Source organism: Ochotona princeps, chromosome 4 (genome assembly GCF_030435755.1).
Source record: "Ochotona princeps isolate mOchPri1 chromosome 4, mOchPri1.hap1, whole genome shotgun sequence".
Classification (NCBI taxonomy): domain Eukaryota; kingdom Metazoa; phylum Chordata; class Mammalia; order Lagomorpha; family Ochotonidae; genus Ochotona; species Ochotona princeps.
In genome coordinates, this window is record NC_080835.1 from 95940706 (window position 1) to 96012794 (window position 72089).

Sequence of the window (72089 nt, forward strand, 5' to 3'; positions counted from 1 at the left end):
CACATACTCTGCCACAGATTCTGCCCCCAGACCTGATTCACCCATGTGCTGGTTAGTGTCATGGCCCAACCTCACATTAGCCATTCCCTGTTCTGGCTCTCACTGGTGGGTTCCCCGGTATAGCCTTGCAAGTACAATGGTCTTGTACATGGAAGACACTCAGAAGTCGTTCCTCACCTGGACATGAACCCTCAGGTCCCTGCTTGCCCTCACCTGTGCCATCCCCCAGACCAAACATAAGTCCACACCCCAAATTCCCCAAAGCATACCATCAGGTGACCCGAGGGCTTTGCCTGCCTCCTGTCGTGTCCGGGACCACCCAGGACCTCCCCTCCCCCAGGAAGTCATGCCACCCAGCTCGCCACACCTGTGCTGGTACAAAAGGCATCCAGGCTGGGAAGGCCTGGGCCTTTGCTGGCCCTCCCCTCCCACCTTCACTTCTTTCAGAGGCACAGGGTACCCCATTCTGAGTACCTGAGAATTTGTGAAATGTAAATTATGGTGTTTTCTTGGTTTCCCCAGTCCTTCAGAACAACTCAACTCAGGCCGTTGGCCATTTGAGGGGTGAACCAGCAGATAAAAGATCTTTCTCCTTTGTCTCTCTGTAACTCTGCCTTTCAAATTAAGAATAAATAAATCTTTATTTCGTTTTGTTAACATCACTTAATTACTTTCTAACTTCCAAAAGTTGTGGCTAGCATTCCCCTGGAGGTTGGACTTTTTGTTTTGTCTTGGTTGACCGATACGATTTTAAAATCCCTTTGCATCCTGTTAGTGATTCTAAGGGAAGAGCAAGCCTTGTATTTAATCAGCACCTGGGAAGACAGTTAGTACACAGGAGCTTGGAGACTGATGATTAAAGCTCCTAGGGCCTTACTAGGAGTAAAACAAAATTGTATGAGGCCTAAAATATCACAATCTCTTTAGTAAAATTCTAATTTATTTAACCCAGTGAGCACTTTTAATGAGAATTTAGTCTCTGAACATAATCTGAATCTGGTTCAAACCTTGCCCCTGGCTTCCTCAATCTGATTAAAGAGAAAACAGTAGAAACTAACTCCTTTCCTACTGTTACTGTAGTATGGTTGTCTGTCAATCACAACGCACTATGTGTCCATGCCTTCTCTCATCTTACCCCTACCAGGCATCCCTGTCTCACACAGAAGAAACCTGAAGCCAGGAGGGATTCACTGATTGTCATAAAAGCAAACATCAATCAACGTAGCAAGTTTTACACATGGTATCCATGAATCTGAAATTACTTTCAACAGCATTGCCCTATACTGTGTTGGACAACACAGTGTGCTGTCACATTTTCTAAAATAGGATATACTCAAGGCTCTTTCTATTGAAGTGACAGGAATCAAAGTCAAAACAGTTCAGATAAAACAGCCATCAGCACAAAGACACATGTGTCAAAACAGTTCAGGTAAAACAGCCATCATCACAGACACATGTGTCTTGTAAGTCCATGCTATAAAAGCCTTTCTGCATGCTGGACAGGGTCAAAATGTACAATAAGGTGTGTCTCGTTTCCCAGGTTTTCTGCTGCTTGGTTCTATTGAGATTCTTTTTAGGATTTATTTATTTTTATTACAAAGTCAGATATACAGAGAGGAAGATCTTCCACCCAATGGTTCACTCCCCAAGCAACAACCAGAACTGCGTCGATCCAAAGCCAAGAGCCAGGAGCTTCTTCCCGGTCCCCTACGCAAGTACAGGGTCCCAAAGCTTTGGGCCTTCCTCAATCCCAGAGTCCATATGCAATCTCTAGGCTACCGCACAGGGCCCTATTCTATTGAGTTTTAATATCACATGGGCTTTCATATGTGATGGAAAAAAAGAATTACCAGAATTCCTAGAGTGAAATATAACTCCAGGGAGAAAAAGAAAGGTCTTTTAAAACTAATTTTGTAAGATAATACTACAATGAAATACTACAAATTTTTAATAAAGCTGTAGCATCAGGATGTGGCTTGTGTTTATTAGAAAGAATTATATAATGTGACATGGGAAAGACATTTCATAAAAACTATACCAAGTAAGGTTCCTGGGGCTGGTGCTATAACTCAGCAGGCTAATCCTCCATCTTGCAGTGCCAGCATCCTATCAGTTCATGTTCTGGCTGCCCTGTTTCCAATCCAGCTCCCTTCATATGGCCTGGTAAATCTGTGGAGGTTGGCCTAATGCCTTGGGCCCCTGCACCTGCAGGGAATATCCAGAAAAGCTTCTGTTTCCCAGCTTCGACTTGGCTCAGTTCCAGTCATCGTGGCTATTTGGAGAGTGTTGAATTAATGGAAGGAAGATGTTCTTTGTCTCTCCTTCTCTGTAAATCTGGCTTTTAAATAACAAAAAGAAAACTTTTTAAAAAATGTGATTCCTGCAGGCCAGCAAACTTAGCACTACATATTTCCTACAAGAGAATTAATGTAGAGTTCATTATACAGATATTGTAAGAGAGAAAGAGCAATAAGCTGCCATTGATGAAATACAAACACTGAGAAACTACAGGAAATAGCATTCCTGAATTGGTGAAAAAATAGAAAGAGGACGTGTAACCAAGTACTAGAAAGGAAGTTCTACAGGATCAGGGTTTGGGTTATCGATAGTTTGAAAGTCGCACACAGCTCTTGCTTGTGCTACTGCAGTAAAGACTGCAGCCAAGGTTGCTCGGACCAAAAACGAGCGAGAGCAACAAAGCTGCATGACAAGTACTTGAGCCACCCACAAGGCAAAATCTGGACAACGAGTGAGGAAGAATAGTGCGGCCACTACAGGCAGGCTCTCCTGCCACTGACTAATCACCTAGGGACACGCAGCAACGTAGCACAATTCCAGGTGCCTATTAGTCAGGTCTCTGCCTCTTTTAGGGTTGTCCATTTATTTAATTTGTCCATCTGTTCAACTGGACAGATTTTTTACAAGCGACCTGAAATCAATCCAGGGAGAAATGACAGTCCCTTTAACAAGTGGTGCTGGAAAATTTGGATATACTCATGCAGAAATACAGAATAACAACTCCACCTTACACCTTATACAAAAATCAACTCAAAATGGATCAGGGATCTAAGTCTATGCACCGATACCATCAAATTACTAAGGAAAACGACAGGAAAAAAGGCAAGACATTAGCACAGGCAAAGACTTCCTAGAAAGGACTTTAGAACACAAGACAAAAACAGACAAATAGGATTACATAAGCTGAGAAGCTTTTGCACTGCAAAGGAAACACTGAACAATTGACAGAACAGGAGAACATACTTGTAATCTATGTAATTTGATAATGGGTTAATGTCCAGGATCTGTAAAGAGCTCAAGAAAATCAACAAGAGTATAATAAGCAATCCAGTTGAGAAAAGGCCAAGGCATTATTCAAAGGATGAGATGCAAATGGCAATAGACACATGACATCAGGATCACTATCTGTAAGGGAAAAGCAAACAAAAACCACAGTGTGAGCTTTACCTCACCCCACTTAGAATGGCTAGCATGCAAGAAACAAAGAGCAATCAAAAAAAAAAAAACACTGGTGATGATGTGAGAAAAATCATCAAACACATCATTAAATGAAAGAGTTACTTGTTCCACAATGTTTATTGTAGCTCAATTCACAATACCTAAGATGTATAATCAATGCAACTGTTGATTGGCTAAAGAAAATGTGGTATACATACACCCAGGATGACATTAATGCTGCAGAAAGTCTGCTTTATAAAAAAATAAAATAGTGAGATTCTGTTTTTTTTTAACAAAATGGACACAATTGGAAACTATCATGCTTAGTGAAATGAGCTAGTCTCAAAAAGACAAATACTATGTTTTCCTGATATGTGACAGTTAATATAATAGACTATAAAAAATGTGTAGGAGTGCAATAGACATTCTGACATATGATCGTCATTTTTAGCCCTTGCTTTTGCTCCTGTGACCTTCTTATTTTGAAGAATATTATGTTTATTGGCTAATGAATCCTGTGCATACAGAGTGGACTGAAGCTATATCTTTGCAAATACTGATGAAGTGAGGTGAAGTAGAGGGGAAGGGGCTTGGGGGGAGCAGGAAACTGAGGGAAGTGGGATTGTCCTCTTAAAGCTATACCTATGGATCCATGAGCCCCAGAGGTGTGGTCCTGGAGAGGCCTGGGTCTCCGAGTCCAGGCCTGCTTGGTAGGGGCCGAGTCAGTGAGCCTGCCTGCGTGGTAGGGACTGGGTCTATGAGCACCAAGGATGGAAGGTCCAGCAGGTCCCACGTATCATGGCCTTGGGCCCGCTTGCGTGGTGGGTACTGAACCCATAAGCCTCAGGGGTGCGGTGGTTCTGGCTTGTCTCTGGGTCTCCTGGTCCAGATCCTAAGGCCCACCTAAGTAGTAGGTATCAGATCCATGAGCCCCTGGGGGTAGGAGATCCAGCGGGACCTGGGTCTCCCGGTCCAAATGCTTGGGCCAGCCTGTGCAGTGGGTGCTGGATCCATGATTCCCAGGGGTGAGGGACACAGAGAGATTCCCAGGGGTAAGGAACACAGAGAGATAGGTAGACTTGGGTCACCAAGTCTACCTATGTGTTGGGGGCCAGGTCCATGAGCTCCTGGGGTGGAGGGTCAGCAGGTCCCAGGTCACATAGCCTGAGCCATGGCTGTTAGGTGGCTGTTGGATCCGTGAGTCCCAGGGGTGGAGGCTCCGGCATGGCTCAGGTCCATGAGCCCACCTGGGAGAACTAATCCTCCCCAGTGTAGAGGATGGATTACTGAAGGGCAGACAATGGTGTACATAGAAGACACGGTAGCTCATTGGAGCCTGCACAAGATATTTGATGCCATAGCAGAGAATGGAGAACAGAACATATGGACAACTACCCCAGCCAAATGATGACAAGTATCCGGGTGATTGGAGACTATAAAGTCAATGGTGTCAGCCAATGGACATTGGAAGGCATTCTTCATCTATAGATTGGTGAGATCACCTGCATTTCAAAACTATGGCATCCACATGGGTAGAACCTTCGGAACATGCACCATTGTGACCCTGGGTTGATATCGGGTGTCCTTTCCCCATCCTTGGGTACTAAGATGGTAGGAGTCTGGGTATGGCCTATCCCTTTGTCTCTCCCCAGCCCCCAGAAATGGGAAGAAGATATAGGAAGCTGGGAGACAAAGATTATACCCAATTCTCCCTAACCCTAGATTGTTCCCACCCTGATCAACTATGTAAACATCATCTAAAACAAAAAGTAAAAAAAAAAAAACTGTACTTTTGGGATGCATTAAATATGTCCTTTTTGTAGTAATAAAAAAATTGTTTATAAAAGGTCTCACTTTCTCCCTGATAGTACACTGTTACATGATATATTTTTTATTTTCCTTCTTATTATTTAAATTTTTATTTAAAAAAAGACTAACAAACATAAAAAGGTTTTCACCTTAATGGGAAACTAGGCAATGTTTTGCTTATTATTTATGTTGTTTAATATCAATCAGTATACATATGGTAATCCTTTTAAGTATTTAATATTTCTCACTAGTGACACACACCAAAAATTATATCATCAAGCTTTATATGCAGAGAACCAAATGATAAATTTTCTATCTATTCTTACTCTACAATAGAATACCAAAACTTTTTATTCTTGTCTAACAGGATTTTCCATCAACCTTTCACAATCCTTTTCCCAATTCCATTTTGGTACCATTCTCTGGTGACAAAAATTATATTTTAACTTCTATGAATTAATCATCTGCTGTTTTTAGATTCCACATGTGACTGAGAAACATATTAGATATCTCTCTGTGCTTAACTTCATTGTTGATAGTTTGTTATGTTATGATTGTTAACAATAGTTTTATTGACATTATCTAGACAGTATACACTCATTGGATATGTATTCTTTGTTCTCAAGATGTCTAATATAGACAATAAAAGCATTCGAGAAATCAAGAATCTCTGTATTCAAGATACTTTGTCTCACTCATGAACAGTTAAAGTAAAATTACAAAATGTAAGACTATATTTTATCGTAAACATACACTTGTTATCATGATTAACAGATCCACATCATTGGATAAATAGAATACTGGATAAAATGTTTCTACCCGCATAATGTAAAGTGTTATCCTGTGACTCATTAAAAATAAAATCTACAGCAATGTTTTTATATTTTATTTCTTTTTAGAAGGCAAGTTTTATCATATAATCGGCCATGACCCTTTATTGAAATCTTGGAGTACATGGTTTTATTTCTTTAATCATCCTCAGTTAATGTTTATTTTTGGGAATAAAAGATGGAGCTGTTCCTTTGCTTTTGTACATTAAATGGATTGCAAGAGGTCCTCAGCGCAATGTCCATGTGGTACAGAGATGATTCTCAAAGGTACCAGGGAAAACCAAGGGAAACATAACAAAGTTCAACAACATACACTTCTTAAGAGACACAGATCACGTAATTATGGCATTTCATCAAATCATGCCACATACACCACAAACAAAATTGATAAGAATGAAATCTTTCCATGATACTTTGCCTTTTATGTTTAGGTAAGAAAGCTTTGTGTTTCACAACTGAATATTTTGCAAAAGATAAATTTTGTCCAGAAGCGGAAAGACACCAGAAACAAAAGGGTTATCAAACAATAATGAGAAAATCACTGCCTATGCTACCTTATGTATATGCTATCAGATACTTGAGGAACAGCCTTGGAATAGCAGAGGCTAAAATGAAACAAAGTTAGCTAGAGAAGAACTGATAAGAAAATTCTGGTAGAGCACACACAATGCTATCTGCAGAAATAAAACGATCATGGGTAAAATGTATTCTTACAAAGCACCAAGAAAATTTGAGTATTTCAAATTCTTGGTGACTTCTAATTATCATAGATTTCTCATCTGAATTTTTATCAGGACTTTCCTCATTGCAACTTTGACATCCTTGTTCCTCAAACTGTAGATCAGAGGGTTGAGCATCGGCACTACATTAGTGTAAAATACAGAAGAAACTTTCCCTTGGTCCACAGAACCAGGAGAAGAGTATTTTAGGTACATAAATGCTGCTGACCCAAAAAAGAGAGAAATGGCACTAATGTGAGAACTACAAGTACTGAAGGCTTTTGATCTTCCTTGAGTAGATTTGATATGAAGAATGCTACTGAGGATGAAAACATAGGAAATTAGGATTGTGAAGCTGGGTACTGTGATATTAATGCCCACAACAATGAGCACAACCACCTCATTGACATAGGTGCTGGTGCAAGAAAGCTGGAGAAGGGGAAGTATGTCACACAAATAGTGATTAATGACGTTAGCACTGCAGAAGCTTAGTCTAAGCATGCATCCTGTGTGGGCAGTGGCTCCAGCAAGTCCCATCACATAGGCAGCCAAGGATAGCACAGAGCACACCTGACGGGACATGGTGACCTGATACAGCAGTGGATTGCAGATGGCCACATAGCGATCATACGCCATTGAGGTCAACATGTAGCATTCTGAGATGACAAAAAAGAGAAAGAAAAACAGCTGTGTCATGCACTCCGTGTAGGAGATGAAGTTCTGCTCTGATACAAAGTTCATCAACATTTTAGGAGTGAACACAGAAGAGTAACACAGGTCAATGAGGGAGAGGTTGAACAAGAAATAATACATAGGGGTGTGGAGGTGAGAATTGAGACCGATAAGCATGATCAAGCCAAAGTTACCCACCATGGTGACAATATAGATCATTAGAAATAGGCAAAATAGAGGTTTCTGTAGCTCTGGACGATCCGTTAACCCAGCAAGGACAAATTCAGTAACCAAGGAGTCATTTTCAGTCAGCATTCTCATTGTCAGAGATCTGGATAGACAGAAAAACGAAGTGTTACTAATAGAGAACTTAACTGTCTCTCCCTTTCTAAAAAATATTTTTATTTGAAGAGCAGAGACGCAGAGAGTGTGATCTTTCATCTGCTGGTACTGCTAGAACTCCAAATGACAATGTGGTCAGAGCTGAGCAAGTGGAAGCCAGGAGACCCCTTTGAGTCTTCCACCTTGTGCTCGCTTCGGCAGCACATATACTAAAATTGGAAAGATGCAGAGAAGATTAGCATGGCCCCTGCACAAAGAATCTTCCACCTTGATGCAGGGATCTAAGGACAGTGCACTACCCTCCACTGCTTTCCCAGGCCACAGGCAGGGAGCTAGATCAGAATCAGCACAGCTCTACACAAACGCACATTCATCTGAATGGGATGCTAACAGCACAACCAGAGCGTTAGCTCATTACACTACCATATCAGCTTCACTATCATGCCAACTCCGACCCACCTCTCTTCTTACAAACGCTCAGGCATAAGAAGCTGAGACTGGCTCAATTTGGGTAAATTCTGCATTGTTTCAATGGATGAGAATGTACCGCCACACTCCGTTTCCTCCCCCCAACTGTTCAGTCACTTTGTCTTTTGTCTGTGTGTACTGAGCGATGACAAGCAACCCCTCCTGTCCTAATTAGAACATGGACAGGTCTAGTAGCTGAAGCACAAATCTGCATGCCGATGAAGTTGGGTAGTTGGACTGTGTCCTCACCCTCTGCCTCTCACTCATCTGGTTCTTCACTCCCTAGTTACTCCCCATGTTTCCATGACAACACAAGATGCCTCACAGAACAACAGTTAAATAGCAGAATGTTGGACTTGCAACTTTTTCTGAAGGACTGTACTATTGAAGTAATATGGGGGAAAACAGGAGGGCAAGAGGTATGAACGGGAAACTGTCAGTGTCTGTGACATTGTATCATGAGAATTAAAAAATAGTAATAAATCATTGCTTTATGAGTGAAAGCATAGGTACATGCTCCTTTATATAAGGAAAGAGCGCATTGTCTGTAGATTTTCCAGATTATTTACTACAACGAGCCAAGAACTGATAGCAGGTAGTGAGGAGACCCTTGAAAACACAGGATTTAAAATTCACCATACACTACAGGATTTATACTTAGTTTACTATGCTTCATCCTAATTGGACAAAAGATGAAGAAAGGACAGTGAGTGAGCTTTCAGTCTATGAAGGAAAGTAGGAAAGATAAATAGCTAATTACCTTGGATTGCTATGTGCTATTTGCATTAGTTACGTTTATAAAACGTTATCAAGATGGAATCTTACGACACTAGGAATGTAAATCTCCCTATATGCATGGTATGTCCGTAATTTTTTCAAGCAAGGACCAGCTCCCTTCTTCCTGTGATATAACTGTGTTCTCTATGTGTCACCTGGAACTGCCATAGCTGCCTCCTGCCAGCTGGCAATGAGGCTAACATAGACAATGAGAGAGAGGTACACAGTACCTCAGAGCTCCGAAGTGTTTTCTTTTTATTCAACGCTAATACTTTGCTTCATTTTCAATAGTACACACAGAAAGAAAAGTAGGAATTTGACCAACTCACCGTCCTTTAACTCAAAGAACTAACACTGGAGCTTCCTGTTGCTTGGTTTTTTTCTTAAGATTTATTTATTTTTATTGGAAAGGCAGATTTACAGACAGGAAGAGAGACAGAGAGGAAGATCTTCCATCTGATGATTCACTCCCCAAGTGAGCGCAACGGCCAGTGCTGTGCCGATCCGAAGCCAGAAGCCAGGAACTTCCTTCTGGTTCTGCCACGCAAGTGCAGGGTCCCAAGGCTATGGGCCGTCCTCGACTGCTTTCCCAGGCCACAAGCAGGGAGCTGGATGGGAAGTGGGGCTGCCAGGATTGGAACCAGCACCCATATGGGATCGCAGGCGTGCAAGGTAAGGACCTTAACCGCTAGACTATCACGCCAGGCCCACTTTCTGTTTTTTTACCTCCCACTGTCTTACAGAAAAATAACTGGTGATGAAAGCATCAAAGTACATCCATTGCATTCACATAATCTTCTCCTTTCACTAGGAAAGGTATCACTGTGCAGATCTCAATCCGAATGTCCCATACATCATTTCAAGGAGAAATTTAAGCTTCTAGTTATCAATTTGTCCAGAGTTAGAAGTTAGCCTACAACCTTCATACCTCAGCCAGCATGCCATGAAATATATAATGTTGGTTTCAAGCTTGTCATTCTTCTAGTTTTGTTTACAAATCCGGGAGTAGAGCTCTTGTTAAACGTCCCCATGGTGAACATTACATAGGGAACAATAATGATGCCTGTGTGTATGGTGTAATGCATGAGAGCAGATAGAAACCCACACCGGGGATTATACAATCCCGAGAGCAAAGGAGATCGAACTCTCTGCTGACATTTATAAATATACAAGTATAATGAATGTTACTGACATTTTAATAATTATCATTCTAAATAGTGCACTAGTTTTAGTTAAACAGCATAATTTAATGAAGTTTGTTGTGCTTGCTTTTTATTATTTTGAGGCCCTTTAAACAGTGTTTAGCTTTGCATATTTTATAGATATCAAGAAAAAGAGAACTGAGACATTTAGGGAGTGGAAGCAACATGTGGTACTTTTCTGTCTCTCTCATTCTCTCCTTACCTTCCAAATAAAGTCTTATTTTTTTAAAAGGTTTATTTATTTATATTGGAAAGGCAGATTTATAGAGAGAAGCAGAGACAGAGACAGAGACAAAAATCGTCCATCCACTGACTCCCTAAGTGGCTGCAAACGGCTGGTGCTGAGCAGATCTGTAGCCAGGAACCAGGTGCTTCTTCTGGGTCTCCCACATGGGTGCAGAGTCCCAAGGCTTTGACCCATCCTCTATTGCCTTCCCAGGCCACAAGCAGGGAGCTGGGTGGGAAGTGGAGCAGCCATGACATGAACTTGGGCCCATATGGGATCCCAGCATTTTAAGGCGAGGATTTTAGCCATTGAGTCATTGCACTGGGCCCAAAGAAGTCTTTTCTAAAAATAATTTCAGGTATTTTGAATTAAAAATTTGAATAATATCAGAATTATCCCATATTTCATAAGCATCTCATTGCCTTGGACTGCTATAATTCAGTATATCTTTGCCTTCAAGAAATTATAGTCAAATCTTTCATAAAAACCCATTGTTCATGGGCTACCATTTCAGGCAACATGACTTTAGAATTTCCTTGAATGCATGAATTTGTGCTTGTAAGATGACAATAATTTTGAAGTGACCGTTGTTTCACAAGAGATTGCACAAACCAAATTCATAGATTTTCTTGAACTCTTCACCAACCTACCTCCCCTAGTGACATGTGCAAATGTAGGACAACAACAAAGCTACAAAGCTGATATCTGTACAGTGATGTTCACTACCCAGCAGATCTCATTCGGTAGGTTAGCATTCTCTATGTGCATGTGTCTGTATGTGTGTAGACCTACACAATTATAGCCCATGTGCATATTCCTGTAACTATCACCCCAATCAGTCATGATGAAGAATTATTCCATCGCCATCAATGAAGGTCTTTGTTCTCATTAGATTCCTAAAACTGCATATATGAAGTACATGAATTTTCTTTCCTTTATACAATTTTTTTAAAGTTTAAAAAATATTAAAAAATCCTGAATAAATCTTAAACAGGAAAAGCTCAAAGAAACACCCTCAAGACACTTTTAATCAAACACACTGAAGAAAAAATTAAGGTAGGAATGAAAAAAAAAAACATTGAATAACAGGGGATTTCTTATTAGGAAGCATAAAACCAACAAGAGTGTGTTGCTCAAGTGCTGAGACAGAATACTGTCAACACACTCTCCAGCTATGAAGAAGAAGTCACACATTCACAGATTTTAAAAATGGACAGAATATGCATCCACGATCTTTACCCTACATAATAGTTCAAGAAATTTATTGAAACATAAAATAAATAATAAAAGGGAAATAAATAGGAAATCAGGAATAAACAAAACAAGAAGCAAAACTAAGGGAAACACAGCAGACTCTCCTTCTTCAGGATTTTCAAATTACGTCTGATAGTTGGAGCTAAACAACACAATTGGTTCTAATATATTTCTAAATTTATGTAGGAGAAATCTTTAACACTGAGACCAGTGGAGCAGCCCAGATGGTTAAGCTTCAGCCTGCAATAGCAGCATTTCCCATTGGAGAACTGGTTCAAGACCCCGCAGCTCCTTTTTTCTGATCCAGCTGCCTGCTCATGACCTGGGAAGGAGCAGATGATGGTTCAAGTACTGAGAGATGGGATGGCACGCTGCATTCCTAAGCTTCAGCTTGACCCAGCTCAGGTCACTGTAGCCACTTGGGAGGTGAATCAATGATGAGAGCAGTTCCTCTCTTTAGTGCTCATAGAAAGGGGGTTGGGAGGTCTAAGTGCCTCACAGTCCCAGATGTCTGCCCGGTCCCCTACCAGACCACAAGCCTCAACTCAAAACCAGTGGAGAACACAGATTTATTCTTTCCATAAAACCATCTAATCGCATGTGCCTGTGCAGACACGCACATTACAGGCCCTGCAGCTGCAAAGTTCCTCTTATGTCACGCCAGCAGGTCCAAGCTGCTTCCAAAGTGTGGACTCCTTCTCCCCATCATGACCTTCCAGAAACCTTCCTCGCTCGGGCTCCTGTTAGGACAGAATCACTGTGGTCCATGAGATCCCGTAACAGTCAATGTTACCATGACTCTGGCCAATGCGGTTCACTCGGACCTCTTTCTCCCCTCCTGCTGTCCTCCTCCGTCCCTGGCTGGCCAGCTCACACGGCTAACTGCAAGCTGTGTTTTCAAGCTCTTTCCTCCTGTCCCAAGGCTCTTTCACTGTTTTCTTTCACTTACTCACCAAAATTTTCTATTAGTCACACTTTTAGAAAGATGATCCTTTCTTCATTTCTTTCATATCTGAGAGAAGCCTAACCTCTATTCATCTATATTCAATCCTACTTGGGGTTTTATGTAGTTATTTGATAGTGTTGAATACATTTCTGTTTTCTTTTTTAAGCTGAACAAAAGTATGTGATCACCTGTATATATATGAAATTGTCAGTCTAAAGTTTACTGATGAGATATTTCAGGATGCAGGAGTAAGGGCGTCAGATACTATGCATGTGAATAGCTGAAGTCAGATTGCAGTCTATGTCTTTTTCAAATACCATGTTCTTTGCACTGCACCATTAATTGCTTATCGGCCAAAGGCACCTAAATATTGTTTTTAATATCTTAAATGAAGACTTCAAAGTTGGGTTCTTTATATTTCTTTCCAAATGCATATTTAAAAATTTTAGCAACATTATAAGATGCTGCAAATATTATTAGAAGTATCTTATGGTCAGTTTTTAGTGTCAATAATGATTTGCTTTAGTTTCAAAGCAAATGCAAAGTTTCTGGATCAAGGCACACTGTTAATATTCCAAGCAATAGCTACAGCTATACCCTTCCTTTGAGTCTTCAAGAGTCACATAATGGCAGGCAGATGGACAGACTTTCCTTGAGAGAGGAATCCCAGTGACAACTGAGCACTCGAGTGGTCCATCTGTTACAACTGACACACAATATCACCCAAAGTCCATGGCTTATATGACCGTTCACTACTGAGGTTGTACCTTCTGTGGGGTTGGCCAATACATAGACCTGTATCTGTGACTGTAGATCAGTACCAAATAGTTTCACTGTTCCTTTATCCTTCCTCTCTTGGTTTCATTTAACATTTTATTTATTCATAATTACTTATGATTACATTACATATTTGAATGGTTATACAAGCTCTCTGAGTCTCTCTTACTCTTGTTATATGGATTTCTGTTGCTAATATGCAAAAAGTCCTGTCCCATTCTAAAATTTTACGTCCATATGTAATTAAATATTTCCCATAACGTTGTTTAGTGTATGTATGGTTTTACCTCAAAATATGTCTGTTGTTTACTTGGACATAAACTTATATCTCAATTTATCCATTTATCAATGAGTAGATAAATGGAATACTTTCCGTTTCTCAGTTACAATAACACTAATGCTGTAATACAGCTACAATAACACTAATGCTATAATACAGATCCAGGCATCTACAACCGAATGGTATCTGGCAAAGTTTCTAACAACAAGCATGGGATAAAACACATTGGATATTCACCAAAAGAAGAATGAAACCACCTATCCCCATGTACAAAAGTAAATTTGAAATGGATTATACACCTAAATGTAAGACCTGAAACTTGAAACTACTACAAGAAAACAAGTAAAATGCTTCAGGACATTGAGAAACAAACCAATGGAATAAATTAAAAATATTCTGGGCAGCAAAGGAAACAACAGAAAACAAAGACAACCTAAAGAACATGAGAAAGCATTTCCAAGTCATAAATCTTCAAAAGATTAATAGCTAGAACACATATACAGCTCAAGCAAAAAATAACCTACAATAAGATAATTTTCAAATGCAGTGGGCATAAACAGACATTTTTCATATGGTCACTTACATAGAAAAAAGTTCAACGTAGCTAATCATCAGTGAAATACCAATCAAAACTGCAATGGGATAGCTCCTCACTCCAAGCAGATTATTATTAAAAGGACAAAATATAGCAAATGTTTGCAAACACAGACAAGGAAGAGAAACCTTGCCTAGTATTAGTGGGAATGGTAATAAGTACAGAAAATTGTGGAAAAAATATGCAGGTCCTCAAAATAAGTAAAACTGGAAGAACTACATGATTCAGTAATCCCATTGGTGGGAATATATGCAAGAGAAATTAAAAGCATCTATCAACCCCATATCCATGTTTTTGCGACACTATTTATAATATCCAAGAAACAAACAACCGAAGTGTCCATACACTGATAGATGCATTAAGCACATTTTTTATGCCTTGTGCTTCCCTTCTTCCATAACACTTAAATGCAATGTTTACTCAAGAACATCTAGAAATTTTGAAGATTTTTTTCATTCTTTGTGAATTTTTTTGGTCTGAGTTGTTTCCAAACGCCTGTCTTCTAGCAAATAACTCTTCCATTAGCCTGCTCAGTTTTTCTGTTGAACCTCTCAATTGCATTTCAATTGTCTATGCTGAGTCTTTACAGCTTCAAATTTTCTAATTGTTTTTAAGATGTATTTATTTTTATTGAAAAGGCAGATCAGATTTATAAAGAGAAGGAGAGGCAGAAAGAAGGATTTTCCATCCACTGGTTCACTCCCCAAATGGCCACAATGGCTGGAGCTGAGCCAATCTAAAGCCAGAAGCCAGAACCTTCTTTTGTATCTCCCATGTAGGTGCAGGGTCCCAAGGTTTTGGGCCATCCTCTATTGATTTCCCAGGCCACAAGCTGGGAACTGGATGGGAACTGGAGCAGCCGGGGACATGAACCAGCACCCATATGGGATGCTAGTGCTTGCAAAAACAAGCCAAACAAAACCAAACAAACAGTAAGAATTTAGTCTTTGATCATGGCACTGGGCACTTCTAATTAATTTTTAATTATATGTTTCTGAATTTTGTGATCTAGTGTGTCAAATCACTTGTAGTAAAAGCAAAGGATTTTTTCATTGTGTGTATTAAGATCATTGACCAAGAGTGTTTACTAAGATTGTGGGTTGTATAGCTGTGTTGCCCTTGGTTCCATTTTGGTTCTTTAGTGTAGTGTCTTTAGCTACTTCAACTAATCAGCCATGGTGCTCTACAGCTGACTTAGGAGCCTAAGCTTTGGCTGAGATTGCACTACCACTTGAGATGTAGCTTCTTTGGTTGTTAAAAATATGGGGCATATGTGGATTACGTGAGGATGAAACCACACCTGGGAACCCAGACGGAAGTAATGCAGCGTGCCTGGTAATGAGGCAGAGTGACTATCCATGGATGATTGCTGCCTGGCCGCTGAGCCAAGCGTGTGTGCCCAGAGCAGCTGTCAGTGGCCAGGCACTGCATGAGTAACCTCCGAATCTCTGCAAGGGGGAGGGCCATCCTGTTCTGGGAGCTCTAGGCAACTGCTTCCTGGATCTAAGACAAGGTGAGAAAGGCAGAGCATTTGCTTCTCAGGGACGCAGTGGGCTGAGCTGAGCTGCTGGTAATGGGCTGGTCAGCTGCCTCTTGAGGCCACAATAGAGTGGGTTTGACTGCCCAGTTGTTCCCTGTGGACTTTAGTAAACCAAGCCACTCAAGAAGGTTATTTGGCAAGTGTGGCAAATGAGTGGCAAGATCCAAAGTTTGGGACTTTTGGGTTCTATTTATGTTCCCCGTTTTGTTTTGTTTTTAATTTTCATTTTGTGTTATTTTTGTCTCTGTTGGCTATTAAAAGCAAGAAATATATTTTATCACTACTTTGGTTTTCTAGGCCTGCAATACTGAAGTGATAGATATTCCGTTGTTCAAATAGAGTAACAAATAAAAGAAATTTATTTTGTCATGACTCTTGAGATTAGGAGTCCACGGTCAAGGTGTCAGCAGGCTTGGTTTCTTCTGAGGCTACTGCTCTTTTGATCTGTCCCCACCCAGGCGTCCCACGTGCATATGCAGCCTTGAAGTCTAGGTGCCTGAATTTTCTGTTCTTATAAGGACACCAGCCGGGGTACATCCTCACAGCTTTACGATCTCACTCAAGACCCTACATCCAAATAATGACAATGATGTAATTCATATTAAACTAAAATAACCTACTGAGGGTTAGGGAATAAACACATGAAACTGTGAAAAATGTAATTGAGTTCATAGCAACAGCTATTAGCCAGGCAATATGGAATCTTTTCCTTGACATATCAGTGTCACACTTTGTAAAACACATTTTGCATCACTGACAGACTGTCAACCACATAGTGACACAATGATTCTTGTAATACAAAATCTTTATTTTACACTTAGTAATAGTACACTTTAGAAGTGTCTAGACTTGCCGTGTTTCAAAAGATCCAACAATTCATTCTGTCTTGTTATATGTCATGTCACGTGCAAGCCTTTCTTTTCTAATAATATATATTTTTAGTTTAGCAATTTTAACATTTTTCCATTTTCACTTCATATGTGAAATACTATTTTCCTTGAATATAACAGTGGGTTATCGAAGAACACAAAACAGAATTTTAAAAATGTCTTTAAAGTAATAATAATAGAAATATATCAAAGCTTATAGGATATAGCAACAACTGTGCTGAGAGGAAACTTCATAGCAACAAGGCTTTCATCCAAAAATCACAGGGCTATAAAATGAGTAACATAATAATGCATCTCAAAAATCTAGAATAAAACAGAACAAGCCAAACTGAAAATTAGCAGAATGAAATAACAAAAATTATAAGAGACAAAACAAAAATGCAAGACTAAAAAATAGAAAAGATTAATTAAATGAACCGCTGTTTTTTGAAAAGACAGACAAAATAAATAAAGCGTTAGCCAAGCTAGCCGAGAAAGAAAAAAGAAAACTGTAATCAGCAAAATATAAATGACAATAAAAGCATAGCAACTGAAACAATAACCATGAGGAGCTATTATGAACAAGAATATGACAAATTGAAAAGGCTATGGGGAAATAACAAGATTTCTGAGCACATATCATCTAGCAAAATTAAATTATGAACACATTAAAAATGGAACAGATCAAAGCAAAAGAATCAATAATATACCTCAACCAAGAAAAGCTCAAAATCAGATGACTTCATTGCTGAACTCTACAAAAATTTTAAGAAATAACAACAATTCATCTTTACTTGAAAGGGAAAGAACCCTCCCAAACCCCCTCAAACCCTGAGAGGCACTTGTATTTCACTCCTCTCTCTGAAACAAAAGTTGATTCAACTGTAACAACCTTGCAGAGTTTGTTTTCACAAGACCTGTAAAAATGTTATCACTTTGAAATAAATACATTATTTAGTAGCTGAGACTATGATCATTTCACCAAGCAATCATATTTGCCTAATTATTTTAAATTGTGCATCTATTGCATGTTTGCTCATCAAGCCTCCTGCCCCAACCACCTGCACACTAACCACACCTTACTAAGAACAGCGAGCCCTCTGAAGACACACATACTGTCCTCAACATTCTCTGAGGTTTTTTTTTTTATTTTTTTTTAATTATTTATTATTTAACTTCATTAATTACATTGTATTATGTGACACAGTTACATAGATACTTGGGTTCTCCCCACCCCTCCCCAAACGTTTAGGGCCCTTCACCGTGGCCTAGCAGCTAAAGTCCTCACCTTGAACGTGCCGGGATCCCATATGGGCGCTGGTTCTAATCCCAACAGCTCCACTTCCCATCCAGCTCCCTGCTTGTGGCCTGGGAAAGCAGTAGAGGACGGCCCAGAGCTTTGGGATCCTGCACCCATTTGGGAGACCTGGAAGAAGCTCCTGCCTCCTGGCTTCAGATCAGTGCATCTCCGGCTGTTGTGGTCACTTGGGGAGTGAATCATCGAACGGAAGATCTTCCTCTCTGTCTCCCCTCCTCTCTGTGTATCTGACTTTGCAATAAAAATAAATAAATCTTTTTTTAAAAAAAAAGCAAATTTTGGCTCAGAATAAGTGTTTATTTAATATTTGCTAGCTAAATACAATACTTAATTTATACCATGCAAATATCTGAGACAAAAAGGAGGTAGTAAATAATAAAGGAAAAACATTACTGACAATGAATTAAGATTTTAAAATGTATCTGAAGAAAGGAAAAAATATTAAGGAAGAATAATTGAGACTTTATCTATTTGAGGGAAAGTAAGAAAAAACATTCCTCTACTAGTAGCTGTCAAGCGATGGAAATAAATTTCTTCCAATGAAAACAGCACACAACAAACCCTGTCCTGAAGTCCAAGACGTAAAATACAGTAACGGTTTTGAACAATCACTTAAGGCTTCTAGTCCTTTTTTTTTAATCTATTTTATTGTATTGTTGTTGACAATCTTTACATAGTTAATTACAGTTAAAGAAAGAAAAAGAAAAAAAAAGGTTCAGGGGGATAGGGAAGTGGGTAATACTATTATGTTCATATTGTTTCCATCATGTATCTGAGGTAAAGGGGGATACTGAGGGAGAAGCCCCACCCGGTTTCCCGCCCACCCCGAGTCCCGGATGTGGGGCATGCTCTGAGATATGTGCTCAAGTGGTGTTAATAGTTCTCCAGTTATGAATCGCTGCCAGTTTCGCTCGATGAGGTCGTCCACTGATTGATATGGTCCATCATAAAGTCTCCGTTTAAGGCTTCTAGTCTTAGGAACCAGGATCAAAAGAAAATCCCCAAACTCCCTTTACCATACTGCTGTGAGACTCAAGTGACAAGAACTCAGAGATCAGAATAAGAAGAGCAATGCCTATGCATATCCACACTAGGAAAGACGAGGATCCCCCAAAATGAAAGTCCCTACAACATTCAAGAGAGACTTATCAAATGATCAAACAAATAACTCTCTCTAGGTTCACCAAAATCAGTATCACTATGACAAAAAGCACCTTAGTACTTCTGCATATGTGCTAATCTAAGCCTGCAGAAACAAAAAAATAGATCCACATCTCTCACCATACACTAAGATCAGATCTAAATGGATAACAGATCTAAACCTACATCCAGAAACCTTCAAACTTTTGGAAGAAAATGTTGGAAACACACTGGAACACTTAGGGGTAGGCCCTCACTTCCTAAAAAAGACTCCAGATGCAGTAGAAATCGAGACCAAAATAAACAGTTGGGACCTCATCAAACTAAGAAGCTTCTGTACAGCTAGAGAAACAATCAACAAAGTAAAAAGGCAACCCACAGAATGGGAGAAGATTTTTGCACACGACATAGGTGATAGAGGGCTGATCTCCAGAATATACAAAGAGCTACAAAACAACCAAAATGTCAAAACAAACAAGCCACTCAAGAAATGGGCACCGGAAATGGGCAAACATTTCACAAAGGAACAAACCCAAATGGCAAATAAACATATGAAAAAATGCTCAAGTTCCCTGGCAATAAGGGAAATCCAAATTAAAACATCAATGAGGTACCACCTAACGCCAGTAAGACTGGCCCACATGAATAAAAGCACCAACAACACTTGTTGGCGAGGTTGCGGGGAAAAGGGATCCCTACTCCACTGCTGGTGGGGCTGCAGGCTGGTACAGCCTCTATGGAAATCAGTATGGAGAATACTCAAACAACTCAAATTCAACATACCGTATGATCCAGCAATAGCACTCCTAGGAATATATCCAGAACAATTGTTTTATGAGAAACCAACATGCACTCCTATGCTCATAGCAGCACAATCAGTAATTGCAAAAACATGGAAGCAACCAAAATGCCCATCAACAGAGGATTGGATAAGAAAGCTATGGTTCATCTACTCCATGGAATACTACTCAGCTATTAAAAAAAACAAAATGCAGTTCTTTGTGGCCAAATGGGCCAAACTGGAAACCATAATGCTAAGGGAAATGAGCCAATCCCAAAAGGTTAAATACCACATGTTTGCCTTAATTTAAGATGACACGATGTTATGTATAACATGTTATGTTAGGTTTGTTATATGTTGTGTATAAACTAAAATTGAAATGTAAGTGAGGTGGTCACAGAAGGTGGCTAGGAACTCGCATTTACTTTTACCATATTGGTTATTCATTACTATGTCAATTAATTCCATAATGATGTAAATTTTTGCTGATGGTATGATGGAGCTTTCAATTGACTGGGATAATACTCTGCTAGCTCTGTCTTCAGACCAGAGAGGGTATACCTAAGAAGACGTTGAACTTGACTAGACAATAAGATGCTGGACTCTATGTTTGGTGTATGCTTGCAATGGGGGAATCTCAACTGAACTTGAGCTGTGGTTATGCAACAAGGTGGAGGAATCCACCATGGTGGGAGGGTTTGGGCAGGGGTGGGAGAACCCAAGTATCTATGTAACTGTGTCACATAATACAGTGTAATTAATGAAGTTAAATAATAAAAAAATAAAATAAAATAAAAAATAAAATTGCAAACTTCACCATGTAAGTTGAGATGAGTCATCATTTAGCCTTTCTCAGAAAGTTAGAGAACAACAAAATACTTACTTTATTCTCTGATGAAACTAAGGAATAATGCTCTTACATTGCCTTTATTTGCCAAATTATTCCTGTAATCAGATTACTGAAATTGTTCCGGTCATTTACAATTTGCTTTCTTTTTTATTGTTCTCTCCGTGGCTTTATCATGTGCCCTGATAAAGAATGTACATTTATAACAAACACAACCTCTCGTTTAGAACAGCACCTTCTTCAAAGTCTTAGTCAGCGCAACATGAACATCTTTGTTCCTTAAACTGTAAATAAAAGGATTCATCATTGGTCCCACAATAGTATAGAAAACTGTGGATACTTTATCTTGATCAAAAGACCCAGTTGGGGAAGGCTTAAGGTACATGAACGCTGATGCTCCGAAGAAAAGAGATACAGCAAGTAAGTGGGAGCTGCAGGTACTGAAGGCTTTGGATCTGCCATCTGTAGACTTGATACGGAGGATGTTAGAGAGGATCAGAGTGTACGAAATGAAAATAATGAAACTGGGTCCTATAACATTGACGCCCACCACAATGAAAACCACCAGCTCATTGACGTAGGTGCTTGTGCAGGAGAGCTGGAGGAGAGGAGGGATGTCACACATATAATGGTTGATGATGTTGCTATTACAGAAGGTGAGTCTCAACATGCTTCCAGTGTGGGCCACGGCACCCACAAACCCCATTGCATACACACCCATTGACAGCATGAAACAGACCTGATGGGACATGGTGACCTTGTAGAGCAGGGGCTTGCAGATGGCCACATAGCGGTCATAGGCCATTGATGTCAAGATACAGCATTCATCAATTACAAAGAAAGCAAAGAAAAAGAGTTGAGTCATGCATTCAGCATAGGGGATGATGTTCACTTTCACAAAACTCATCAGCATTCTGGGTATTATGACACAGGAGTAGCAGAGATCCACAAAGGAAAGGTTGAAGAGAAAGTAGTACATGGGAGTGTGCAGGTGAGGGTTCAGAACAATGAGAACAATCAGGCCCAGGTTCCCCACCACAGCCATGACATAGATGCCTAAGAACAGGAAGAAGAGGGGCAGCTGCAGCTCTGGCTGTTGTGTTAATCCCAGCAGGACAAACTCAGTCACTGAAGAGTCATTTCCTGAGGCCATTCTTCACATCTATGAGAACAGAAAAAAATACAAATTTTAAAATGAGATCCACACTCTTCCTAACCCAAGATAACACATTGAGACTCAGAATGGGGGAAGAAATTCAACCCACCCTTCCATACAAGTTCTTTGCCCCATTTGATAAAACTAAGAGAATACATAGATAACCAACCCAGGAAGGCAAATTCTGCAGGATGGAGATTCAGAAGCCTTCTGAGTGCTCTTAATTTGGCATCCACTCTGCTGTGCAAGTGTCGAGCATCTCTACGACCCATGTTGGTTCAATGATGACATCGACAGATGCTGAAGGACTCTTCGCCTCCCACAGATGAGGTTTGAAATGAGCTGGCAGGGCACATACAATCAAGACTCACCAGGAGCCACAGGCTGTGTAACCTTTCTCCCCTGTCCTCACACAGGGAAATGTGGCTCCGACAGTTTGTAGGGGTGAACGTCACAGGGAGGGGACTTGTCCCTAATGTTGCTGTGACTGTTTTTTGGTCAGGAGGACAGCCTCAGTCCCCGTGGTTTCTAACTGTGGCTCTGAATACAGTATTCCCTCTTGAGTATCGGGGTGATGTATCAGTTTCCAGTGCCAAAAAAAAAAAAATCACAATCCTAGGGGTTTTTTGAGCTGGAAAATCCTAGGGACCTGATTAGAAAGTGGAAGACCTCTGCTCTGCTGGGTGCTCTGTTATTCCCTGGAGATCAGTCTCTGAAATCCAGAAAAATTACCTACCTCCATTGGCAGCGTAACCCGGGGTCATGGACCTAATGGAACTATTGATCAAGGCAAATGCCCAAATAAAAAAGCAGAATGAATTTTCCTGCACTTAGGATCCAGATTACCAATCCCAACATGAAATGAGAAAAATCTTGAATATTTTCTTCAGTGATGTTTCAGGACCTAGAAAAATAAAGGTTCAACAAATATTTGAATGTAGTCATGCCAGATGATGTAACCATGGGCTCTGTTTTTGGTCATAGTACTGCACTGAACATGTAGTCATGTCAGCTTAATATTCCACCTCCCCAAGTTACATATTGTACACACATCTTGGTGTTGCCAATATCACCAAATATCCAGATGGTTCTGGCCATTCACCCCAATGAAGATGGAATTAGCCTTAACAATGATGATATGTTTGTTGACCTTCCTTTTCCAGGTGATATGGATAATGAAATTGGCCTCTTAATGACTGGGAACCTCCATTTATCTCCCAACTTTTCCCCTCTTCCCTCCCCAGGATCTCTTGGAATTGGTGTAGGTTCTCATTTCAGCATAATCAGAGTCAGGGTGAGTGTATCCTTTCTAGAGATGCGATGGAGCAACTCGAGCAGCAGCCTCTGGTCCTGGACTACTTTGTATCAACTGTCCAAGCCAAGAATCTCCCCAGTGGTTTTGATTGTCTTGCCCTCAGGCCCAGAACCAGTGCCCTCTCTTCCTAAACGCTTCCCTGAACCATTATAGTTCTATAGCACAGTTAGACGAACTTCTTCCTGCTGGGCATTCTCAGTTGGTTCCATACATTTTGGACTCCAAAAGCACATCTGGTGTTCTCAGATTTGTTTTGGAGCAGTACAACACTCTGTCATGGCTCACATGCATTTGGACCACCCAGGACCATACTTCCTTCCTACCTTCCTTCCTGTCCATTTGTGGAGCTCACTCAGCTGTCCAATGTCATCACAAATATACTTTAATCGGAAAAGCCCTTGCTCTCGCTGGCTCAGTTCCTTCTGTAACCTCAGCCCAAGGAACCTGTTCCACTCTGCAGAAACTCACGTCCCTTCTGCAGACCACTCACCACAGTGCTGTGCTGTGGATGAAATCCTCTCGTGATTGCTGTATGGCCTGTAGGTTACTTGAATTCCATAATCTGGGACTTTGTAAAGTAAGAACCAGCTCAAGTACCTGCTAGCACACTAGGGCTTCTGTGGCCCAGTGCTGTCACCCACCCAGAGGGGCACCTGCCTGAGGGGCATCAGTGCACAAGGTCCAGACACAGTTTCAGCTTATTTATTTCTAGTTCATGAGAACCAGGTACAGTAGCTGAAACCCAAGCCAGTCTACCCTAGGATTCTTCGACTTCATACAAGTTCTTCCAAGAGACTCTCATGTCCTAGTTATTAACAACAAAAATAATGTAATAATTGATTTTGTAAAAGTATTTCTCTTCAAATAATCTAATGTTGAAAACACTCATTAAAAAGAAAAAGGTTGAGTGTTGGGCACAGGACAGAAGTAACTTGTAAATGGTTAACAGTGTTCTGGACACCTCAGCGGCAGGGAAGAGCGCTCTTTGCAATGTATAGGTTAAAACTCCGATACGGCAGCCTTTTGTATCCACTGTGTAGAGTGTAAAGCTGACTTTTAAATTGTTGCAATGCAGTGCTAGCTTTTCCTAATCAGAAAGGAGAAGCCACAGGACCTTTTGAAGAGCATAGGATGATGGACTTGTATAAAATTGTCTTACAGTAAAGACAGATTGTAAATATTTGTGAGCTTTTACCATTTTGGGGTTACTTTTTTTCCCCAGAGTTCATCAGAACATTGAATTTTTTTAATAAACAGTTTTTAACTCAGGGAATTTTCTTCCCTAGAAACCCAATTCTAAGCAGAAAAACAACACACACACACACACACACACACACACACACACACACAAAACCACCATACATAAAAGCCTAAAAAAGTTAAAACAGCAAAGGGTAGTTTTTTTCAAGTTCAGTTTTTAAGTTAAGTTTTAAGTTAAGGGTTTTTTTTTAAGTTAAGAAAGGCTGTTGACATATTTATTTATGCTTAACCTGTAAGAATAAATTAATGGAAATAGATTTTAAAATCTTACTATGAGGCCTGGCGTTGTAGCCTAATGGTTAAATCCTCACTTTATATTTGTCGAGATCCCATGTGGGGACTTGGTGGCTCCACTTCCCATCCAGCTCCCTGCTTGTGGCCTGGGAAAGCAGCCATGGATGGCCCAAAACCGTGGGAGTCTGCACCCATGTGGGAGACCCAGAAAAAGCTCTTGGCTCCTGGCTTCAGATAGGCTCAGTTCCGGCTTTTGCAGACACTTGGGGAGTGAACCAGCAGATGGAAGATCTTTCTCTCTCTGTGTCTTCTCTCCGTAAATCTGACATTGCAATAAAAAAATCTTACATACTTTAGTGTGTAAAATCTGTATGTTTTCCTTAAATATACATTATTTTACATGTGAGATTTTTACTGAAAGAATCTGAAATGTACAAGTTCTGGATTTGCTATAGAGTGAGAAGTCGCTTTATTTATGTATTTATTTATTTATTTATTTATCTTTTTATTTTTAATTTTGGAAATCCTGCAGAGATCAGAACTCTCATCATGGTTTGAACTCAACAGGGAGAGCAGGGGAGGGAGGAGTGGGACTCCTGGCATAGCTATATGTGTATTTCAAAACCTTTTCTAAATGTAAAAGCTGTACATTTTTGGAAAGTTCTGAATTTCTTTTGTTTCCTTTTTCCTTCAAGCATTTTGTAGTGGACTTCTTTTATGTAAAGCAAACATTTGGATAGATACAAAAATCTGTGAAATTCATTTTTTAAAATCTACGCTGCAGTGCTGGTACACTACACTGAAAGACTTTGATTAAAAATGAAACAATCAAAGGCCTTCATTTTAAATGCCATTCATATATACCTCATGGGTGATGGTTATATGCTTTCACATACTGTTTAGAAGAATAAATTATTAAACTGCTGGAAAAAAGAGGAATGATAGATTGATTCCCTCCTCTATCTTTCTTGAAAAGTGTACCAGATACTAATTGACTGGGATGATATTCTACCAGCTCTAACTTCGGACCAGAAATGGTCTCCCCAAGAAACTGTTCAACCCATCTGGACAATAAGTAGCTGGACTCTATGCTTGGTATATGTTTGCAAGGAAAGAATCTTGATTGAATTTGAACTGTAATACTGCATCAAGGTGGAGGAATCCACCAGGGGGGAGGGGAGTGGGAGGGGTGGGGGGATTCCCAGAGCCTATGAAACTGTCACATAATGCAAAATAATTAATAATAAAAAAAAAAGAAAAGTGTACCAGATACTGCGTGAAATTCTTGCAGTGTCCATGTTGTTGGTGGATCTAAGGATAGGAGTGAGACCTGTTGAGGCCACTGCTGAGCTCTCAGCAGCCGTCTCGGTGCACCCTGGAGCAGAGTGCAGAGCAGGGATGCAATTACTCTTCCCTGGAGTTTACAATGAGGCCGTGCACAGCGTCTTTCTCTGCAGCATGAAGGTAGAGCAAAGGTGGATGTGGATTAATAAAGGAATCTGTTCCCTAAGGAAGGGAAATTGGAAGCTGTTCATGATTCTATGCACAGATTTTAAAAGAAGCATGACACTATCAGGGTCAATGGCAGCATTAAACTATGTAAAGAGCCGGAGGAAGAGTGAGCTGCCGGAGGCACAGGAGTCTAACAAATGATTCTTAAAAAATCTTGAATTCACAGTGGCTGCTATGAGTAGCTCCAGGAATCAGGCGTGCAAGAGATATCACACGATGAGATGTTCACTGAGACCTCTCACAAGGTGCTCACAATGGAGGAAAGAACTGCCAAGAAGCTAGGCTAGGTGTGTGGGTTCCTCGCAATGTTACAGCAGAAAGAAGTCCTGAAGAGTAAAGACAGTGGTAAAACATTCACCTCATTGAATTTCCAGCTGTACATCCAAGTGTTCACAGAGAGGCATCCCAGACAGGTGAGACTAAGAAAGCTGAATAAGGCTCAGAAGAAAGGCTAGAACATGCAAAGGAGTTGAGGATGATTTACATGTATATTAAAGCCATGGCGTCAGATGCACCCAGAGAGAGAGTCTGGGTACATAGAAATCACTGGAGGGCAAGTAAAGAACTTTAGAAATTCTCCAATCTTGTGTTTCATACCTAGAATAATTTGAAACGTAACTAAGACTGAAACACATTGTAATTATTGTTCTCACACATGGGAAAATGACTAGGGGACCTGGAGTTCCTCACACAAAGGGTGAAATGTATCCCACGAGACAGACATACTTTGGCCCTCAGCCATGACGAGGACCTTGGTGATTCCTTAAAATGTGGTTTTTTCATGGAAATTTTAAAAGCCCTTATTTAGATGATATGAAAACCAGAAACACTCTGGGTTTGTATGATCATCTTGCAAAGCAAGAAGTCTTCCGATGAGACTTATAAGTCTTATGATAAAACTGAGATGAGGTTGAAGGTCTTTTTTTTTTTTCACTTTTCATACAACCAGTATAAATACAGACAAGCACAAAATGAATGTAGAGATTGAATTGTCTTACATTGGAGACACCCCTATTCCCTTTGCTCTGCTGTGTGCATAAGGTCACCTTAGCCTGGAGCAGTTATAGCAAAGTACGTCAAACTGCTGTGTTTTTCTGAACTCTTCCACAGCATCTGATGCTCAATGCTGACTCTTTTCAAGCCCAATATTCTGGTTGGTCAAAATCAATACTAATTTCAAAGATTTCTTATTAAACTACAATACAAAGAGACAGGGAAAAACGGTATTTTAAATAAACAGATATCAGCTTGCATAATTATGTCACACTATGCTAACTTGTTACAAATTCCCAGACTCACTATTATTAATTTTTTTTAATAGACGAATATTATTGGAGGGTTAGAAGAATAAAATTAAATATTCAAGTGGCAGGAAATGAACAAGAAGATAAAATTAAATACTATAGATCGAGGGAGGGTGTGAGATACTGACCAGCATTTCCAATAAGCTCCCTAGTAATGCTTAAGATCAAATGACCACACTTCGCATAAAAACACCTGGGGCTTTGACCTTGGCAGGTGTCTGTTGCTAGCGGCAGTGAGTGGCCGCTTCACTTATGCACATAGAAGTGTGTTGTGATTCTTCATAAAGGTGTCCAGGTTTAGGCACAGGAAAGCAGAACACCAAGGATGGAAGGGGCAGTGTGCACGGTAGGGGTGGAAGGCACCGTGAGGAGCAAGCCTAGCAAATGCCAGGGAACCTCAGCAAACACGACTTACGCAGCTCTTGGCTGCTGCAAGGACAGTAAGTGAGAAGCTGCTCACATAGCAACATCAGTACATGTAAAAATACTACCATTTTGACTAACAAAAAAGAGAAGGCAAAAGGATAGTTCAGAACATTTACATTTTTAAACATTAAACTATTATGGTTATAACTTACACATGCACACGTAGCTAGTGGAATTTTTGCAAGCATACTACAATAATACATATCCATGCAAGGTGAGTGGGAATTTCCCATATAAACAAAGAAGCAAGGCAAGGAGGTTTATAACCTAAACCTGTTGAGTTAATCTCTTTGTTCAATCATTTGTTTATAGAAGGATCCTATGCGTCCAGTGTGAAACCTGGGTCAGTGAGCCATCAAAACATCCATGTGATGAACCAATATGTGATGGTTCAATTTTTACCCCTGGAAAAATTTGTCCGCAATCCAAAAAGGCAAAATCAAAGCACTCCAAATACAGGTGATGAAAACACACTTTTCAATTAAACAGAAGCTACTCATTATGGTTCTGATAGCTTAATAAATTTGAATCTAAGAAAGAATATTTCCTGGGCCTGGCGCGATAGTGTAATGGTTAAGGTCCTCGCCTTGAACATGCTCTGCTCCACTTCCCATCCAGCTCCCTGCTTGTGGCCTGGGAAGGCAGTCGAGGACGGTCCAAAGCCTTGGGAACCTGCACCCGCGTGGGAGACCCAAACAGAAGCTCCTGGCTCCTGGCTTCAGATTGGCGCAGCACCAGCCATTGTGGCTACTTGGGGAGTGAATCATTGGACAGAAGATCTTCTTCTCTGTCTCTCTTCCTCTCTGTATATCTGCCTTTTCAATAAAATAACTAAATATTTAAAAAAAGAAAAAGAGTATTTCCTAACAATAACTTTTCCAGACCCATGCTTTATATGCTTGATACTTTAGTGTGTCATTTGAGGAGTAATGTGTAGAAAAATGCTGGCACAATTTTAACTTTTTATTGGCGTGTGACATTTTGGTGCTGTGTACATATACCTTTATAACATTTCTGTGTTAGTGTAAATGTTCTGGGCAAGTTTTAATATTTCAAACACCTTTGGTTATTCTAGCAATAAAAGCAACATGTTTGCCAATGGGATTTCTTACTTTGTCACTAAATATCCCCTAACTGAGCACAGATTTCTTTGATAAATGTTAACGAAGCAAGGAAGAACAATACATTTATGAATTGTAGTTCTATTTATTTCCCTTGAGAGAAGATTGGTCATCTACTGATGGCAACACCAGGCTTTTATTAATTTAAATTAAATTTTATTTAAAATGTGTGCTATTTTAAAATATGATAATACAGTGAATATCAATTAGGTTTCATTTTAATTATGGATACTAAAAGTCCCGTCAAAGAACTGTGTGTTTTCTGATACCTCATTTCATGCTACAGAAATCAAAACAGCCACAATTTATCAGTTCATTTATTCTTGTCCTAACTAAATTTAGTGATAAAATCCACATGTACTGCTGTGAAAAATATTTTGATACCTCACATATACAAAGTAGAGAATTGATAGTGTCAATTTCAGATTCTATATTTAACCTTTCTGGATTACATAACCAATGGTGCAGTTTTGAAATTTGTAACAACAAAATTACTTTAAAGACAGAAAACAAAATCCTGGTCTAGCATTGTTACCTTGTGTGCTTTTGAAATAAAATTAAATCGTTAAAAAGAAGAGATTTTCCATGTTTAATAAAATACTTGGAAGGCTATATTTTCACATACCAATCTCTGATAAAGGCAGAACAAAAGAGGGCAGGTAAGAAAGGAGGAATTATTCCTCATAAAAATATAAGCGTACGAGTGGGTCTCACAGCACAGTGGGTTAAGCTGCCGCTAGAGATGCTTGCATTCTGCACTGGAGTGCCGGTTGCTGGTCTTGGCATCTCCGCTGCTAATCAGCTTTTTGCTAGCACATCCTGGGAGGCAGCTGTGAAATCTCCTGTACTTAGTCCCAGCCACCTATGTGGAAGAAGCAGTCCTGAGCTCCTGGCTTTGTTTTGGCCAGTCTTGGCTAAGGCTAGTCTTGGGCTAGGCTTGTAATTGAATTGCACATTAAAAAGCCATTAAAGCAAAATACATCTTTGTGAAACTTTCTATCACTTCTTTAGAACAGGTTTCTTTCTTTCATTTTTCCTTCCTCACTCTCTGTCTTCCTCTGTATTTCTTATTGGGCCAGTCCTTTTCTAGGGATTACAGACGTCTCGTCTTTCTAAAGTCTACTTTCAGGTGCTAAATATTTTGTACAAGCAAGTTTCAATCCGTTGTTTACATATGTACAAATATACATATAGAATATTTATTTTTATGTACTTGAAAATCCGAGGGACACCTCTCTGCCCAACTCACACACAGACAAGCTTAGAGACAGACAGGAAGTGCTCTCCTCTGCAGTTCCACTGCGTGATGACCACAGCCAAGACTGTGAAAGCCAGAGCAAGATCAGGTGTGGTTCAGCAGCTGCACCAGTCAACACACATAGCTGTAGAGGCAGCTGCCTGGCTAGTTCCACTCCCAGTCCCATCTCTCATGCACACTACTGGGTACTGTGGCCTAGTAATGGCAACCCCTGGTGACTCCCGTCAGACCCATCCCCAGTCCTGGTTTTTGCACATGCCAGTGTGTGCTGCAGCCTAGCCTGGCCTATCTCACATCCAGTCTGACTTCTGCACACACATGTTTTATGGGAAGAGGAGGAGACCACTCTTACTGTCAAACTATATCGGCACCTGTGGAGAAGGGATGGTCATTTGATGACGCCTTAGAGATTACGATGACGGCAAGAGTGTTCTGAGGGTGTTACTTGAGTGGGTTCGGTAGTTCTGAGATATTGTTGGCTTCTTTGATCCGTGGTTGAGAAAATCATTCCATGGTCTTTTGGCTGACCAAGTCCACCTTAGTTCATCCACAGACCTAGGAACTTCTCTCATGAACTGATGGCTGCTGCAACCTAGCCCAACCCAGCCCACCACAGATCTAGTCCTCACGCATACCAACAAGACGCTAACTGAAATGTTGACTGCTATCTCCCTTTTCCAGTCTACTTCCCCCACAAAGACTCCAGATAGCACCGCCGAAGACTGAGCACCATGTTCTGGGCGCCTGGAACACACGCTCTTAGAGCAGCCCTCTGGGCTTCCTACCCGCTGTGGGCTCTGCCCTCTCTGTGAGTCACGGCTGCGTCTGATGTGCAGGTAAAGGTGGGCTTCTGCGCATGAGATGCTGAGCGGAGCGGGGAGTTTCCACCTGCCTGACTATTCTTACAGCTGGCTAAAGACAAAGCACACGAGTGTTGCCCAATCACACACTCAGCTCTGTCCGCATGCGCGGGTCTCCTAGACTGCACTCCAGAGTCCACTTCACCATGAGTTTTCATGGGACTTCCCTATGAATAAAACAGTCTACCCAGTTAAAATTGTGCTTTTCACCCAGATAATAAGGTAATGAAGATGTGTATTACTTTACCATATCCTCAAGAAATTCATGAATGTACAAATATAGCACTGTTAGACACCCAAAAGTGTTTTTAAAAATGTTTAATTTGAAAAAAAAATGTTAAGTATGCCAAAATAATTTTGCCTTCAAATTTCCTAAATATGCTAACTGTAAAAGCACTAAATGTGGATAAATCATTCTATGTGAATTGATTTTATTTTAAAAAAATATTATTTTAAAAAATAAATAATTAAAAAGAAAGCATATGCTAGAAAATAAAGGAAAAAAATCTTTTTTAAAAATGGTAATTATTGCCAGGTTGATGATGGTGAGTGCAAGAACCACAATAGAGAGCAGCCTAGACCAGACCAGGGAAGGGTACCCAGCAGCAGGTAGGGGCAGATTGGGCTGAACCAGTTCACATCACCCGCTGGCGAATGCGAGCACCAGAACAGTGTGGGTCGGGCCAGGTTCGGATGCAACACATACCAGTACACATTATGGCTAGAATTGGGAGCCTGCTGGGCTGGGCTAGGCTGTAACCCTCACCAGCATCAGCTGGAATTGGGGGTGGGCCAGGCTGGGTCAGGCTACAGCACCTACCAGCAAAAGTTGAGGTGAGGCAGGCCATGCCAGACTGGGCTGCAGCACCCAACCATCACACGTGAGGACCAAGGGGGAGGGGGAGAGGCAAAGCTGGTAGGGGGAAAGTGGACGGCTGCCTTGATGGACCGCCACCCCCACTGGAGAGCGTGAGTTGAGATGGGGGCAGACCAGACCAGACAGGGCTGCAACACCTGTCAATAGAATCAGGCTTGAGTGCAACAACCATTGGTTCGTGTGGAAGACAGGGCTGGAAACAGAACTGACCCAACAATTGCAACCACCAGCATGTGCATCAGCTGATTGGGGCGACAAACTGTGCCAGATCCTGTAATGGCAAGCACACACAACTGAACTGCTGATCTCAGAACCCCAACCATGAAGAGACTATGTCAGCCAGTGGATTCTGAAGAGATTTTATTGTGCGTGTAATGGCGAGATTGTCAGCAAATCAGAACTGTTGAACTATCAAAACTGCTTGAGCAGGACGCTCGGAGCATGCCTCACATTGGGGACCTGGGATTGGGTGGAAGGCTGGGTGGGGCTTCTCCTTTTATTTCTCCCCTTACCCCAGATACAGAAAAATAATAATAATAATAATAATAATAATAATGTGGAAACAATGGTCTTACTCACTTTCCTGTGGCCCTTGACCCTGTGTGTCCTAATCAACTATGTAAAGATTATTTTTAAAAAATGATATTTATTGCCAGGTTGATGAAAACAATTAGAAGTGAACTCATAAAATCAGCCTGCTATATCACAGCAGTATGGGGCTTGTTTGATAGGATTGTCCACCAGAGGGCGCTAATGACATGCCTATGATGCTCCACAAGAATACACAGTAATGATGCTAAACATTTTACTTTGCATCTTTTTAAAAGCATGAACTTTTAAAAAAGATGTGCTTTAGAGCAAAATCTAGATTAAAGCATATTAAGCTATTTAACAAGGCACTTCCATAGATGTAGGTGAGAAATACAGTTTCTAACTAAATTATTACACTGAGAAATATTACTCAAACGTATAGAAATGACACTTAATTCTCTGTAATTTCAAGGAACATTTAAGTACAATTTTAATTATCACAGATATGAAACCTTGAGGCGCCATGAAGCTGCTCTCCAGGGCAGGGTCCTTCTCGAGATTTTATTCCCTCAAAGTTGCTCCCAAAGTGAAGACATCGGCAGCCCCTGCAGGAGCGCCTCTGTCCCCACAGGACCTCGAGTTCACCAAATTACCAAATGGCCTAGTGATTGCTTCCTTGGAAAACTATGCCCCTGCATCCAGAATCGGTTTGTTCATCAAAGCGGGCAGTAGATACGAGGACTCCAACAACCTTGGGACCTCTCATTTGCTGCGTCTCGCATCCAGTCTGACTACAAAAGGAGCATCATCTTTCGAGATAACCCGTGGGATTGAAGCAGTTGGCGGTACACTAAGTGTGACTGCAACAAGGGAAAACATGACATACACTGTGGAATGCCTGCGAGATGATGTTGATATTCTAATGGAGTTCCTGCTCAATGTCACCACAGCACCAGAGTTCCGTCGCTGGGAAGTAGCTGCACTCCAGTCTCAGCTAAGGACTGACAAAGCCGTGGCTTTCCAGAATCCACAGACTCATGTCATTGAAAATTTGCATGCTGCAGCCTACCGTAATGCCTTGGCTAATTCCTTGTATTGTCCTGACTATAGGATTGGAAAAGTGACATCAGAGGAGTTGCATCACTATGTTCAGAACCATTTCACAAGCGCCAGGATGGCTTTGGTTGGACTTGGTGTGAGTCATCCTGTGCTGAAGCAATATGCTGAACAGTTCCTCAATATGAGGGGTGGGCTTGGTTTGGCTGGTGCAAAGGCCAAATACAGAGGAGGTGAAATCCGAGAACAGACTGGAGACAGCCTTGTCCATGCTGCTCTTGTAGCCGAAAGCGCTGCCGTGGGAAGTGCAGAAGCAAATGCATTCAGTGTCCTTCCGCACGTCCTCGGTGCCGGACCCCACGTCAAGAGGGGCAGCAACGCCACCAGCCTCCTCTACCAGGCCGTTGCCAAGGGGACTCACCAGCCATTTGATGTTTCCGCTTTTCATGCCAGTTACTAGGATTCTGGACTCTTCGGGATTTATACCGTCTCCCAGGCAGCTGCTGCCGGAGATGTTATCAAGGCTGCCTACAATCAAGTAAAAACAGTTGCTCAAGGAAACCTCTCCAGTGCGGATGTCCAGGCTGCCAAGAACAAGCTGAAAGCTGGCTACCTCATGTCCGTGGAGTCTTCAGAGGGCTTGCTGGATGAAGTTGGGTCCCAGGCTCTGGTTGCTGGCTCTTACACGCCACCATCCACAATCCTTCAGCAGATTGACTCCGTGGCTGACGCTGATACCGTAAATGCTGCAAAGAAGTTTGTTTCTGGCAAGAAATCGATGGCAGCAAGTGGAAACTTGGGTCATACACCGTTTGTGGATGAGTTATAATATGGAACCTCAAAGCTGAACATTTTCCCCAGCCCAGGCCAGAGAAAACATCAGAGTTAAAAGTCTCTAATAAAATGTTTATCTTTGCATGAAAAAAAATTAATTATCACAGATATATTCTAAGGCTATTCTTACCCACTATTATTTCTTTAAAAGATTCATTTATTTGAAAGAAGCAGCAGCAGAGTCAGAAAGATTGTCCATCTTCTAGCCAGCTCTCCAAATTCCTGCCTCTGTTGGAAGCACTGCACCCAGGTCTCGCACACACCTGGCAGGGGCTCTATCCGGGTTTCCAGGGCAGGTGACAGGACACCATACACCATTATTCATTGTTTTCTGTCGCATAAGCAGGATGTCACATTAGAAACACAGAGTAATCTGGAAGAGACCTTCTGAAACAGGATGTGGGTGTCACCAGCAGTGGCCCAAAACCTTACTGTGAAACAAGCACCTCCGAAATACTGTTGTAAACCTTTCTCAGAGTTGTGACCATCTTTTGGCAGAAGTAAAAACTGCAAAGATGTGAGTTCATCCTCTAGATTACATGTGTATTCTTTGGGTTGTCTCTCCTCCAACCAATCCAGAAGTAGAAATGGACAAATTGAAGAGTTTCAATTACTTTCATTATAAATAATTCATTTTTATTTCCAAATATAACATGATAACATAATATTAGGAGACTTCTTGAAGTATAATGCAGTGCTAGAGACAACGTCCAGTCTCAGCAAGGAGATGTTTTTAAAACCCACTAACTTTGGAAATAAGCACAGAAAAGAGTATGACTAAATGTTTACTTGTAGCTGACCCTAAAACCATGCCTCCTCTAAGAGATATGCCCTTTTCTAGCTTAGCATCAAAGACTTGGTGGTCAACTGGGCTGTGGGCATCTTGGCTGGGAATGTTATGCCCATAATGACACCTTTTCTTAGACAACAAAGCAAAATTACACAGATGAACTAGACAGCTTACAAGTTGACAATCCTCTCTGAAATAATGCCCATCAATATTTTTGGCTACAAAAAGACGAAAACTAGAGACCAGTGAAGGACAGTGGAAAGACCAAGGAATGTGGATCTGTGTGGATGAGAATTGAGACAGAGTTAATTAGGCTCAAGGTCTTGCTGCAGCGACCACATGATCCACCAAGAACCAAAACCAAACAGGGGCTATTGGGATTCAGGTGTTCTGAACAGTCACCAAGGAGTCACTTTCCACAGTCACACACTTCGTGGTGGGAGCTTTAGCAGGGGAAGCGACAGCATGGATGACAGCCACTCCCTCTTCATCGCCAGAGGAGAAGCTAGGTCCGCTGGTTTGTCAGCCAAGTTCCCTGAAGGTTGAGAGCAAGGTAACCAAGCAGTAAGATTCTCTAAGCAGGAACCAAGGCCCGACACCCCGGGCTGTTCTTCCCCATCCTCACTCTCCTCTCGGTGTTCTTCCCTCTTGCCTGGATGACCAGTCTTTCCTAAAGATCTGACATTTCCCCCACCCCCACGATCCTTATTTGTGGGTATGAATGGAAATTAGTAAAATCAAAATGACTCAGGCATGCCGTGTTATTTGCATGGTCAGCTTGATGGTCCTGGACCTTAAATACTCTTCCCTCTCACTGTCTTGGGGTTGGATTTAAGAGGTGTGGGACACAAAAGCATGGATGATGGAGTAGGCAGCTGCCACCAGTAGTTATCAGTCTCTAACTGGTTGGTGAAGTGTTCTGAGGAAATTTTTTAGACTTCTGTTTGTGAATTTTCCCAGAACATTCTCTTCACAAGCAGTGAGTATAGCTACTTTAGAAGCCACCACTCAATATTTTGTTCATTTTGTTGTCTTATTTTGTTGGTTTTTCTCTTTTGACAGTCTTCAATCCCATTCTAACTCATAGTACTTCAAGAGAAATGGATTTGACATTCAGAAAGATTTGTTTTTGAAACCTGGATCTGCAAGTGATTGTGAATTTAGCAAAAATCATTTAATCTCATTGTTAGTTTCGTCACATGTGAAACAGAAATACATTTCCCAGTTAATTACAGAGATTTTAAAGCATAAATTAATGAGAGTGAGTACTGTAACTAGCACCAGTTATCGTAAGTTGTACTACTCTGTCATTTGCTATATCTGTACAGTGACTGAGAGATACAGTGATGGGGAAAGTCTGATTTTTATTCTGTTCTGAGTTCAAAGTGTCTTCAATTTAGAGCTTCTAGAGATGTTTATCAGATGAAATGAATACGTAAAATATGCCTCGAGTTCAAAGTTATAAAACAATCAGGCAACTAGTTTGTAGCTTTTAATCCTCAAGCTTAGTTCTCTTCTCTAGGCAGGGATATATTGGTTTAAAAATGGGTGATTGTTTTTTCCTTACCAATAGATGAAACTATGCAGGCTTTGTGTGCTGGCAGATGTCACCTTAGAAATTCAGCCAAAAGAACTACTTGTCACAGATTACAAGTTAGACCCACACAATCTAGCATTCTTACTTTCTAGTACCCACTAAACTGAGGATGGAGCACAAAAATGTAAGGCTCACAAGTATGCTGCATGACCCCATTATGACCAGAATGTCAATATATGCAAGCGTGATTGGAAGTACCTGGAAAGTAAAGGAATGATCAGATATTGATGCAGAAATCTCCATTAAGCTCATTTCTAAGCTACATAACAGAGTCAGGGAGAAAAGCAACTGCATTTAGAGCAGTTCAGCTTTTATATGTCAGCAATTTGATAGTAAAGATTCTGAAAGTAGAAGAGCTACTTGCAAATCTGTCAAAGAAGTAGTCATTTATCCAGATTCTATTCTTCAGTACATCCCGACACAGGCTCTTCTTGAAGCCTGGAAGTCTGGAAGTTTATGCCATAGGATATAGAAAATGGAGGACCACTGAGATGGAAACTACTATTTTTAAAAATGGCAGAAAAAATTGTAAACTCACCTGCTAAACACTTCCATGCAACTTAAATACTTGAATAAAATAAGATACTTTCAGATAAGTTAACCATCTGACAACTAATGTTACCTTTTCCTTGATCCCAAAAATAGAAGTTCCCATAACATCTTTAGGTTTAAGTGCAACCGTTTGACCAAGTTCTAGCCAGCCAATAGATTATAAACAAAAGTTAGTTACGGAGTCTAAACCTCCGAAGCTCTCTCATCTCTTCTCCGGCCATCCTCTCTTTGACTCATTCAATAAAGGACAGTACATGTTCAAAATGACACTACTACAGCAACAGAGGGATCTTAGGTTAGTTATTCTTAAGAACTGGCTCATCATTTAGAAAAGCATATTTATGAATTTTACCTAAAAATTGTTTCCTCTGGTTAAAATAAGAAAATAATACAAGTAAGATTTCAAGAAGCACATGGTTTATTGTCAAAGATAGTTTTCTTTCTGTTCGCCAGACTTTCTGATGGACAAATTAACAAGAGAAATAGTATGTTCAGTAGGCAATGTTTATTAACCACACAGTAATTTCAGATGTAAAGATCAGTTACCAAAATGTAACTATTTATTGGGATGAGGGAACTTCTGGGGAAAAGACAATGTAATTTGTTTCATGTTTACCTTGTAGCAGTAGTTCTCAGAGAATGGCTTGATGAACATGGTGCAGATCCATAGTGTGCACGTGGTCCCTGGAAGCTAGACGCTGATGCCGGTGTAGGGAAGGGGAGGAGTGAAGATCAGCTCAGAGCTAATAGAAGCGAGCCTGCCTTATCCTAAATTCTTGAATGGATTTAGATCAGAAAACCTCCAATCAATATTAATGAAACTTTACCATGACTCTAAAGTGATGTACATATGATACGATCTTTTGCCTGGATAGTTAATTATACTTCTTCCTCAACTTTGGATGACAACAGCAAATCACAGATTCACAATCAACTATGTCATCACCAGAGGAACCGACTCACTCCCCAGTACACTGCTGCTCAGTCATATTCAGTGTGGAGGTGCCTCCAGTAGATTCTCAATTTACAATATTTTAAATTTAAAGTGGAATTGTGACACAAGCTACCTTAACTGAGAAACACATATTTTTGTCAGTGTGTGTGTACACACGTGTATATAACAGATTGTAATAATATTATTTACTTCTCTGTATAATTAAGTCGAATTTGACCACCTGGTGTTATTTTTTTGTTTCTCCTACAAATGTTTAGACTGGAATCTGGCAGAATATTCATGAACTAATAACTTTAGTAGTTTAATTTTGCTAGTATGCTAATTAAATTTGTGTGTTTAATAAAACCTTTAACTTTTTTTTTCACAAACATCATTATAAATGTTCAAGACAAAAGAAGACTCTGGCTTGATACAATAAGAATATTGTCTCCATTAAAGCACATGAGTATTTCAAGAAACATATTTCTGAGTGACTAGCACTCCCACTTGCAGAATAACTCATTCCTTCAGAACTTAGTTCTCCTTTGAATTAAAATTTTCATTTGCAATGAAGAAAAATAACTGCTTGATTTGGTTACAAGGAATTTGGAAAAATACGCCGTTTCACCTTAAGAAACTAAAGCAAAATAGATGTACAAGGTCTTTATTACATACCCCAAAATTTAAAACATCTCCAAAATTTACCTAACGCTTCTGTGAGTAGAAGTTAATCTACATGATGGCTCAATGGCTAAATCCTCAACTGGCACGCACCAGGATCCCATATGGGCGCTGGTTCATGTTCTAGCTGCTCCACCTCCCATCCAGCTCCCTGCTTGTGGCCTGGAAAAGCAATGGAGGACGGCCCAAAGCCTTGGGACCCTGCACCTACGTGGGAGACCCGAAAGAGGCTCCTTGTTTCAGATTGGCTCAACTCTGGCCATTGTAGTCACTTGGGGAGTAAACCAACAATTAGATCTATCTCTGTCCCTCCTTCTTTCTGTAAATCTAATATGCCTTTCCAATAAAAATAAATAAATCCTTGAAAAAAAGAAGATAATCAAATAAATTAGCTGCTCATGTAAAACGTCAAAAGTGAACTTTACCAGGTAGAGTTTTGCTATTCCCAGGTGCCATCTTTCATATTTGGGGAGTTCTTACACTTGGCTTCAGTAATTTTTTCTCCAGTACTGAAAGTTGTTAGTCTCAGTCTTACACTTCTAAAATATTAGGTTTCACATAGTATTTCAGGAAAAGCACCTTTCATGATTTGCACCTGCAGGGAGAAATTGGTATAATATAACACACAAAGCTTTGCAGTCTTTTTGCCTGCCCCTCACTGTCAGGAGCAGTAAGCATTCCTTTTATGAGTGCACTCACTGTTTTGGCTGCTGAGCCTGCTTTTGTCTCTTAAACCTTCCACAACTTTTTCTTCTTCCTGGGATGCTGTTCCCTGTGAGAAACTTTCTTTTATTGCATATTCTCATCACCACTACCACCACCACCCTCTCTACCGAAATTAGCTCCTTTCTTATCTATACACAGAGAAAGAATTAATATCTCATATGAAGAAAATACAGATTCATTATTTATGAGGTCTTTTAATATTTTGTTTTTAGATCCACATTGCACTCATACAGTTCAAAATTCAAAAGATACAAAAAGACATAGGGTAATACAGCAACAAGGTGGAGGAATCCACCATGGGGGGAGGGCATGTGGGGGGGTTGGGGGAATCCCAGAGCCTATGAAACTGTGTCACATAATGCAATGTACTCAATAAAAAAATAAATATAAAAAAAGGACATAGGGTAAAAGATTTACCTTTCACCCCTGTGCCCCAGTCCTTGGCTGCCTTTCCTGGAGGCACCCAGTGCTAATAGCCATTATCAATGCTATTAGTAATATTTAATTTCATATGTAATAACATGTATACATATATGTATTATCCTATTGACTTTATGCAAACAGCACATGTGGCATGCACTGTTCTTTAATTCACATTTCATATCAATGTGCCGTTTCTGGGGAAACAACCAGATTTAGAGTAGATTCTGAAGAGTAATAAGGCGAGAAGCGAGCTGTATCTGTGTAATTAGACTAGGCATCGGCTGGCTTAGATTGGGCTGTTGGCATGAGTAGAATTTGCCACTTACCAACTCATTCTGTATGTAATTGCATATTTATATTCTCATTGTTTATATACATTCAGAGTATATTTTGTCCATTTACGAACTCATTTTGCAGATCATTGCATATTTACATTTTCATTGCTTATATACATTCAGGCATATTTTGTACAAATGTCCAAAAACCTATTTGTTCAGTTCTTTGAAGGATGGCTAGTTTAATCCCAGTGTTTTGCTATTGACAAAAAAACACTCACATTTTAATGAGCAGCATAAATCATCAGGCATAGGTGTAAGTTCCCAGAATATAACAATTAAGTTTAAGGATATGTGTAATTATAAATTTGATAAGCATTGTCAAATCATACAAATAGAAGCTATTTCTTTGATTAATACGAATTCAGTTTGCTTCTCAGCTAAACTCAAACTTCATACTCGTTATGATGCTGGAGCTGAGCCTCTGTAGAATACACTCTTCTACTTTGCCAGCCAATACTCATATTCTAATTGAAAGAAAAGGCATCTCAAAAATACGAAAGCAAAATTGAAGCAGGTTTGGTAAAGAATAACCTGAATACTTGGCATAGATTCATCATCTGTAATGAAAAAAAAGCAAGCACACTACCCTCAAATGCCACGGCTGATATTATACAAATAAAATCACTAAGCAAAGATTAAAATCTCCTTTTTTCCTGTATGTGAAAACACAACTGTATGTGCATGTGTCTTTGGGAGGAAATTCTTCACTCAATGCCCAACTTTCTCCTACAGAAACCAGATGGCAGCCAAATAATACACATTAATCCAGATGAAGCAGTCCCTGCTCCTACCTTGGGAATTCTTCTGCAGTGATGCAAATCAGTGGGATCATTAGGGACTATCTGTGTGGTGACAGCAAGACCCGCCAGGCAAGTCAGTATTTAGAACAAGAGTGTGGCACTGTGGCCAGACTGGTCCTGCTGAAATCCATCCAACTCTTGGCCTCAGGATTGCCTTGGTTCTGCTCATTCCAGGTGCCACTTTACCAATTCACACCAAGTCTTGAATTCCCATAACTCTTGCTGCTGGTTCCCTAACCACTTATTGTTACTTTCCAACAGAAGCCTTAACACAATGGTCTACCTACATCCATACAGGCCAAATCATGAACTGATAGACATAGTTGTGAAAAGTGTTAGCTTCTAATTAGTAAATAGTACAAATATTGAAAGAAAGGGATTAAGGGTGTTTTAATTCAAAATTAATAGTTGATGGCACTAATTTCTATAACCTTCTCTGTAAGTTACTTTCCAAGAAAATCAAAAATGCTGTAGTTCCCTACTCTGACAGGTAACACCATTATTGGATCTCCCAGTAGTGAGTACTCCTTCATGTCACAACCTTGTCTGAAGCAGTTTTGGGGTATGGCCACCCAAAACTTAAGAGGTAAGTTATAAATAAACTTTGTATCTTAAAAATTATAGAGAAAGCAAGATCTGAAGGAGCTAGTTCCTCGCTGCTGTCTCATTTAGGATACAATAAGCCACATTCTCAGAGAACAGGCATTTTTCTGGGGGTTAAAACCCTACGTCTCACATTGGAATGCCGAGGTTTGATGCCAGGCTTCAGCTCCTGATCCAAGCTTTCTGCCAGCCCAGACTCTGGGCGGCAGCAAGCAGTGACGCGGATCCCTGGTTTTTGCCACCCACGGAGAGGTTGGACTGAGTGTACTGCTCCTAGTTTCCGCACCCGTCTCAGCCTCTTGTTCACTGTTTCTAACTCACCTTACTCCTCTCTTTCTCAGTCTTAAATGAAAAATTCACAGCCATGGCCTAGCCATGCGCTTAGCTAAATTCAACACAGGCTTCACTTCATTCTTATGGATGCTGGATATTACAATATATTTGTGCGGGATCAAACAGGATATGAGGACTGATCAATAACACAATGTGTACCAAGCAATGTTCATTTTCTCCCACATTGGCAGATGCATCTCTTCTTAATTTCCAAGGTGAGAAACCTTTTACCTGTGTATCAAAATCCCTGCTGACACTTTTATGGAATGATAAATAATTATAAAATACTCTTTATCATGAAAGAACTTAAATTTGTGCTCACAGTGTAGACAGTAAGTACATTGGTTCCCAAGCACATAAGGTTAGCTTAGGAGTCTGGGAGACTTGATAGAGAAAGTCATGTTTAAGCAAAGAACAGAAAAAAAAAAAAAACCACTAAGTTAGCTGAACCAAATAAGGTGACATGTGCGCTCTCAGATGGAAAGTGTGGGAGCAAGGCAGAGAAAGTGTTCTAGAAGAAAGTGCTTAAGGAAGAGTTCAAATGTAACAGAGCACTGTGCATCCCAGGGCAATCAAAATACATAATGGACACTGGGTAGAAATTACACATTAGGATAGAAAGCAGATACAGCAACATATTACTGTTCATGTCTATCAGTTCATGATTTGGCCTGTATGGATGTAGGTAGACCATTGTGTTAAGGCTTCTGTTGGAAAGTAACAATAAGTGGTTAGGGAACCAGCAGCAAGAGTTATGGGAATTCAAGACTTGGTGTGAATTGGTAAAGTGGCACCTGGAGTGAGCAGAACCAAGGCAATCCTGAGGCCAAGAGTTGGATGGATTTCAGAACAGTTCGTTTTAGGTATTGTCTAAGGTGTAGCCCAGTACATAAAGTGAGAATCTACATCACTTCAGAAGAAAGTTGGGTTGTAATCAGCTATCCAAGGCTAAGGCTGGGTACTAACAGTTTAGAAGACTAAAGAAGACACAGGTTCCCAGAGGTTTTCACATGACCACCAGGCTAATGCCCTTAGCACCAGACAAGCGTGACCACAGTGTTCACTGATAAGTTGAAGCCTGAGAATCCTTCTGCATCCGTATGTGATGAGCTGCAAGCTCACTCAGTCCAAATAGCTGAGTCACAGTTAGAAGCAGAGCTGCCGTCAATGGTAGGCGGCCAGCTGGTGCAAATAAGGCAAAACATCAAACTGTAACTAACTCATCTCTCTGTATATCACTTGCTTTCCATCCCTAAGTGCTGTCTGACCACACTGCAGCCCCCAAGCTCTCTAATTCTGTTCTGGTTCTGAGGCCTGCCTGAATCTGAAAGCTAATTAAGATCTTTCAACTAAATTTGTTGTAATTTTGTCTTTTGACAGCATTTTGGTTATTTTCAGCCCAGAAATGAATATGGATGCATCAGGAGAACAAAGCCCCAGACTTGGCAATTGTGTATACTGCGGAAGAACAAAAAGATTCCCTTCTCTACAAAGTGAGCAGTTGGAAGAATTCTTTTTATGTTCTTCATAGAAACTCTGCTACTATTTTTAAGAATTCCCTGCTATGATCTTTCTTTCAATAGTAATATTTCACCTAGATTACTGAAGGAAATGGTAGCAGTCCTCATTAGTTCGCTCAATCAATGATTCAAACACAAATTTTAACACTTACTATAGTAGGTGCTATATTTCAGATAGAAAGCAAAGTTCCATATATCCATAAAACTTATGGCTTGGGAAAGAAATATCCTCTCTAATAGACATTTCTGATGTTTAAAGACATTGCAGTGGATAACATAATGATATTATTTCATGTATGCATGTATGTTTTTAAACAGTGTGCAGAGTGTGTTTTTAACTTTGTGATTCATTCCATCTTTTATTGTTATCCCTGTTGTTTAGATCATTGACCATTTTTTTTACCACAGAACTCACTAGATTCTAATCTTTCCCAGAACAAGTAAAGCCAGCACTGAGAAGTCCAGATGAGCCTTGTTGAGGAAGTGGGCTGTGAGTTAGTGCAAATATGGTCTGTTTCACATCTACATTTATTTGCTGGAGAGGATGTTCTGTATGATTCATGCTATAGCCTCAGTGCCAAATGCAGTCTCATTGGTGTTCGTGTAAATGCTAAGAAGCATTTACTCAGATCTTGTAAATGTTAAGAAGCATTTACTCAGCTAAACGAAAGGGGGAGGAGATTAGGGAATGTGGTCAGTCTCCAAGAACCTACCAGAGAGAACAGGAGGTGGAATTTTGTTCAGCAGCTTTGCTACAGAGTCTTGGAGAACGTGTCTATTTCCACGGACCAGTCTCCAAGCCTTGGATAGAGAGGGTTGCAGGCTAACCTGTCAGAAACTGTGGAGCAGGAACACCCCTCCACTCTCCAGAGCGGGGACTGTCCACCAAGTCTGAGGGAGGAAGGAAGCCACAGAAGAGGGCTTTTGGGGTGGCTGGACGTTGCATTAGATGACTGGTTCCTGAGCATGACTAGATCCTCCTGGAAACCCAGAAATCTTGAACGGAATTCCACAGGAGTTAAATCCTTGCAAAAATTTGTAAAGGCAAAAGCAGACAGAAATCATCTATTTTAATGAATCATTTCTGATTTTTAAATCTCTGGATTAAAGAACATATACTGCAATACACCCTTCACAGTAAAATAGCTCTTACACCATTTCTGACAGGTTCTCATTTAGTTTCTGCCTGGATATTTTTAGCTAGGGTCACCTGGAGGAAAGTTCATCTCCAAATGCTCACATTAATCATAGTATGAACCCAACAAGGATAATTTTCCCAGACCCTACTAAGAGGGCATCAATCACCTGGAAAATCCACAAACACTTTAAAATATTGCAAACAAGTAAAAAAATACATTTAATTCACAAAATATTTATTATTCATTTGCAGTGTCAGGATTGTAAAGTAAAAGTATGTGTCAAAAAGAATGAAATCCTACCATTTGCAACAAAGCGGTTCCAAAGGGAGACAATTTGCTCAGTGAAATATGTCAATCCCAGAAAGACAAATATCATATAGTATTTTTATATAAGGCAACCTTCACGTAAAATACAAAATCAATAGACATACAGGTAAACATATATATAAATGTATTTATCTAGAAGAACTGTATAATGGAGATGAGCATGCCAAGAAGTGAAGATACAGTGCAGTATGTATCTCTACTCATGAGAGAGTTAATGCATTCCAATTCACTACTCTGCTCTTCCAACGGTTACTACAGCTTGGCCAAAGCTGAGAGCCAGGAACTGAATCCATGCCTCCCATCTGGACATCAGGAACCCAACTACATGAACCGTCACCACCGCTTTCCAAGATCAGCTTTAGCCAGAAGTCTGGAGTCAGAACCCAGTGTGGAATGTAGGTTTTTCAATATGGGATACAAGCTTCTTAATCACTAGGCTAAATTTTATGTGGCTTTCACATACAAATAAATAAGTAAATAAATGCCTGGCAAGTACAAAGAGATACAACTCGTGAGAAACACTAAAAATAGTAAACTGAAAGTTCACTCAAACATCCAGCAGGTTGTGCTAGTGACTCAGTACCACGGTTAAACCTAAAAAAGGAAGGAAAAAAGGAAGAAAGAATGTTACGTGGATTCATATTTTGCATTTTTGTCCTGTAAAATGTATCACCATGGATCTTATGTAATCCTTACATAATTGAAATGCACAAACTCTGTGTGTGTGTGTGTGTGTGTGTGTGTGTGTGTGTGTGTGTGAAAATTTTGTCTTTTGGTTTTCGTTTTGCCTGTGGGTTTTTTCCTTGTATTTTTTTTTTCATTTTTCTTGATGCAGTTCCATAGGCTCAGGGATTTAACACTTTTAAAAAGGTGTTCTTTGGGTTAAAATTTAAATGAAACAATTGAGGTATATTCAATTTGCGAAATATATTAGATGGTTTCTCTGTGGCTAAGCTGGACACAGTATAAATAATGTACATAAGTATGAACAAATAGATCCAAAATGATCAGATTATCAAAATGTTAGCACCAAGTATTTTTTGTTTTCTTACTGCTCCATTGCAATAGCTAGGTTATATTAAGAGCACAATAATTATTTTCCAAGTGAATGATTTTGTTGATTAATTTTGATTATGTAATAGATGCCAACAGATTATGTTCTTTTCTAAAGGATAAAAACTATTTTTTTTTTACTTAGGTGCAGAAGTTGAGGTTACAGAGCGGTGTGAGCTCCTGATTCTGATTAGGATCAGGTCTGAAGATGGGTGAGATAGATACGTGTTCTGGTGTTCCCTCTTGTGTCCCTGAGGGATGACATACAGGGAGAGGACGTGTGCCACTCCTTGCTGTTCACACTACATCAGCATCTGTTACAGTGATGGTCATTTGAGGGTGTTACCTGAGTGGCCTTGATTGCTCTGAGAGGTTGTCACTTTGTTACACCAGAAGTATACAATTCTTTCTAAGGCCTGTTGGCTTCCTTGTATACATCAATGTGCCCACAGACCTAAGTGTTTGTTGAAGACCATGTCCTGAAGTACAGTTCAAACTGCCCTGCTTTTCATGTTTTGATGAAGAACAGGAAGTCTCCTGTTAGCTTAGATGAGCTGGTTGTCTTTCAGGTTCTCTATTCTTGCATGAGGGTCCGCAACCGAATTGGCTCAGTCCTGCATATGTGCTCCAGAGTCACACCACATGTCTATCTGATTTTCCCTAAAGTTAAGGATTGATCACAGGAGTCCATCTGGGGAGCCCTCTAAGAAACATCACCACAGAAGTCTCCAGACCTTGCTCTCCTAAGCTCAGTCTGCCTCCTGCATCAGTCAACACGTATATCAGTGGGTGAAGTTGCCTGGTCAGTCCCACCATCAGCCCTGGCTCTCATGGGAACTGGTGGGTACTGCAGCTGAATCCAGCCCAGCATGCCCCCTTATGCAGCAAGTGCTGTGGTCAGCAGGAGGCATCCAGAAAAATCCCCTAGCATGCCCACCCCCTGTCCCAGCTTTCACTTGAGCCAACAGGTGCTGGGACCTAGCCCAGCCTGGCTCATCCCCAGACCCAACTCTCATGCGCATCAGAAGGTGCTGCAAGCATCCCTGAAGATAACCTACCAAGCCCGCTCCCAGTCCTGGTTCTCAGCAGGTGCTGCAGCCCAGCCTAGTATGACCCCCAGCCCCAGTCTGGACACTTGTCAGTGAGCTGGCAGCCTACTAAGAGACACCCCAAAGAAACCCTACCAGATGCCTTCAAACATAGCTTTCAAGAGCACTGGCAGGTTTTGTAACCTAACCTGGCTTGGTCCATGCCCAAGCCCATACTGTTGTATGCATAATGGATCCTTTTGCCTGACCCAGGGAGACCCTCCAGATTCTCCCTTCTGATCCACCCTAAGCTCCCTCGATTATGTACAGGTGTGGTCACTAGGACTGTGGAATCCCCTAGACATCATTTTATATTTGTTAAGCCCTCAGTTACCTCCATTCTGACAAGTCCCCAGTCACCCAACCACTGGTAATGTACAGCACCCCCACATGCTTGTGACAGCATCATAGTGCTGGATGGACCCAGCTGTCATGCACCCTTGGTAGCATAGCAGGAGCTCTGCTCCCTTCCCCCCAGGTCCTTAAAAAATGAATAGTCAATTAACTGGCACACTGGTATAGATAACACAGAGTTGGCATTAACCAATTGCAGAATGCCTACCAGCTAGTGGCTGCTTTTCTAATAGCATTGTAACACTTGCCTAGGCACCAGGCAACTTAGGCAGTTGCCCAGGTGGGATTAATAATTTTATGTTCTTTAGTCTTTGCTTATTAATATAATCTAGGAACTAAATGTATAAGTATAAAACAATGTTTATAAACATGCTAAAATAATTTGATCAATCTTGAAAATCGTTATTTATTTGACAGTGTGACAGAGGGATAGAGAGCTCTGAGCAACTGCTGCACTCTAAACAGACATCTAAACAGAGCCAGGGTTAAAGTCAGAACAGGCAGGAGTGCAATCCAGGTCTCACAGGTGATCACAGAAGTCCAATTTCCTGAGCCATCACTGCCGCCTCCCAGGAGCTACATTAGTAGAGTGCTAGAGTCAGCAACATGAACCGAGAAATGAAACCAGGTACTCTGATGAGGAATGCGGACATTTTAGCCACTGGGCTAAATGCCTGTGCCTATTTGGTGACAATTTAAATTTTGCAAATCCCCAATAGAAAAGATTCTTTAAGTGAATTTTCACTAGAATATTTTGTATTATTCAATTGCATTTTGAAATCTGGTGTATTTATAAAATCATTTGGATGGGGGCTGGCATCTTGTCCCAACATGCTAATCCTCTGCCTGAAAGTGCCAACATCTCATATGGGCTACTCCATTTCCCAACCAGTTTCCAGCCTATGGCCTGGGAAAGCAGCAGAGGATGGTCCAAGGCCTTGGGACTCTCCATGCATGTAGGAGACTCAGAAGAAGCTCCTGGCTCGCAGCTTTGGATCAGCTCAACTCTAGCCTCTGCAGGCATTTGGGTAGTGTACCAATGGTTCGAAGATCTTTCTATCTTTCCTTTTCTCTGGAAAACTGCATTTCAAATCAAAATAAATAAATAAATCTTAAAAAAACCTACTTGACAATGGATCTTTTAAAACACTATACACACACTATCTGGAGAATTTTACATAATCTGAGGATAAAGCTGGCCCATCCTTCAACCTTGTGAGCTCTAATGTTGGAAAAAATGATTAAATATTTGCATCAACTGTATTTATCTCAATTTGGGCTCAAATTTATAAGAATATTTGCATATCTCTCCAGGCATTGAAACCAATGCAGAATATAACTCACATTTTTAACATTATCTTCATTTTCATTTTGATTGTCAATGTTTTTTCAATCATTGATCTCTATTCTCCCATTTCTCTATCTCATGCTTCATGCTCTCTCTCAGTTCTTGAGAGAGAGCATGTATTAGAACTGAACCCTTGCTGGCAGAACCAAAGATGGGCCTAACCGAAGTGGTGTCTGCCACGTTCTGGTGGCCTTTAGCACATTCTTTAACTCTGAATCTTCATTTATTCTTCGAAGAAAGACGATAGCCAGCAGGCTTGTGCTATTTCTGCCTCTGAGAGGCAAAAGATAAGTGGGAGTTGCCTGGGAAGATGTACAATCCACTCAGTTTGCACTAAAAACTATCGTTACAGTTCAGAAAACAAAGAAGCTTCACACTCACAGCCAGGCCTTTGTCCTTAGCAGGCACAGACTGTTCCACTTTCCATTCCATGGATGCGTGGAGCCCAGACTATCCACAAACTGAAAACAGCTAGACGATTAAAAAAAAAAGAAGACAGTAATAATAAAGTAGTAGTTCACTTAACATAATTGTGTTAGTATTAAAATACCAGAAATAAAAGTCTATGAATTTTGCCCAAAAGTGGAAGGTAGTTTGACAAACATTATAAATTATTGGAAATAAACCCAAGTAACAAATATCAACAACACTTTTGCTTCCAACTTAAAAAAAGAGAGAGTTATAAACCAAAGTATTTCTATAAACCCTACTTTATATTGTGCATTTAATCAACAGTAAGTAGAATGTACTTAAAAAAAAGACATGTCCGTCGCAATGGTAATACTCATGTGACTTTTCTCCTCAACCTTGTTAATAAGCACTTTATATAAGCATGTGCCTGATGTTGAGCCCCACTTGAATCTATGGAATAAAATTCACTTGCATTGATGAATTGCTTTCTCTTCTGCTGCTGAATGTTTGCAAATATTTTATTTAGAGTTTTGTGTTGATATTCATCAGTAAGATATGTCTGTAGTTTCCTTTTTTGGATACAATCTTTTCAGATTTTTGGATCAATGTTTTACTCTTGTGAAAAAATCTTTGATGAGTTTTTTTTAACAGTTTTTAGGCTTTGAATCAGTTCAGATAGTATTGGAATTATGTATTTGTTGCTAAAATTCTTCTGTGAAGCCATCTGGGTCTAACAGTTTCATGGCAGAACTCTGACAACTTTCCTGCCTCTTTGGAATTGGAATCATCAATCTTTCTAGCTGATCCAGAAGTCATTTTGTTCAATTACGTTTTTCCTAAAAACTGGTCTATTTCATCCAGGTTTATAAATTCTTCTGACTAGACTAGGGCTGACAAAAATAAACTAGCTGGCTTTTTATTTCCTCTTTGGTTATTCCTGTTAGGAGAGAGATGTATATAGAACAGAGAATAAACAGGGAGATGGGTTAGGAATTCATAGCCAATAGAATTTATTGTAAAAGAGAAATAAATTCACAGAGGATCGCCAACTGCTGGAGTGTAATAGAGCGAGCATGCTGCAGCAGCCCAGACTTTCAGCAGGCAGGGCCTTATCTTTACAGTCCTGGACTGTATGGATGTGTGGGGTCATTTGCAGAAATGGGAGAGTATGCAGAACTGGGTGGCTTTTTGAGCACATTTCAACCTTGGTAGTCCTTTCTCCCTGAGGGCTACACGGTTGGAAGGATGGCAGAGGGTGGTGTGGGGGATGATGCCGGGCTTTGGTTGAGCTGCTGTTTTGGAAGACAGGAGAAAGTTCCTAGCAGGGATTCTGTTGACTATCCTGAAGGTCTCAGACTGAGACTTGCGTCCTTGCTCCTGCGGTTCTCCTCTTGTCTTAATTTTTATTTGTTCTCCCTTTTGTCTGAATTGGGATCACTAGCAGTTGAGATATTCCATTTATTTACAAAGAACATGTCATTGAATGTATTCATTAACTCTGTTATTTTTTTCTGCTTTTTTAACTCAACTTTTTTTTAGAGAGATTCTAAATATTTTATTCTTTTTTTATTAAATTTATTCATTAATTACATTGTGCTGTAATTACATAGAATCTGGGATTCTTCCCCCCCCACCCTCTCCCCCATGGTGGGTTCCTCCACCCCGCTGCATAACCATAGTTCAAGTTTAGTTGAAATTCCCTCCCTGCAAGAATTTGCCAAGCATAGAGTCCAACATCCCATAGTCCAGACAAGTCCAACTACTTATTGGGTAGACCCTCGCTGGTCTGAGGGCAGAGTCAGCAGATTTAACTCAACTTTTTAAAAAGATGTAAAGCAACATCTTTTCCTACTTGACTTCCATTCTGTTTGACATTTCTGCAGTTTGTTTGCTTGCTTATTTGCATATATTGAATTAATACATTTTGAATCACTGCTTTATATTTAATCTTTCTAAATCACTCAATTTTAGAAAAATAAATTGTACACAATGCAGAGCCATACTCTGATTTTTGATGCTGTTCAACTTTTTCTTTTGATGGAGTAAATAAGACTTTTTATTAAAACACATTTGCTTTAGTTCTATCATAAATCGCACGTTACAGTTTCTCAGTCTACATTTACATTACTTCAAATCAAATTAATTTCTTTTCCCCTGAGTATATGCAGTTCTGATATTTATAAAAGTATGCACTTTTGTTTTAGTGTATACTGGTTTTTTTTCTTTTTTTTTTTAATCTTTATTAATATTTTGCATTATGTGACAGTTTCATAGGCTCTGGGAATCCCCCCACCCCTCCCCATGCCCCTCCCCCCTGGTGGATTCCTCCACCTTGATGCAGCATTACAGTTCAAATTCAATCAAGATTCTTTCCTTGCAAACATATACCAAGCATAGAGTCCAGCTACTTATTGTCCAGATGGGTTGAACAGTTTCTTGGGGAGACCATTTCTGGTCCGAAGTCAGAGCTGGTAGAATATCATCACAGTCAATTAAGAGTCCCAATATAACATCAACAGCAATTTGCAATATTATGGAATTGCATGGTTTTGAGTAACCAGTATGTTAAAAAAAAGAAAAAAAACAAGTCCTAACCACATCCTATGATTAGCTCATTGACATCTCAATTTTAGTTTATATACAGGACCGGACCGGCTGCCATATACCTTAAAATGGCTATAGGGTACTTTATTTTTTTTTTCCAATAAACACATATTTTTATTTTGTCAACTTAGTAACTCTATTACTCCTGTATTTTGTACATTGTTAATATGAAATAATTTTATAGACACAGAAGTACCACTAGAGGCCACCAAATATTCCATTTTTTTATTTATTTATTTTTTTATTGTTAATTATTTTGCATTATGTGGCAGTTTCATAGGCTCTGGGAATCCCCCCCTCCCTCCCCCTCCCCTCCCCCCAGTGGATTCCTCCACCTTGATGCAGTATTACAGTTCAAATTCAATCAAGATTCTTTCATTGCAAACATATACCAAGCATAGAGTCCAGCTACTTATTGTCCAGATGGGTTGAACAGTTTCTTGGGGAGACCTTTTCTGGTCTGAAGTTTGAGCTGGCAGAATATCATCTTATACATTTAATGTATCTAACTCTTCCTTATATTCTCTTCTTCACCCACTTTTTCTCCTTCATCACTCAAGTTTAGCCAATAATAAATCCTTCTTCAGTGTTTACCTTTCAATACTAAATATACTCTTCTTTTACTATTTGTAGCCTTAGGCACTCTATTTTCACCTAAAAGGAGGCTTCAAATTATTCTAATAGAATCAAACTTAGTATTAGGATTCTCAACCTTTAGAAAGTACCAGTCAATTTTACTTCAGTTATTTATTATTTAAGGACTGTAATTATACATATAAAGAAAAACAGAAGACAGAATTCCAACAATTCCATAAAGTGAAATCTTGAACTATTCAGGTTCAATTCAATCAATAAATGAATCAACACATTCACTTATTTTTCTATAAATTTAGTTTCTCTAACCTAGTGTCTCAGATTTCTCCCATAGCTCTCAGTGAGCCCTCCTCTGTTCATGTCGTTGATTGAGGTGGATTTTTTAATACCTTCAGAAGCCTTGTTTCTGAGATGGTTTCCAATAACCCATTAGCCTAGCAAGGAACAGAACATCCTAAGTCATAAGAAAAAAGAACTTTGGTTTCCAGAAGCCCCCAATGCTGAAAGCACAATGACACCTATAATGTAGGAAATTTGGCAATATTAGTTACCCACTGTCATTCATTCCAGGGATGGAACTAATGAAAACAGTATCAGGAGAAAAGAGAATGATGAAATGCAAATAAATTTGTATTGATAGCAATGTGGAGAGGAAAATTACTTTAGGACTCAAACCTCCTCCCAGAACCTGGGCTCTAACTTTACCCAATAGGATACATAAAGACAAACTGGAGTAAAAATAGCACAGGGATGATTTGTGCCTTCCAAGAGTTTGTGTGATTTCAGCAGCAATGATAAACACACTTCCATCAGTGACCAATTTATCAATCTTTTCCAGTCTTATCTGTCTGTTTATCTAGCTGCTTTACAAAGTGGACCAAGTAAGAGAGCAAAAATGCTTTCAGAACTGATCCTTCGTGGCAAGTGGAGTTCCATCCTTTGGTAGCAATATCTATATAGCACCTCTTCCCCCTTCATCCTTAGCAACAAAGTTCTTTTATTTTTGTCAGAGTATTAATGTTCTCAAGGCAAATTCTAAGTTTACCAATCCTTGTAGGCATAAATGGTTAATCAGCAGTCTACAGAACTTATTCATTGAATAAAGAAATCTCTCTTTTGCTTTCCACTTCTCTGCTAAAATGCAGACAAAACCTTAAGACCTCAAAGAATCACATCCAGATGTGTCCTTGAAAATGAAGCAATTACTAGAAAGGAAGAAAAATACAGGATGAGCATTTGATGACTCAGTACTGCCATATCAATCCTGGGTTGTTCACCTCTAGGTCCTTCTCTGTTAGAGGGAAAAAAAGGCTCTATGTGTTTAAGTCACAGTTATTTGTTCCTAGTTTCTGGGTAAATAATGCATTTCATTTATGAAGTGAATACAGAGAGGGTGACATGTGTCTATACTGCAGATTAGCACTCAGGCTTTGCAGATGTCCTCCCATCTGTTCCATAGAGTACAGGGCAGCCCCTTCTTTTTCTTTCCCAAGATACACAGTATGTTCTCTATGGACTGTCATTCCTGCCATGTGGTATCTGTGGCTTATCTCGGTCCTTTGCCATCTGTTTAAAAGGTGGGAAAGTATGCAGGCATAAAAAAAATGAGTTCTTTCTGAATGTTTTTTTACACAAAAATCTTGCATAAGGCAAGAGTTTGGCCCAGTATCATAGTCCATGTTGAAGCATCTGAGATTGATCCCCATATCTGCCTCCTATTTGAGCTACCCACTGTTAAGTATCTTAGAAGGCAGCCAGAAACAACCCAAGGGGTTGGGTCCTAATTGCCTTCATAGGAGGCCCACATTGAATTCTGGCTCCTGGTTCCAGGTTTGGCTGTTGCTGACAATTGGTGAGTAGAAGAGATTGAGCACCACCCACCATCTCTCATCTCTTACTCTCTCTTCCTCTCATATAAATAAAAGTCTATATAAATTTCATGAGAAATGCTACTTGTGAAAAAACTATGTTCATGTTTCAATTTTTTCATGAAAAATAAACATTTCAAGTTAATTGCCTATTTCAAAGACAAAGTCACTGGGAAATGGAGAGAGCGGCTGTGGGGGAATTTTCTAATTTCTGTTGCACTCCCCAATGCCAAGAACATCTTGGCGCTGGGCCAATGTGAAACTCAGAATTTTATCCCAATCTGTGATAGGAACCCAGGTACTTGGGACATCATCTCCTGCCTCCCATACACATTAGCAGGAAACTGTATTGTGAGTGAACATGGGATTTTATCCCAGGCACTCTAACAAGGGATGTGCACATCCCAAACGGAGTTTAGCCTGACGCATTATAATACAGGGTCTGCAAGCATATCTTTTTTTTAAGACTGATTCTTTTTATTGGAAAATCAGATTTACAGAGAAAAGGAGAGACAAAGAGAAAGATCTTCCATCTATTGGTTTACTCTCCAAGTAGCCACAATGCCTAGAACTAAACTGGTTGAAGCCAGGAGCCAGGAGCTTCTTCCTGGTTTTCCACACAGGTGCAGGGTCCCAAAGCGTAGGGCCATCCTTTACTGCTTCCCCAGGCCAAGAGCAGGGAGCTGGGTGGGAAGTGGAGAATCCAGGACATGAACCACTGTCCATACGGGATCCCAGCACGTGCAAGGCAAGGACTTTAGCCACTAGGCCATCACACTGGGCTTAAGCATATCTTTTAATTTCGCTTTCAGAATCTCTTTTACCCTCAAATTCCAAAGTTATGTCACTAAGTAATTACTATTTGACTCTATTTACATCAAAGCTAATGATACTTTCTTGTTTCTAATCTACTATTGATTGTAGGTATAGATTATGGCCAGAGTTACTGGCTTAGAAGTCAACATAAATGCATGGCTGCTGAAGCCATACAAGTTAGAAAATAGTTCAGAAGAGCAGCAAACATTGGACTGAACCCAGAAGTATCCTAACATTAGGGATACTTCTTAAAGAGCAGGGAGGTAGTGCTATGGTGTAGTGTGTTAAGGCACCCATATGTGCACTGGCTGGTATTCCAGAAGTTTGGTATCTCATTCAGCTCTCTGCTAATGGTCTGGGAAAACAATAGAACAACCAAAGTGCTTGGGCCACTGCTATCCAAGTGGAAGACCCAGATGGAGTTCCAAGTGTCTGGCTTTGGCCTGGCCCAATCCCAATCATTGCAACCATTTGGGTAATTAACTAGCAGATGTGAAAAAATCTCCTCCTCCTCTCTCTCTCTCTCCCTTTCTCCCTCTCTCTCCCTCAAATATATAAACAAATCTTAAAATGGAAAAATGTCCTCGCTGAGAATCAAAACATCTTGATATCATGAATTAGCAGAATTGTGGTCTTGTGCAGAAGTGCCCTCTTTAAGACATTTGACACAGGGCCCAGAGGCGTGGCCTAGCGGCTGAAGTCCTTGCCTTGGACGCGCCGGGATCCCATATGGGCGCTGGTTCTAATCTCAGCAGCTCTACTTCCCATCCAGCTCCCTGCTTGTGGCCTGGGAAAGCAGTCAAGGACGGCCCAAAGCTTTGGGACCCTGCACCCACGTGGAAGACCCGGAAGAGGTTCCTGGTTCCCGGCTTCGGATCAGCGCAGCACTGACCGTTGCACTCACTTGGGGAGTGAGGCATTGGATGGAAGATCTTCCTCTCTGTCTCTCCTCCTCTCTGTATATCTGACTTTATAATAAAATAAATAAATCTTTAAAAAAAAAAAAAGACATTTGACACCGTGTTTCAAATCATGTCTCAGTTGCTATTAAGCAGCAGCCTGTTTGTACCCAATATTGACCATTTAGAGCAAACAATTGCTGAACACAAAATCTAAACTGTCATGCTCTTCTGGTTTGTGATAAGAGAGAAAAAAATCCTTCAGCATTTATTACCTGCTGTGTTTTCCAAGGGAACAACAGGTTTCACTTATCTTGACTGCAGTAATAATAAAAAGACAGTCTGGATTTTTGTCCTTAAAGACCTTCAGTTTTCCCCAGCACTGTGCTGTATCAAACTTACAGTTTCATCTGCATTGATCCCATGCTAACATAGAGTCAATGTACAGAGAATTGCTTTTGAATTTTATTGCATTTATTTTTGTACTTGTTGTTTTCATTCATATTCTATGTCCAAACATATTATTTGCTCCTGATAATTCTTAACAAATAGTAGGTAATTTATTTTCTTCACATCAATATGGATTTACTTTTATTTTCTCATTATTAGCTCTTTCCTAATACCCCAAATCTCATGGATCAACCTAGACGCAAACAGTTCAAAAATGTGGGACACAAATAGTCCAAGATGGTATGATTTAGAGGCTGATGAGCAGTTTAATGTGGTATTAATTCACTAAAAGAGTTAATACGTGTAAGGAACCTCAAACAGTGTGCACATATATGAACATGCTTGATTCTTATCATTAACTACACGTAACCCAATTAACAGAGTTCTCCTGCTTCTTAAAGGTCCACTTCAATTTATTACACAGGGAGAAAAGTTTGTCTCCTGGTGCCTTGTTCATCAGTCCGTGCTGCATGCTCTCCTCTGTGATGCTTTCAGCTTCCCTTCAGGATGTCTTGCTTTTAGCTTCACCTGCAACATTTCACACCAGTGCCAGCATAGCTAAATGTGAAGAGGACTGTAGTTCGCTGTGCCTCTTCGTTTCTAGCACCAGTAGACACTGTGGAAGTACTCAATTTCATGGAAAAATTAGAGAGTTGCAAGGAAAGCAAAAGGCAGAGACTTAGTACCTCCCTGGACTCTTCCTGTATCCAAAAGATAAGCACCAAATATTTTTCACAGAGATTCTTCTCAAGAAAACCCACAATGCTGCCCTCTGCTCAGTGTTGCTCATTCTTCTGCAATGATGCGAGACTCTACTTTTTATACCTTTGCTTGAACTGGCTTGGCCCTACATTAACCTTTCTTGCTACATAGTTAATGGGGGTTATATTTGTTAAACCATCAGCTATTCAAAGTAGATTAGCAGAGTTTTTAGCAAAGTAGTGAAGAATTCAAATCTTTGGGCCTGGTGCAATAGTGTAGCAGCTAAAGTCCTTGCCCTTGAATGCACCAGGATTCTATGTGGGCACCAGTTCCAAACCCAGCAGCCCTGCTTCCTATCCAGCTCCCTGCTTGTGGCTTGGGAAAGCAGTTGATGATGGCCCAAAGCCTTGGGACCCTGCACCTGCATGGAAGACCTGGAAGAAGTTCCTTGCTCCTGGCTTTGGATCAGTGCAGGGCCAGCCGTTGCGGTCACTTGGGGAGTGAATCATCAGAGGGAAGATCTTTCTCTCTGTCTCTCCTCCTTTCTGTATATCTGCCTTTCCTAGAAAAATAAATAAATCTTTTTTAAAAATCAAAGCTTTTTCAGTATCCTTAAGAGTAGGGAATATCATGTGAGTCACTTTCTTCTTTATTCTCTACTGGTCTAGTAGTTAATATTAACATACACAATCTCTCTCTCCCTTCCTCTCCCTCTCTCTCTCTCTCACACACACACACACACTCTCTCTCTCTCTCTCTCTCTCTCTCTCTCTCTCTCTCTCACACACACACACACACACACACTCTCTCTCTCTCTCTCTCTCTCTCTCACACACACACACACACACACACACTCTCTCTCTCTCTCTCTCTCTCTCTCTCTCTCTCACACACACACACACACAATTAAATCTAAACCAACTTTTACAAATAAAAGAAATTTCCTATAATCTCCATGGTGTATACCACATTTCCAGAGCAGGGCAGAAGTAGCATTCTACATACTCATGCAAATCCATAACAATACTTTGTTCATCTTTTCAGCTTGAGGTTCACAAAAATGATTAAATTGATCCAGTTACAAGACTGAACATGGCACATGTTATCATCTCAAGGCCCAGAAATTTTGAAATTGAGAAATAAAAGATTAGAGATTTTGGTTTATTCTTGTCCATCATGACATGGACAATTCTTGAAAGAGGCTTTCTTTTTTGTATGCATTTATTTACATAAAAACAAGAATTCAAAATCTTCCTAGAAAGCAAACCCTCCATGACTTTGGAGATGGACCTAGGAAATCCACCATTGGTCTTTGGTAAAACTGCTCAGTAACTGGACAAAAATGCCTTTAGATTCTGACACCATGACTTACCTCTTCTCTCAGCCAACGATTTTATTACTTAGGCAAAGTCACTCAGATGGCTAAGAAAAGAATTCAAGGCATGGATTCTCATTTTATTTGTCTCTTGGATTTAATATGGAGTCTAGTAAACAATAGGCACTTAATAGGTGCCAAGTGGCACTTAGTGGAGCCTGTTTAAGTGGTACACTATGATATCATTCTGCAGGAGACGATAAGCAGATGTCCAACTTTCTAAGTAAAAGGAAAAAAGGTTAAAATTACTCCACCTGTAGATAAAAAGGTATTGGAGTGTGAAGTTAATCAGGAATTAATAATCAATGATTCCAACAGTCCCATTTACAAGAGCACTCTTTTCAGAATTTTATCCAGGGTAAGTTTAACATCCTTATTCCTCAAACTGTAGATCAAAGGATTAAGCATGGGAACTACATTAGTATAAAATATTGAAGCTAACTTTCCCTGACCCACAGAACCAGAAAAACTGGTGGTTAAATAAGCAAATGCTCCTGACCCAAAAAAGAGAGCAAGAGCAACTATGTGGGAACCGCATGTGTTAAAGGCTTTGGATCTGCCCGCAGCAGAAGGAATCCGAAGGATGTTGGAAAGAATCAAAGCATAAGAAACAAAGATGCTGCTACTGGACCCTGTGATAACCACTCCAACAACAAGGAAAAATACCAGCTTATTGACATAGGTATTGGTGCAAGAGATTTCCAAAAGGGGAAGGATTTCACAAAGATAATGGTCAATGACATTAGAATCACAGAAGGTCAGTCTCAACATGTTCCCTGTGAGGACCATGGCACCTGCAAATCCTATCACATATGAGCCAACCATTAGCAAACAGCACACCTGAGGAGACATCGTGACTGTGTACAGCAGAGGATTGCAGATGGCCACATAGCGATCATAAGCCATTGAGACCAACACATAGCATTCAGAGCTGACAAAGAAGCAGAATAAAAATAATTGAGTCATGCACCCAACATAAGAGATAGTATTGTCAGACACAAAACCATGTAGCATTTTGGGAGTAAACACACTAGAATAACAGAAATCTATAATGGACAAGTTGAAGAGGAAAAAGTACATTGGAGTGTGAAGGCTGGAATTCAGTACAATTAAGATAGTCAAACCCATGTTGCCCACCACAGTGAACACGTAGATCCCTAAGAACACAAGAAAGAGGGGAAGCTGTAGTTCTGCTTCTTCTGATAGTCCCACAAGGATAAACTTAGTCACAAAGGTGATGTTTTCCATATTCATTCTCTCAGATGACTTTCTGAGGGAACAGGGACAAAACACAAAGAATAATGACAGTCATAAATATAAGCAATGAAAGAAGTTTCTAGAATATGGATCTTTTGCCATTATTCCTTTATCAATGCCTGTCTATGCTAATTTATTGACATTGTTCCCGTGACAATATCCGAATTCCCTTGCCTGGATTATGAATTCAAGTTAGAGTGTGCTAGTCTGGGTAGTATGAGTTATGTCTTCATTCAATCGGTGGGGAGAGAGCATAACTCAATTGGCTGCCCAAGGACTCGCAGAAAGACATCCCAAGATCCAGGAGCCGACTACCTCAAACTATGAGAAAGAGGAACTGTCAAGGCCCATGCTGTAATCTTGCATTCTCTTCCTCCTTCTCCCAGTCTCAAATCAGTTTCCCACCTAGAGGAAGAGCTTGGAGTGCTCGCTGCCTGCCGTGTAACTCCTGCCTTCCATCTCTAACTGCCTTCATTCCACCTCACCTCGTTAGTGCCCAGGGCAGGGCAGAGATCACTGCTTTCCAGAATCCTGGCTGATGAGTTTAAAATAAAACCACCAGAAAATATGATATTCCTTTTCCCCACTCTTGCTTTCTTCAGTTGCTTATACGATGGCATTTTCTATTAGCAAGTGTTGCTGGCAGTGCATAATGTCTTATGTGCAGGCTCTTCTGATGACCTTAGAGCTGAGAAACAGCTTTTACAGAATTGGTTTCCAAGGTACTGCTGGAGCAGATAAAGGTTTCTGTTTGTGAATTTTCCCAGATGGTCTTCCAAAAACTGTGGGAAAAATAGCCTAGCAACCCTCATTCTCACCAGAACCCTGCAAACTTATCACCAGTGAACTTTAAACCACTTGACAATCACAGGAACCCGGTTAGGCACAGTTACCCCTAGAGAGTGTCTGTGAGATTGGTATCTAGAGGGAACTTGTTTACAGTCTGAACTAGATGCTTATATCATTTGCTAGGAATCAATTTTCTACTCAAACTCCGTCTTTAAGGTAGGGATTTCATGTCATTCTATTTCAACATTATAGGTCACTTTCCTCTTCATTAATCTAATAGATTATAATTGGCTTCAAAGAAAGAATGATCCCAAACATATTTTTGCTGCCATTTCCAGTACTTTAAAGGGAATATTAGTAGAATCAGTTTAAAAAACAAAAAAGACATCAAGGCTGTAGAGAGCACCTCACACAAAACGCTTCTAGGGCCATGAGCTGCTCAGAATGGTAGAGACACCACACCACCACCTCCACAGACACCACCTACTCTCAGCGCTGCTAAAGGACACTGCCAGGCTTTTGCTATATATGAGGAGATTAAAATATCGCAACACCCATGCTAAGAAGTGCATACGCACACACATATTCCTTGGTGGAGCCACCCTAGAGCAGTTCAGGCTTAAGGTACAGCAACAGATGTACCCTAGAGTTAAATCTCGTCATTATTCAGATGACAAGGCTCTTCTTTATACGATCTGTTCTGTGAACACTCTGAAAAGAATTCAAATAATAAAAATGCTGCATTTTTAAATTTTCATGGAAGCAGCCTGAAGTAATCTAAGTTTTCCTGGGGCAGTGGTAACTTCTGCCTGTTATCCACAGCTAATTATTAGCGGGACATCTTCTTGCTCTGAAAAATGTCTGGATTTGAATAACAAATTACATGATTGCCCTACGAAAAATAGTGTAAGCAGTTATTCAGGTCCTCTGACTCCGTAATCTCCTAGACTCCCTGATTTCCATCTCTTTATCAACTCAGTCTCTATATTTGCTCCTCATTGCCCTCAAAATACTTTTTAACCCAACTTACCCTCCTAGACAGGCAATAGTCTTCAATGGACCTTGGCATCAAAACTTGGAAGGAGTATCAAATGTAAGCCGCTTCTGATTTACATCTAGCCAAAACATAAAGCAAGGAAATACCAACTCTAGTAATCTGTCCAAAATAGAAAAAAAGGAAACGCAAAGGGAGAGGAAGAACATTGGCACTATTAATCAACTACTAATTAGCATAATATATTGTTGTGTGTCATTGTATGTGTGTAGAATAAATTCATTAGTAGTACTTGTGATATGTTTTGAACCAGTATTCCAGTACTAAATGTAGACCCAATAAAAAATATTTTTATCAGGGCCCTTTGTCCTGTCCAGCAGGACAGTCAACGGGGTCGCAGCCACCTAGGAGAGAATGAAGGGACAAGAGACACGAAGAATGGACAGCAAGACAGTAGGTCTGATCAAGCTGTCAGTTTATTGATTTCAACTGAGGGTTTTTATATTATTCAGTAACTAAGGCTCAGGGAAAGAGAAACTGGGACACAAGCCATGGTCTCAAGACCGATTGTTCTTGAGCAGCCACCATATCAACAATAGTAACCAGCATATCAACAATAGCATAGGTAATCAGTAACAAGATGTCGGTAAGTACAGCATCAATCACATTCTGAAACAGTTGCTAGGACAATTGAAGCTAAGCGTGTGATTAGTTTCATAACTTCTTTCCCAAGCATCTAGCCAAGCGGGGGTTTCCACTATCCCATGGGTCTATATTCAAAATGGCTTCAGTGTGGCTATAGTGCACGGCTCCCGACATCTCCCCCTTTTTTCTATATATCAATGAAAGCGGCGAAAAGAGAAAGGTTCGTGAAGCAAGATAAGCGCTGCCTGTCTTAGGTTCATTCTGAGGGACCCTCAGCTCTTACCCGTCTCTGGGCAGCCCTGCCAGTCATCCAGGACTCCCTGTCTTAGGTTGGCGGGGTATCAGAAAGGTGCCCGTCATTGGCTACACGCTTACTAGAAAAGGGGCCATGTAACAATTCATAGCTGGAGCACGTATTCCCCAGCAACGCTGCCGTAAATGACAGCCCTGTTGGGAAACACTGCTCCAACCACAAATGGCCACATTACCTTAGACGAACCGGTTAGAAGACTGGAGCCGCGCATTACAACGTGGGGGTTCACTTCTTGAGGAGTCAGGGTTCTCCGAACACAATCTATCTTCTAGAGCTAAGCGGTGATAATATGCTTGAATAGGTTTAGAAGCTAAATTATCAATTTGCTGCTTTATCAAATTAGTGAGTTTAGTAAATGCCCAGGGACCAAAGGAAATTAAAAGCAATAATCCAACTAGGGGCCCCAATATAGTGGGTAATAAGGTAGTGAGCCAGGGGGATGAAGAGAACCAATTTTTATACCAGCTTTCCTCTTTTTCCCTTTCTTCTTTTCGTTTTTTAAGACCTTCACGAATCTTTTTCATGCTCTCTTTTACAACACCTGTTTTGTCTACATAAAAGCAGCATTCTTCTTTAAGGGCGGCGCATAGGCCTCCTTGCTGCAAGAACAATAGATCTAAGCCTCGGCGATTTTGTAACACTACTTCAGCTAGGGAGGAGAGGGAGTCAGATAAATCATCAATGCCTTGTTGTAATCGTTGTATATCCTCATCAATGGTGGAACATAACTCGGCATACCGGTTCTGGGAAAGAATGAGAGAGGAAATGCCGGTGCCAGCGCCAACAGCACCAAGTCCTAACAGAACAGAAATTGTAAGGGCAGTGATAGGCTCACGCTTTGAACGAGAGAGGGAAGTGGGATTGGATTCCCATAATTGTAAAAATTCCTCAGAGGCATAATAGGACAAACGAGGAACTAACTGGACTAATATACAAAATTCCTTATGAAATGAAAAAATCTGATAGGAAAGACAGGGGGTGAGACCGCCAGTGCAGGCCCACCAAGCATCGCTAGGGGGAAGAAGGTATTGAGAGTGGGCTGCTGGAATAATGGTGGAATTACACAAATAAGAGAAGGAATCTAAATAGGGGGATCTAAGGGAAGTAATCAAGCAAAGACCTAAACCAACAACCTGGGTTAAAGACATGCCAGACCAATCGCTGCTGGTCCACCTACAAGAGGAGGAAGAATTGGAATAATAAAAAACATCAATTAAGGCAATACCTTCATAAAATGGGGGACGGGCATTTGTGCAAAGCCAACAATCATTCATAAATTCAGATGAAGACTCATTAACTATTAAGGCTGTTTGGTTAACCAAGGTCAAAATGAGATTGTCGGGAAGAAGGGCAGGGAGATTAAGACGTAAAGGAGGAGATTGTGAGGGAGGCAGGGAGCGAGAAATAACAGAAGATGGGAGAGGTTGAGGGGTCGGGGAAGGAATGGGAGGTCGGATAGCAGGTTGGGGTAAGGGAGGCTTATATGCAATAACATTATTTGGCCCAATATTGGCAGGAGAATTAGCATTAACAGGTTCTTTTAACAATTTGATAGAAAATAATACGCCCGTATCTATTCCTGACTTATACAATCTAAGTCCCCAATCTCGGCCTCTCACCCAAGTCTCTTCTTGATCGGTGTATGCTCTAGGAGTGAACTGAATTTTTAAAGGGGTACACCAGCCTTTTGTATCGGGATGATTGGGACGGCATACAGCGGTGTCATCGTAATAGGAGGAAAGGAAGGTGAGGCCATAGACTGCTGCTGTAGTTGGGTAGCTGAAATTGCGTCTGACTGTAATCAGGTCCTTGTCTTCTGAGTTTTTAATCCAGTAAGCAGTACCTGTAGTTTCACATCCCCAAGAGGCACAGAAATAATCAGCAGAGCCACCACATTTATGAAGGAGATGACGATCACGGTGGCTTCCAGGGCACACATAAAAATCGGTGGCTTGGAGGAGAACTCGTTGTCAAGTGTCGGCACATCCAGGGTCAGGCAGTTGATGAGGCAGTTCAGGTGCTACAGAAAGTCCGAGGAGAGTACTAAGTCCCCAAGATTTGGCAGCCCCAAGAGCAAGCTTACATAAGTCCGGAGTGAGGACTTCTGGCCACCATACATGGGGGGTGATACGAGATGTTGACCAAACAATATCACGTCGCTCAGATAGCACGACCCAGGTGTAATTCCATGGTTGGTGTGGATTATGGAGTTGTGGTCTAAGGCTGTTAGCAGTCGTCTGTGCCCATTGGGTCAGAATCCACAGGACCCAGAGGTTGCAAAAGGTCACCATCAACCGCGTTTGTAGTAGCAGCAGCATCTGGAAAAGAAGGAGAGGAAAATGTCTCAGAGAGGGGGTTGGCCTCCTTTCTGGACAGCGATGAGTTAACGGCTCTAAGAAGCCGCTCTGGTAGCCAGCGTGGTTCTGCATTTTCCCTGTCATACACGCAGGCAGAGCCTCGTCCCCAGGTAAGCACTGGGTCTGGTCCTTTCCATGCTCCTGTGAGAGGATCTTTCCACATGGCTAAGGCATGTGAATCCTGGGTTGTGGAATGCCAATGTCGATCTGCTGCAGATTGATTATTATTATCTAGGGTTAAGAAATTTATAATAAAAAGGGCATGATTCAATCTATTCTTAGGAGTGGGTGTCACAGATAAATCTGTGGAGAGTTCTAACTTCTTAAGCATATTTTTCAAAGTCTGATGTGTCCTTTCAATAATTCCTTGTCCTTGTGGGTTATAAGGGATGCCAGTAATATGTTTAATTTTCAGTTGAGAGCAGAATTGTCGGAATTTAGCTCCTGTATATCCTGGGCCATTATCAGTTTTAATGCTGTTAGGTTTGCCCATAACTGACAGGCTTTGTAGCATGTGGGTAATAACATCTTTGGAAGCTTCTCCAGTTAGTGCTGTGGCATAAATAAAACCACTATAGGTATCCACTGTTACGTGGACATATTTGAGTCTGCCGAAGGATGGGAAATGTGTGACATCCATTTGCCATCTATCGTTTGGGATTAAGCCTCGGGGGTTAACTCCTAAATGAGGTACTGGAGAAAACTGAGCACAGGAGTTACAACTTTTAACAATTTCTCTAGCCTGTTCTCTAGTGATCTTGAACATCTGATGAAGTGTGAGCGCATTTAAGTGATGTAAGGCATGTGCTCGGTGGGCTTCAGACACAGAGGGATCTATGGTTAGGAAAACTAGCCGTGTGGCAGCATCGGCTTGGGCGTTTCCTTCAGCCAAGGGTCCCTTGAGTCCTGTATGGGCTCTCAAATGTCCTATAAAAAAGGAATCTCTTCTTTTTCTAATTAAGGATTGTATCTGAACAAAAAGCTGAAGAGCTGTAGAGGTGGTCTTGATATATGGAACTGTCTCTAACAAAGGAACGGAGTGGGCTATATAAGCACTATCTGTATATAAATTAAAAATAGTTGTTGGAAAACTTTTAAAAACCTGAAGCACAGCAAACAATTCAACTAACTGAGCAGACACATAAGGGGATTTTATTGGGAAAGATTGGCCTTGAACGACGTAAGCAGCCGTTCCGCTTGAGGAGCCATCTGTAAAAACCGTAATTCCTTTTTTCAGGGGGCTATGAGAAGTGACTTTGGGGAAAACAAAGGAGTGATTTCTCATAAATTGTATTAAGGGGTCATTTGGATAATGATTATCTATTACACCGGCAAAGGACGCACAGCTAACACCCCAATCATTATTAACTTGGAGTAGCCAGTCTACTTGTTCTGAGGTGTAAGGCACAATTATAATATCTGGGTCTTTTCCAAAATATTGTATGGCTAATTTTCTTGCTTTTAAAATTAAGGCGGCTACGAGGGAAAAATAGGTGGCAAGGACTTTGGCTGGTTTTGACTGTAGGGGCACCCACATTAGGGGGTGTCCTGAAGGGGACTTGTTCATTTCTTTTTGCCAGAAAACTCCTAAAGGGGCATGTGTCGTGGCACACACAATAAAACTTAAGGGAAGAAGGGGATCATATTGGAAAATAACTTGGGAAGAAATGGCATCACTTATTGTCTTAATAGACTCTCTTGCTGCTGATGTAAGGGTGCGAGATGAAAAGGGATGAGGGTCTCCAGTCAGTAAATCATGAAGGGGCAAAAAAATTTCAGGTGCAATTTTTAAGTATGGCCTTAAAAATTGCAAATTGCCTAAAAGGGATTGAAAATCATGGAGGGTTTTTAGGGCAGACAAATCAAGACTAATTTTGGGTGTATAAATTTTTCCTTGATTTAATTGATATCCCAAAAAGTTATAAGGATCTTTGACTTGAACTTTCTCAGGGGCTATCGATAACCCATTGTTCTGAAGAACACACAGCATCTGTTTAAAGCAAGAAAAGGCGGCTGCCTCAGAGGGTGCTGCAATCAAGATATCATCCATATAATGCAGAATATAAATTTCAGGCCACTTTTTTCTTACAGGTTTGAGAGTTTGAGCAACATATTTTTGGGCTAGGGTAGGGCTATTTGCCATACCTTGTGGAAGGACTCGCCACTGATAGCGGTCCATGGGTCCCTGAAAATTTATCTGAGGGAGGCTAAAAGCAAAATGTAGGCAATCATCCGGATGTAAGGGGATGCTAAAGAAACAATCCTTAAGATCAATAACTATCTTAAATAAATTACTGGGTATTGCTATGGGGGCCGGGAGGCCAGGTTGTAAGGCTCCCATAGGCACCATGGCTTTATTAACCATTCTTAAATCTTGTAATAATCTCCACTTTCCAGATTTTTTCTTAATAACAAATATGGGAGTATTCCAGGGGGATGAGGAGGGCTCAATGTGTCCTGCAGTGAGCTGTTCCTGCACCAGCTTCCTAGCTGCAATAAGTTTTTCTTGGTTCAGCGGCCACTGATCAACCCAGACAGGCACACTAGTATTCCATGAGATCTTATCAGCATGTCTGGATGGGGCAGGATGAACAGTGGTCGCTAGGAAAAATTTTGTACGCTCTCATTAGGTGAAACTGAAAAGCCTAAACCTGTTTTATCAGATTTTTGTGTAACCTGTATTGGCTGTTTAATTCCTTGAGACTGTTTTCCTAAGCCCTGGCCAGGGAGAAAACCTTGTTTAAGCATCTGTTTTGTAATAGCTTCATTGGGGCTACACATGATGACATTCATTTGAGAGAGAATATCTCTCCCCCAAAGATTAACAGGCAATTCTGAAACAACATATGGTGTAACAATACCTGAGTTCCCTTCTGGGTCAGTCCAGGTCAAGGCTTGAGAGCTTACTTGTGGGCAATTAGCCTGCCCTATGCCTTGAAGATGAGTGATTGAATTCTTCAAGGGCCAGGCCTTTGGCCAGAACCTTGAAGAAATAACTGTAGCATCAGCGCCAGAATCAAGGAGGCCTGTAAAAACTTTACCATTTAACCTGAGAGTCAGGGTTGGCCGAGTATGAGGGGAAATTTTATGTGCCCAAAAAACCTCAGCTACACCTGTTTCATTACTCTTTCGGGAAGATTGATAGTAAGGATTGAAAAGTTTCGGGAAAACGGGCAAAATAATTAACTGTGCCAATGGGAAACAGGGGGTGATAACTAAAACGCCTTCAAAGATTCTGGCAAGAACTTTTAATTCTCCAGTAAATGTTGGTTCAATTGGGGTGGGAATAATGTGAAGACCCTTATTAGCCAATGTAAATCGGCCCACTATTAAGCCAAATGTATTAGGGGGAAGAGGGCCAAAAACACCTGTGGGTATAGCTTGTACGCCATCTTCTGGCTTTAATATTGTACTGGAGGAGGAACAGAGGTCCAATCCTGGGCTTTCTTTTGTGGCTTTCCATAATTGGGAAATGCATTTTTTGTCTGAGTTGTCGGCTGTGGTGGGAAGGCAGTTTGGGATGGGATGAACCTCACACCCCCGGGGTTCATCCGAGACCAGGGGGCCGGGAGCTGCCCCCGTCGGGAGTTTCCCGAATAGAAGGGAAAGAGGGGTCGTCCATTCCTATCGGCGCGGGAGCGGCACTCATTAGCCCAATGGCGGCCTTTATGGCAGCGTGGGCATAACATATACGGCCGTTCTTGAGAGCCTCCTTTTTGAGGACAGTCTTTTTGAAGATGGCCAGGCTGCTTGCAGTAATAGCAAATGTTATTGGCGCCTGTTCTTTGCAGGGCTGTGCCTATAGCAAGGCGAGGAGTAGCAGCTCCAGAACAGAGACGGACGTATTCTGCCAAAGTCTTACTACGGTGGTGCTTTAATATATCTTGGCAAATGGTATTAGCGTTTTCAAAAGCAAGTTGTTTAAGAAATGGGCTGTCTAATTCTTGAGGGCCAAATAAGCGCTCTGCTGTCTCTGTCAGGCGGTTAATAAAGGAGCTGTAGGGTTCTTCTGGGTCTTGTATAATTATGGTGAGTTTAGATGATGAACCCGCTTTATCTGGCAATCGCTTCCAAGCTGTAAGACAAACCTGACGGACCTGGGAGAGCAACCCAGTAGGGAACTGCATTTGTGCTTCTAAGGTGTTAAAGGGCTCTTTTCCTAAGATTCGTCTAGCTGTCCAATCTCGGGATTCAGGATGTTGACGATTTTTTGCCTCTACTTCTTGGGCTGCATCAGCTGCCTCGGACTTCCATAACACAAAATCTCCTCCAGAAAGGGAGGCTTTAGCTAAGTGCATAAATTCTCTTGGTGTTAGCCAGCCTTCAGTATAGGATTCTAACAGTGCTAGGGTAAAGGGAGCGACTGGACCATAGGTAATAACTGCTGCCTTTAACCTTTCTAAAATTTTTGCATCTAAGGGTTGGTAAACATAAGGCGAATGGGGTAAACGCCCCTGTGCTGGAACTTGAGGTCGCTGATTTCCAGTCTCAATGTCTCTATGGGTATCCGGCTCATGGCCTTCTGACTGATTTTCATCCTCAATGCCGCCCTCACTTCTTTCCTCTATACTTTTAGGTGGGCTTTGTTCTCTTGGAGGAGGGGAAGAATCCCTAGGGACTCTAGCACCGCTACGGAGGGACAAGGGAAAGGCTAAAACTTTTGGATTGGCCTTGACCTCTGGTTTAAGTTTAAGTTCAGTTAATTTATTTTCTAAGACTTGCAACTGTTTTGTGAGCTCAACCTGGTTTTGTTTAGCCTTCACCATTTGGCGCAGAAAAGTGAGTTCATCTGCCATTTCTCGTGGCTCAGAAGCAGCTGGGGGTTGATTATAGGATGGTGGGAGCGAGAACGAAGGCATCTCCCTCTCCCCTGGGGCACTTGGTAGGGAGGTGTGAAATAATCTTGGTGGGTCATGGCACTGATCAATCTCATACTTGGCTGCTTCATTTTCTAAGGCAGCCTCCTCAGGAGAGAGATTATCATGGGGAGAACCGCCAACTGTGGGGAGAGTTGGATAGAGGCGTCGTGATTGGCTATCAATCTGAGAGCGTATAATTTCTGGGGCAGAGTGATCAAGGGGTTTTGCATCTGATTCTGCCTCCATATCTATAATGACAGAGGATGGGTGAGAACCAGGGGAAGGTGAGGGAACGGGTGTAGACAGTTGAGAACGACTCTCTTTAAGAGATCGTTCTCCCTCAAAAGCCAGATCCTGTAAATCTGGATGTTGAGACTTAATCCTTAAAATATCATAAATCAAAGTCCAATAATTAAAAGCCGTAACAGGAATTTTCTCAGGTCCAAAAACTTCATAATAATCTTTAAAACAATCACCTACTCTACACCAAGTTTTCTCATCAATAGAACCGTCCTGGGGATACCAAGGACAAATTTGACCTACAAAATCCAAAAAGGTTTTGAGGTCTTTCTTTTTCACCCTAATTCCTCGTGTCTTGAATGAATCTATGAGACCTTGCAAAAATAGGTCTTGTTGTGATAATGCTTGTCCCATCTTACCTCGGCTCCGTAAGATTTGCGCCGTGAATATTTTCCCACGAGCTCGACTTCCGGCGGGTCAACCGTGAAACTGCTCAACCGGTGTTCCTTTTCGACACCACGAGAGGCCTCTCCATGAATGATGGCACGGCGTTCTCTCTGTCGGTGGTCTGCACACATCCACGTTGGGCGCCAATTTGTCCTGTCCAGCAGGACAGTCAACGGGGTCGCAGCCACCTAGGAGAGAATGAAGGGACAAGAGACACGAAGAATGGACAGCAAGACAGTAGGTCTGATCAAGCTGTCAGTTTATTGATTTCAACTGAGGGTTTTTATATTATTCAGTAACTAAGGCTCAGGGAAAGAGAAACTGGGACACAAGCCATGGTCTCAAGACCGATTGTTCTTGAGCAGCCACCATATCAACAATAGTAACCAGCATATCAACAATAGCATAGGTAATCAGTAACAAGATGTCGGTAAGTACAGCATCAATCACATTCTGAAACAGTTGCTAGGACAATTGAAGCTAAGCGTGTGATTAGTTTCATAACTTCTTTCCCAAGCATCTAGCCAAGCGGGGGTTTCCACTATCCCATGGGTCTATATTCAAAATGGCTTCAGTGTGGCTATAGTGCACGGCTCCCGACAGCCCTTCACCGTGGCCTAGCAGCTAAAGTCCTCGCCTTGAACGCACCAGGATCCCATATGGGCGCCAGTTCTAATCCTGCATCCCTGCTTCCCCTCCAGCTCCCTGCTTGTGGCCTGGGAAAGCAATCAAGGATGGCCCAAAGCCTTGGATTCTTGCACCCGCATGGGAGACCTGGAGGAAATTCCTGGCTCCTGGCTTTGGATCAGCACAGCACTGGCTGTTGCAGTCACTTGGGGAGTGAATCATCAGAGGGAAGATCTTTCTCTCTGTCTCTCCTCATCTCTGTACATCTGACCTTGCAATAAAAATAAATAAATCTTTTTTAAAAAAGGAATTTTTAATTAAAAGATATGTCACACATGTCTTTAGCATCATTTCACATAATTGACAAAAACAATTCATGTGTCTATCAGAGTAATAAATGGTATAATATTAATAAAATGAAACTATATAATCATAAAAGATAATTATATATATATATATATATATATATATATATATATATATATATATATATCACAAACATATTGTGGGACAAAACTCCAGGTAGTCATAAAATTCAATGACAAAAATATCACAGACATATCATAGAATAAAAGAAGCCAAGCACAGTGATGTGCATACTTTTGTTTTCACTTAAATAAAACACAAAACCAAGGAAGCTAATC

At 40.8% G+C, this 72089-nt stretch overlaps 3 protein-coding genes and 2 pseudogenes across 3 annotated transcripts; 2 read left to right on the forward strand and 3 right to left on the reverse strand.

Annotated features, from left to right (window-relative positions):
* Window positions 1-6859: 6859 nt before the first annotated feature.
* Window positions 6860-7807, reverse strand: LOC101516620 (olfactory receptor 8B3). Its single transcript, XM_004597682.2, has one exon. The coding sequence runs from the start codon at window positions 7805-7807 to the stop codon at window positions 6860-6862; it is 948 nt and encodes a 315-aa protein (XP_004597739.2).
* A 206-nt stretch (window positions 7808-8013) lies between these two features.
* LOC118759584 (U6 spliceosomal RNA) lies at window positions 8014-8086 on the forward strand (annotated as a pseudogene).
* A 12985-nt stretch (window positions 8087-21071) lies between these two features.
* LOC101516385 (olfactory receptor 8B3-like) lies at window positions 21072-22010 on the reverse strand (annotated as a pseudogene).
* Window positions 22011-33216: 11206 nt separating this feature from the next.
* On the forward strand, window positions 33217-34686 carry LOC131480111 (cytochrome b-c1 complex subunit 2, mitochondrial-like). The gene has a single exon (XM_058662561.1). It carries the CDS (start codon window positions 33226-33228, stop codon window positions 34216-34218), a length of 993 nt encoding a protein of 330 aa, XP_058518544.1. The 5' UTR covers window positions 33217-33225; the 3' UTR covers window positions 34219-34686.
* A 24555-nt stretch (window positions 34687-59241) lies between these two features.
* LOC101524917 (olfactory receptor 8B4) lies at window positions 59242-60171 on the reverse strand. Its single transcript, XM_004597713.2, has one exon. It carries the CDS (start codon window positions 60169-60171, stop codon window positions 59242-59244), a length of 930 nt encoding a protein of 309 aa, XP_004597770.2.
* Window positions 60172-72089: the final 11918 nt, after the last annotated feature.

Coding starts and splice junctions, on each gene's coding strand:
- LOC101516620 (XM_004597682.2), bottom strand. CDS start 7,807: ATGAGAATGCTGACTGAAAATGACTCCTTGGTTACTGAATTTGTCCTT.
- LOC131480111 (XM_058662561.1), top strand. CDS start 33,226: ATGAAGCTGCTCTCCAGGGCAGGGTCCTTCTCGAGATTTTATTCCCTC.
- LOC101524917 (XM_004597713.2), bottom strand. CDS start 60,171: ATGAATATGGAAAACATCACCTTTGTGACTAAGTTTATCCTTGTGGGA.